Source organism: Triticum urartu, chromosome 1, assembly GCF_003073215.2.
Source record: "Triticum urartu cultivar G1812 chromosome 1, Tu2.1, whole genome shotgun sequence".
Taxonomy (NCBI): domain Eukaryota; kingdom Viridiplantae; phylum Streptophyta; class Magnoliopsida; order Poales; family Poaceae; genus Triticum; species Triticum urartu.
In genome coordinates this window covers 41,013,283-41,085,371 of record NC_053022.1, presented here as the reverse complement: position 1 = coordinate 41,085,371, position 72,089 = coordinate 41,013,283, and the positions used below count along the sequence as shown (strand labels likewise).

General features: G+C 45.1%; 3 protein-coding genes across 4 annotated transcripts; all 3 read left to right on the top strand.

The window, feature by feature from the left end:
* Positions 1–29,978: 29,978 nt before the first annotated feature.
* On the top strand, positions 29,979–31,997 carry LOC125545609 (adenine/guanine permease AZG1-like). Its single transcript, XM_048709625.1, has one exon. It carries the CDS (start codon positions 30,092–30,094, stop codon positions 31,823–31,825), a length of 1,734 nt encoding a protein of 577 aa, XP_048565582.1. The 5' UTR covers positions 29,979–30,091; the 3' UTR covers positions 31,826–31,997.
* A 3,839-nt stretch (positions 31,998–35,836) lies between these two features.
* Positions 35,837–39,904, top strand: LOC125545591 (protein FAR-RED IMPAIRED RESPONSE 1-like). Of its 2 annotated transcripts, XM_048709615.1 has the most exons (7): positions 35,837–35,939; positions 36,036–36,125; positions 37,116–37,405; positions 37,477–38,089; positions 38,179–38,639; positions 38,739–39,025; positions 39,181–39,904. In XM_048709615.1, the coding sequence occupies exons 2-6, from the start codon at positions 36,083–36,085 to the stop codon at positions 38,940–38,942; spliced, it is 1,611 nt and encodes a 536-aa protein (XP_048565572.1). In that variant the 5' UTR covers positions 35,837–35,939; positions 36,036–36,082; the 3' UTR covers positions 38,943–39,025; positions 39,181–39,904. The 2 variants fall into 2 exon arrangements, with proteins under 2 accessions (XP_048565572.1, XP_048565564.1); XM_048709607.1 differs by having other exon boundaries at positions 35,859–36,125.
* An 11,009-nt stretch (positions 39,905–50,913) lies between these two features.
* Positions 50,914–52,693, top strand: LOC125545582 (patatin-like protein 2). The gene is made up of 3 exons (XM_048709596.1): positions 50,914–51,174; positions 51,269–51,450; positions 51,537–52,693. Exons 1-3 carry the CDS (start codon positions 51,025–51,027, stop codon positions 52,432–52,434), a joined length of 1,230 nt encoding a protein of 409 aa, XP_048565553.1. The 5' UTR covers positions 50,914–51,024; the 3' UTR covers positions 52,435–52,693.
* Positions 52,694–72,089: the final 19,396 nt, after the last annotated feature.

The following is a 72,089-nucleotide window of genomic DNA, read 5'->3' as shown; positions in this document are numbered from 1 at the left end:
AAATTATCGGTAACAGATAGTTTTGTGATAAGGTAATTTGTAACGGGTAACAAGTAATAAAAGTAAATAAGGTTCAGCAAGATGGACCAATCCTTTTTGTAGAGAAGGACAAGCCTGGACAAACTCTTATATAAAGGAAATCGCTCCTGAGGACACATGGGAATTATCGTCAAGCTAGTTTTCATCACGCTCATATGATTCGTGTTCAGTACTTTGATAATTTGATATGTGGGTGGACCGGTTCTTGGGTACTGCCCTTCCTTGGAAAAGCATCCCACTTATGATTAACCCCTCTTGCAAGCATTCACAACTACAAAAAAATATTAAGGTAAACCTAACCATAGCATGAAACATATGGATCCAAATCAGCCCCTTACGAAGCAACGCATAAACTAGGGTTTAAGCTTCTGTCACTCTAGCAACCCATCATCTACTTATTACTTCCCAATGCCTTCCTCTAGGCCCGAACAATGGTGAAGTGTCATGTAGTCGATGTTCACATGACACCACTAGAGGAGAGACAACATACATCTCATCAAAATATCAAACGAATACCAAATTCACATGACTACTTATAGCAAGACTTCTCCCATGTCCTCAGGAACAAACATAACTAGTCACAAAGCATATTCATGTTCATAATCAGAGGGATATTAATATGCATAAAGGATCTAAACATATGATCTTCCACCAAATAAACCAACTAGCATCAACTACAAGGAGTAATCAACACTACTAGCAACCCACAGGTACCAATCTGAGGTTTTGGGACAAAGATTGGATACAAGAGATGAACTAGGGTTTGAGATGAGATGGTGCTGGTGAAGATGTTGATGGAGATTCACCCCCTCCCGATGAGAGGATCGATGGTGATGACGATGGTGATGATTTCCCCCTCCCAAAGGGATGTTTCCCCGGCAGAACAGCTCCGCCGGAGCCCTAGATTGGTTCTGCCTCGTGGCGGCGGAGTTTCATCCCGAGAGCTTGCTTATGATTTTTTTTCCAGGGCGAAAGACCTCATATAGCCAAAGATGGGCACCAGATGCCTACCAGGGGGCCCACGAGGCAGGGGGTATATATAAAAAATATTGGGCGAAGGCCACCCACCATCCATGAGGCAGGGGGCGCGCCCAGGGGGTAGGGCGTGCCCCCCACCCTCGTGGATGGTGGGTGGCCCCCCTCTGGTGCTTCCTTAACCCAATATTTTTTTATATATTCTAAAACTGACTTCCGTGAAGTTTCAGGACTTTTGGAGTTGTGTAGAATAGGTCTCTGATATTTGATCCTTTTCCAGCCCAGAATTCCAGCTGCCGGCATTCTCCCTCTTCGTGTAAACCTTGTAAAATAAGAGAGAATAGGCATAAGTGTTGTGACATAATGTGTAATAACAGCCCATAATGCAATAAATATCGATATAAAAGCATGATGCAAAATGAACGTATCATCCAATTCGGACTAGCCATTGGGGGCGCACGGCCACCCGTTGAGGCCCTTCTCTCCTTTCCCGTATGGCCCATCAAGGCCCACTACTTCCCCCGACGAATTCCCGTAACTCTCCGGTACTCCAAAAAATACCCGAATCACTCGGAACCTTTCTGATGTCCGAATATAGCCTTCCAATATATCAATCTTTATGTTTTGATCATTTCGAGACTCCTCGTCATGTCCGTGATCTCATCCGGGACTCCGAAAAACCTTCAATACATCAAATCACATAACTCACAATACAAATCATCATCAAATGTTAAGCGTGCGGACCCTACGGGTTCGAGAACTATGTAGACATGACCGAGACACATCTTCGGTCAATAACCAATAGCGGAACCTGGATGCTCATATTGGTTCCTACATATTCTACGAAGATCTTTATTTGTCAAACCGCATAACAACATACGTTGTTCCCTTTGTCATCGGTATGTTACTTGCCCGAGATTTGATCGCCGGTATCACCATACCTAGTTCAATATCATTACCGGCAAGTCTCTTTACTCGTTCCGTAATGCATCATCCCGCAACTAACTCATTAGTCACATTGTTTGCAAGGCTTATAGTGATGTGCATTACCGAGAGGGCCTAGAGATACCTCTTCGATAATCGGAGTGACAAATCCTAATCTTGATCTATGCCAACTCAACAAACACCTTTGGAGACACCTGTAGAGCATCTTTATAATCACCCAGTTACATTGTGACGTTTGATAGGACACTAAGTGTTCCTCCGGTATTCAGGAGTTGCATAATCTCATAGTCATAGGAACATGTATAAGTCATGAAGAAAGCAATAGCAATAAACTAAACGATCATAGTGCTAAGCTAACGGATGAGTCTTGTCCATCACATCATTCTCTAATGATGTGATCCCGTTCATCAAATGACAACACATGTCTATGGCTAGGAAACTTAACCATCTTTGATTAACGAGCTAGTCGAGTAGAGGCATACTAGGGACACTCTATATGTCTATGTAATCACACATGTACTAAGTTTTCGTTTAATACAATTCTAACATGAATAATAAACATTTATCATGATATAAGGAAATATAAATAAAAACTTTACTATTGCCTCTAGGGCATATTTTCTTTGGTCTCTCACTTGCACTAGAGTCAATAATCTAGTTCACATCGCCAAGTGATTTAACACCAATATTTCACATTACCATGTGATTAGTTCACATCGTCATGTGACTAATACCCAAAGGGTTTTGCTAGAGTCAATAATCTAGTTCGCATCGCTATGTGATTAACACCCAAAGAGTACTAAGGTGTGATCATATTTTGCTTGTGAGAGAAGTTTAGTCTACGGGTCTGCAACATTCAGATCCGTATGTATTTTGCAAATTTCTATGTCTACAATACTCTGCACGGGGCTACTCTAGCTAATTTCTCCCACTTTCAATATGTATCTAGATCGAGACTGAGAGCCATCTAGATCGGTGTCAAAATCTTGCATCGACGTAACTCTTTACGACGAACTCTTTTATCACCTCCATAACCGAGAAACTCCTAGATCACTATTATACTCCCTTGCCAAAATCATGCTAAGGTATACAATAGGTCTGGTACACAACATAGCATACTTTATAGAACCTATGATTGAGGCATAGGGAATGATTTTTCATTCTCTTTCTATTTTCTGTCGTGGTTGGGTTTTGAGTCTTTACTCAACTTCACACCTTGCAACACATGCAAGAACTCCTTCTTTGACTGTTCCATTTTGAACTACTTCAAAAACTTTTCAAGGTATGTACTCATTGAAAAATTTATCAAGCGTCTTGATCTATCTCTATAGATTTTGATGCCCAATATGTAAGCAGCTTCACCGAGGTCTTTCATTGAAAAATTCTTATTCAAGTATCATTTTATGCTATCTAGAAATTCACTATCATTTCCGACCAACAATATGACATCCACATATAATATTAGAAACGCTACAGGGCTACCACTCACTTTCTTATAAATACAGGCTTCTCCAAGAGTCTGTATAAAACTATATGCTTTGATCAACTCATCAAAGCGTATATTCCAACTCCGAGATGCTTGCACCAGTCCATAGATGGATCACTGGAGCTTGCACACTTTGTTGGCACCTTTAGGATTGACAAAACCTTGTGGTTGCATCATATACAACTCTTCTTTAATAAATCCATTAAGGAATGTAATTTTGATATCCATTTGCCAGATTTCATAAAATGCGGCAACTGCTAACATGATTCGGACATACTTTTAAGCATCGATACGAGTGAGAAAATCTCATCGTAGTCAACACCTTGAACTTGTCGAAAACCTTTTGCCACAATTTGAGCTTTGTAGATAGTAACACTACTATCAGCGTATGTCTTCCTCTTGAAGATCCATTTATTCTCAATGGTTCGCCGGTCAATGGGCAAGTCAATCAAAGTCCATACTTTGTTGTCATACATGGATCCCATCTCAGATTTCATGGTCTCAGGCCATTTTGCGGAATCTGGGCTCATCATCGCTTCCTCATAGTTCGTAGGTTCGTCATGGTCAAGGAACATGACCTCCAGAACAGGATTACCGTACCACTCTGGTGCGGAACGTACTCTGATTGACCTACGAAGTTTGGTAGTAACTTGATCCGAAGTTTCTTGATCATCATTATTAACTTCCTCACTAATTGGTGTAGGCATCACTGGAACTGATTTCTGTGATGAACTACTTTCCAATTCGGGATAAGGTACAATTACCTCATCAAGTTCTACTTTCCTTCCACTCACTTCTTTCGAGAGAAACTCCTTCTCTAAAAAGGATCCACTCTTAGCAACAAAGATCTTGCCTTCGGATCTGCGATAGAAGGTGTACCCAACAGTTTCTTTCGGGTATCCTATGAATACGCACTTCTCCGGTTTGGGTTTGAGCTTATCAGGCTGAAACTTTTTCACATAAGCATCGCAACCCCAAACTTTAAGAAATGGCAGCTTATGTTTCTTGCTAAACCATAGTTCATACTGTGTCAACTCAATGGATTTTTAGACGGTGCCCTATTTAACGTGAATGCAGATGTCTCTAATGCATAACCCCAAAACGATAGTGGTAAATCGGTAAGAGACATCATATATCGCACCATATCTAATAAAGTACGGTTACGACGTTCGGACACACCATTACGATGTGGTGTTCCAGGTGGCGTGAGTTGCGAAACTATTCGACATTGTTTCAACTGAATGCCAAACTATTTTGTCTCCGCGATCAGATCGTAGAAACTTTATTTTCTTGTTACGATGATTCTCCACTTCACTCTGAAATTCTTTGAACTTTTCAAATGTTTCAGACTTGTGTTTCATTAAGTAGATATACTCATATCTGCTCAAATCATCTGTGAAGGTCAGAAAATAACGATACCCGCCGCGAGCCTCAACACTCATTGGATCGCATACATCAGTATGTATTATTTCTAATAAGTCTGTTGCTCGCTCCATTGTTCCGGAGAACAGAGTCTTAGTCATCTTTCCCATGAGGCATGGTTCGCAAGCATCAAGTGATTCCAAAAGTCCATCAGCAAGGAGTTTCTGCATGCGCTTTACACCAATATGACCTAAACGGCAGTGCGACAAATATGTTGCACTATCATTATTAACTTTGCATCTTTTGGCTTCAATATTATGAATATGTGTATCACTATGATCGAGATTCAATAAACCATTCACCTTGGGTGTATGACCACAGTAGGTTTTATTCATGTAAACAAAATAACAATTATTCTTTGACTTAAATGAATAACCATATTGCAATAAACATGATCCAGTCATATTATGCTCAACGCAAACACCAAATAACATTTAGTTTAGGTTCAACACTAATCCCGAAGGTAAAGGGAGCGTGCAATGGTGATCTTATCAACCTTGGAATCACTTCCAACACACATCATCACCTTGATCGCAATTAGTCTTTGTTCATTTTGTAACTCCTGTTTCAAGTTACTAATTATAGCAACTGAACCAGTATCAAATACCCAGGGGTTACTATGAACACTAGTAAAGTACACATCAATAAAATGTATATCATATATACTTTTATTCACTTTGCCATCCTTCTTATCCGCCAAATATTTGGAGCAGTTCCGCTTCCAGTGACCATTTCCTTTGCAGTAGAAGCACTCAGTTTCAGGATTGGGTCTAGCTTTGGGATTCTTCATGAGAGTGAAAACTCGCTTGTCATTATTCTTGAAGTTCCCTTTCTTTCCCTTGCCCTTTTACTTGAAACTAGTGGTCTTGTCAACCATCAACATATGATGCTTTTCTTGATTTCTACATTCATTGATTTCAGCATCACGAAGAGTGTTTCGTCATCCCTTGCATATTATAGTTCATCACAAAGTTCTAGTAACTTGGTGACAGTGACTAGAGAACTCTGTCAATCGCTATCTTATCTGAAAGATTAACTCCCACTTGATTCAAGCGATTGCAGTACTTAGACATTCTGAGCACATGCTCACTGGTTGAGCTATTCTCCTCCATCTTGTAGGCAAAATACTTATCAAAGGTCTCATACCTCTTGACTCGAGCATGAGTCTGGAATACCAATTTCAGCTCTTGGAACATCTTATATGCTCTGTGGCATTCAAAATGTTTTTGAAGTTCTGGTTCTAAGCCGTAAGGCATGGCGCACTAAACTATCAAGTAGTCATCATACCGAGCTTGCCAAACGTTCATAACGTCTGCATCTGCTCCTGCAATAGGCCTGTCACCTAGCAATGCATCAAGGACATAATTCTTCTATACAGCAATGAGGATAATCCTCAGATCATGGAGCTAGTCCACATTATTGCTACTAATATCTTTCACCATATTTTCTCTAGGAACATATCATAAATAGAACGGGGAAGCTATATGCGAGCAATTGATCTACAACATAGATATGCAAAAAACTATCATGACTAAGTTCATGATAAATTTAATTCAATTAATCATATTACTTAAGAACTCCCACTTAGGACATCCCTCTAATCATCTAAGTGATCACGTGATCCATATCAACTAAACCATGTCCGATCATCACGTGAGATGGAGTAGATTTCAATGGTGAACATCACTATGTTGATCATATCTACTATATGATTCATGTTCGACCTTTCGGTCTCAGTGTTCCGAGGCCATATCTGCATATGCTATGCTCGTCAAGTTTAACCCGAGTATTCTGCATGTGCAAAACTGGCTTGCACCCGTTGTATGTGAATGTAGAGCTTATCACACCCAATCATCATGTGGTTTCTCAGCACAAAGAACTGTCGCAACGGTGCATACTCAGGGAGAACACTTATACCTTGAAATTTTAGTAAGGGATCATCTCATAATGCTACCGTCGTACACACTCATAAGAAAGTTTTATTATTAATCTTGCATACCAAGCATATCAGGATTTTAAGCAAATTACCATGTTATTAAGACTCTCAAAATAATCTAAGTGAAGAATGAGAGATCAATAGTTTCTATAAAACAAATCCACCACCGTGCTCTAAAAGATATAAGTGAAGCACTAGAGCAAAATTATATAACTCAAAAGATATAAGCGAAGCACATAGAGTATTCTAACAAATTCCAAATCATGTATGGCTCTCTCAAAAGGTGTGTGCAGCAAGGATTATTGTGGTAAACTAACAAGCAAAGACTCAAATCATACAAGACGCTCCAAGCAAAACACATATCATGTGGCGAATAAAAATATAGCTCCAAGTAAAGTTACCGATAGAAGTAGACGAAAGAGGGGATGCCTTCCGGGGCATCCCCAAGCTTTGGCTTTTAGGTGTCCTTAGATTATCTTGGGGGTGCCATGGGCATCCCCAATCTTAGGTTCTTGCCACTCCCTGTTCCATAATCCATCAAATCTTTACCCAAAACTTGAAAACTTCACAACACAAAACTTAAAGTAGAAAATCTCGTGAGCTCCGTTAGCGAAAGAAAACAAAAGACCACTTCAAGGTACTGTAATGAACTCATTATTTATTTATATGGGTGTTATACCTACCATATTCCAACTTCTCTATGGTTCATAAACTATTTTACTAGCCATAGATTCATCAAAATAAGCAAACAACACACGAAAAACAGAATCTGTCAAAAACAGAACAGTCTGTAGTAATCTGTAGCTAGCGCAAGATCTGGAACCCCAAAAATTCTAAAATAAATTTCTGGACGTGAGGAATTTATCTATTAATAATATTCAAAAATAATTAACTAAATATCACTTTCCAAATAAAAATTACAGCAGTTCTCGTGAGCGCTAAAGTTTCTGTTTTTTACAGCAAGTTCAACAAGACTTTTCCCAAATCTTCCCAACGGTTCTACTTGGCACAAACACTAATTAAACACAAAAAACAACCAAAACAGAGGCTAGATAATTTATTTATTAATAAACAGTAGAAAAAAAAGCAAGAAATAAAAATAAAATTGGGTTCCCACTCATCATAAAGTTTTCTAGGGATAGAAACTTCCAATTCAAGTTTTTCTTCATAAGATTGCATCAAGGCATCAACGATATGTTTAGTAAACGCTTTATTTTGACTATAAGCGTGAGGAGAATTTAGCACGGATTGCAACAAGGAAATACAATCAATCAAAGAGCAATTTTCATGGTTAAATTCCTTGAAATCCATAATAGTGGGTTTAACAACATCTAGGGTTTTAATTTCTTCAATCCCACTTTTATCAAATTTAGCATCAAGATCAAAAGATTCGGAATTCTTGGAAAGCCTTCTAGGTAAAGGTGGATCATATTCAGTCCCATCATTATCAAGATTCATATTGCAAAACAAATATTTAATAGGGGACACATCAATAACTTTTAGATCTTCGTCATTATTTTCATAGGAACTAGAATAACACGCTTTTATAAAGGCATCTTTCTTAGCATGCATCCTAGCGGTTCTTTCTTTGCACTCATCAATGGAAATTCTCATGGCTTTGAGAGACTCATTGATATCATGCTTAGGTGGAATAGATCTAAGTTTCAAAGAATCAACATCATGAGCAATTCTATCAACGTTCCTAGCCAAATCATCAATCTTAAGCAATTTTTCTTCAATCATAGCATTAAAATTCTTTTGCGAAGTAATAAATTTTTTAATATTAGATTCAAAATCAAAGGGCGTCTTATTATAATTTCCATAAGAATTGTTGTAGGAATTACCATAATTATTAGAGGGATTACTAGGATAAGGCCTAGGGTTGAAAATTCCTCTATACGCTTTATTACCAAAATTGTTCCTACCAACAAAATTCACATCCATAGATTCATTATTATTCTCAATCAAAGTAGACAAGGGCATATCATTAGGATCAGAAGAAACACTCTTATTAGCAAATAATTTCATAAGTTCATCCATCTTTCCACTCAAAACATTAATTTCTTCTATCGCATGCACCTTTTTATTAGTAGATCTTTCAGTATGCCATTGAGAATAATTAACCATAATATTATCTAGGAGTTTAGTAGCTTCTCCTAAAGTGATTTCAATAAAAGTGCCTTCCGCGGCTGAATCTAAAAGATTTCTAGAAGCAAAATTCAATCTGGCATAAAAATTTTGTATAATCATCCATAAATTTAAACCATGAGTAGGGCAATTACGTATCATTAATTTCATTCTCTCCCAAGCTTGTGCAACATGTTCATGATCAAGTTGCTTAAAGTTCATAATATCGTTTCTAAGGGAGATGATCTTAGCAGGAGGAAAATACTTAGAGATAAAAGCATCTTTGCACTTGTTCCATGAATCAATACTATTTTTAGGCAAAGACGAAAACCAAGCTTTAGCACGATCTCTAAGCAAAAAAGGAAATAGCTTCAATTTAACAATATCATTATCCACATCTTTCTTCTTTTGCATGTCACACAAATCAATGAAGCTATTTAGATGGGTAGCGGCATCTTCACTAGGAAGGCCGGAGAACGGATCTTTCATAACAAGATTCAGCAAAGCAGCATTAATTTCACAAGATTCAGCATCGGTAAGAGGAGCAATCGGAGTGCTAATAAAATCATTGTTGTTGGTATTGGTGGAGTCACACAATTTAGTATTATCTTGAGCCATCGTGACAAGCAAGCAAACTAACACACAAGCAAACAAAAAGCAAGCGGGCAAAAAGAGGCAAATAGAGGGAGGATAGAGAGAGAGGGCAAATAAAACAGCAAGGGTGAAGTGGGGGAGAGGAAAACTAGAGGCAAATGGTAAATAATGTAATGCGGGAGATAAGGGTATGTGATGGGTACTTGGTATGTTGACTTTTGCGTAGACCTCCCCGGCAACGGCGCCAGAAATCCTTCTTGCTACCTCGTTTAGCACTGCATTGGTTTTCCCCGAAGAGGAAGGGATGATGTAGCAAAGTAGCGTAAGTATTTCCCTCGGTTTTTGAGAACCAAGGTATCAATCTAGTAGGAGGCTACGCGCGAGTCCCTCGCACCTGCACAAAACAAATAAATCCTCGCAACCAACGCAAATAGGGGTTGTCAATCCCTATAGGGCCACTTACGAGAGTGAGATCTGATAGATATGATAAGATAATATTTTTGGTATTTTTATGATAAAGATGCAAAGTAAATAACTAAGTAGTAGGAGCTTGATATGATAAAGATAGACCCGGGGCCATAGGTTTCACTAGTGGCTTCTCTCGAGAGCATAAGTATTCTACGGTGGGTGAACAAATTACTGTTGAGCAATTGACAGAATTGAGCATAGTTATGAGAATATCTAGGTATGATCATGTATATAGGCATCACGTTCGAGACAAGTAGACTGACTCCTGCCTGCATCTACTACTATTACTCCACTCATCGACCGTTCGAGACAAGTATTAAGTTAAAAACAGGTAACGCCTTAAGCAAGATGACATGAGAGGGATAGAGTCATGCAATATGAAGAAAACCCCACCTTGTTATCCTCGATGGCAACAATACAATACGTGCCTTGCTGCCCTTACTGTCACCAGGAAAGGACACCGCAGGATTGAACCCAAAGCTAAGCACTTCTCCCATTGCAAGAAAGATCAATCTAGTAGGTCAAACCAAACTGATAATTCGAAGTGACTTGCAAAGATAACCAATCATACATAAAAGAATTCAGAGAAGATTCAAATATTATTCATAGATAGACTTGATCATAAACCCACAATTCATCGGTCTCAACAAACACACCGCAAAAAGAAGATTACATCGAATAGATCTCCACAAGAGAGGGGGAGAATATTGTATTGAGATCCAAAAAGAGAGAAGAAGCCATCTAGCTACTAACTATGGACCCGTAGGTCTGAGGTAAACTACTAACACTTCATCGGAGGGGCTATGGTGTTGATGTAGAAGCCCTCCGTGACCGATGACCCCTCCGGCGGAGCTCCGGAACAGGCCCCAAGATGGGATCTCGTGGATACAGAAAGTTACGGCGGTGGAATAAGGGTTTTGGCTCTGTATCTGATCGTTTGGGGGTACGTGGGTATATATAGGAGGAAGAAGTACGTCGGTGGAGCAACAGGGGGGCCACGAGAGTGGAGGGCGCGCCTGGGGGGTAGGCGCGCCCCCTACCTCGTGGCCTCTTGTTATGTGTCTTGACGTAGGGTCCAAGTCTCCTGAGTTGTATTCGATGAGAAAATCACGTCCCCGAAGGTTTCATTCCGTTTGGACTCTGTTTGATATTCCTCTTCTTCGAAACCCTAAAACAGGCAAAAAAACAGCAATTCTAGGTTGGGCCCGGTTAATAGGTTAGTCCCAAAAATAATATAAAAGTGGATAATAAAGCCCAATAATGTCCAAAACAGTAGATAATATAGCATGGAGCAATCAAAAATTATAGATACGTTGGAGACGTATCACGTACTAAGCAAAATAATATACATAAAAGATAAACATCACACGCAATCAAAATATGTGACATGATATGGCCATCATCAGCTTGTGCCTTTGATATCTATCTCCAAAGTACCGTCATGATCTCCATCATCACTGGCATGACACCATGATCTCCATCATCTTGATCTTTATCAATGTGTCATCAAATGGTCGTCTCGCCAACTATTGCTTTTGCAACTATTGCTATCGCATAGCGATAAAGTAAAGCAATTATATGGCGCTTGCATCTTATGCAATAAAGAGACAACCATAAGGCTCCTACCAGTTGCCGATAACGTTAACAAAACATGATCATCTCATACAACAATTTATATCTCATCATGTCTTGACCATATCACATCACAACATGCCCTGCAAAAACAAGTTAGACGTCCTCTACTTTGTTGTTGCAAGTTTTACATGGCTGCTACGGGCTTAGCAAGAATCGTTCTTACCTACGGCATAAAAACCACAACATGGTATAGTGATTGCTTTTTGATCTTTAGAAAGAAAACTATTCATTGAATCTGACTCAACTAAAGTTAAAAAAATAGACACCCGCCAGCCACCTGTGTGCAAAGCACGTCGGTAGAACCAGTCTCATGAACCCGGTCATGCAATGCCGGTTCGGGACGCTTCATCGAACAATACCGCCGAATCAAGAAACAACTAGTGAAGGCAAGCAGTATGTATATACCCACGCCCACAACTCCTTTGTGTTCTACTTGTGCATATAACATCTACGTATAGACCTGGCTCGAATGCCACTATTGGGGAACGCAGTATTTCAAAAACTTCCTACGATCACGCAAGATCTATCTAGGATATGCATAGCAACGAGAGGGGAGAGTGTGTCTACGTACCCTCGTAGACCGAAAGCAGAAGCGTTAAGCAACGCGGTTGATGTAGTCGAACGTCTTCGTGATCCAACCGATCAAGTATCGAATGCACGGCACCTCCGCGATCTGCACACGTTCAGCTCGGTGATGTCCCTCGTACTCTTGATCCAGATGAGAATGAGGGAGAGTTTTGTCAGCATGACGGCGTGGTTACGGTGATGATAAAGTTACCGACGCAGGGCTTCGCCTAAGCACTACGACGATATGACCGAGGTGGAAAACTGTGGAGGGGGGCACCGCACACGGCTAAGGCAAATCTTGGAGTGCCTTTGGAGTGCCCCCTGCCCACGTATATAAAGGAGGAGGAAGAGGAGGCCGGCCTAGGAGGGGCTCCCCTATAGGGGGAGTCCAACTAGGATTCCCAATCCTAGTTGGAGTCCCCTTCCTTTTCCAAGAGGGGAGAGAGGGAAGGAGTAGGAGAGGGAGAAGGAAAGAGAGGGGGGCGTCACCCCCTCCCTAGTCCAATTCGGACTTGCCATGGGGGGGTGCGCGGCCACCCCTTGAGGCCCTTCTCTCCTTTCCCATATGGCCCACTAAGACCCACTACTTCCCCTGGCGAATTGTCGTAACTCTCCGGTACTCCGAAAAATACCCGAATCACTCGGAACCTTTCCGATGTCTGAATATAGCCTTCCAATATATCGATCTTTACGTCTTGACCATTTCGAGACTCCTCGTCATGTCCATGATCTCATCCGGGACTCCGAACAACCTTAGGTACATCAAATCACATAACTCATCATTCAAATCATCATTAAACGTTAAGCATGCGGACCCTACGGGTTCGAGAACTATGTAGACATGACCGAGACACATCTCCGGTCAATAACCAATAGCGGAACCTAGATGCTCATATTGGCTCCTACATATTCTACGAATATCTTTATCGGTCAAACCGCATAACAACATCGTTGTTCCCTTTGTCATCGGTATTTTACTTGCCCGAGATTCGATCGTCGGTATCACCATACCTAGTTCAATCTCATTACCGGCAAGTCTCTTTAATTGTTCCGTAATGCATCATCTCACAACTAACTCATTAGTCACATTGTGTAACGACCTGACCCGAAATCGGTCAAGTCTCTGTGTAGCTGTACCATCCCAAGAATGCTGGCACACACAGTACATTGATGAAAAGATTCGAAGTTCAATCACACCTGAATTTATTACATGATTCTCATATCGAGTCTTTATTACATCATAATAAATTCGGCCGAAGGCCAACTCATGAGAAATAAACTAAATAAAGCTGCAGAAGCGTAGACGATAAGCAAGTCCATCCGACTCCATAGGGCAATCACCGAGCATAGATCGTAGCCTCACTCCTGGTCGGAAAACTCCTCTGCAACATGAGACGTTGCAGCTGTGTAGGTCAGCATTTTGAATATGCCGGCAAGTCATAGAGAGAACAACAAATAATAATGCTAACACTATATTCAATTTGGCTGTGGGGCTCTAAGTTTTATATTTTTGCGAAAAAATCAGTTTTTCCCTACAACAAAGGACTTGCTTGCAATTACTACAAAATTTTGGTTGTCAATGAGATGGTTCCGCCAACCAGTGTCTCATACCCAAAATTATTAATAACCCATCAATTAATTAATTATGTTCAGTGTTGAGATTTCCTAAATACTCCAATTTCCAGAGGCTCATTTGTCTGTAACCGGGGACACGGCTAATCGATTAGGTTGTTACTCTGCAAAGTCTTGTGCACTTTACCCGCAAGATTCGTTCCCTCCTTTATGTCCTCGCACTGCCTGGTGTTTGAAGATGGGACGAACGAAACAGGGTCTTCCGTAGAGTTTCTCTGGGCACTGCCGGTGCCCATCCATGTCCTACCATTCTTCTACATCTGCTGGCACCGTCCGACCAGAGTCACGCCTAAGGTCAACCCAGCCAGAGCCCATAATGGCTTGCGGCTGCACAGGTAAGATTCTAGTCAAGGGGTATCCATCTGTAACACCCTCGATGCGACTATATCTCCCACGTGTCGAGGCACGACTTAGAGGCATAATCGCATTGAAGGCATATGTCGCAAGTTAGGCAATCTTCACAACAACCCATGTAATATAGATAATAAAAGGGAAGACAACATAGTTGGCTTACACTCGCCACGTCAATCAAGTACATAAATAACATTACATCATTCAAACACTCATGGCCCGACTACGGCGCCAAAATAAAAGATAACCCAACAAGCGACACGGTCCCGATCACCCCCAACTGGGCACCACTACTGATCATCAGGAAAAGAAACATAGTATCGTTGAGAGTCCTCGTCGAACTCCCACTTGAGCTCAAGCGCGTCACCTGGAGCGGAATCATCAGGCCCTGCATCTGGTGTAATAGTAATCTGTGAGCCACAGGGACTCAGCAATCTCGCACCCTCGCGATCAAGACTATTTAAGCTTATAGGTAAGGCAAGGTAAATATATGTGGAGCTTCAGCAAGCGACTAGCATATATGGTGGCTATCCTGTTCGCAAAAGAGAGCGAGAAGAGAAGGCAAAGCGCGAACGCATAACTAAAGAGGGCAAACCTGCGGCAAGCATTACTCCAACACCGTGTCCACTTCCCGGACTCCGCCGAGAAGAGGCCATCACGGTAACTCACACGGTTGATTCATTTTAATTAACTTAAGGTTCAAGTTATCTACAACCGGACATTAACAAATTCCCATATGCCCATAACCGTGGGCACGGCTTTCGAAAGTTCAAATCCCTGCAGGGGAGTCCCAACTTAGCCCATGACAAGCTCTCACGGTCAACGAAGGAATAGACCTCCTCCCGAGATGTTCCGATCAGACTCGGTATCTCGGTTCTTCAAGACACTTCGACAGGTTAAAACAAGACCAGCAACACCGCCCGAATGTGCCGACAAATCCCGATAGGAGCTGCACATATCTCGTTCTCAGGGCACACTCAGATGAGCTCTCCATACAACTAAAACCAAACCTCGAGTTTCCCTGAGGGGGCGCTGCACAGGACTCTAGTTTGGACCAACACTCAGAGGAGCACTGGCCCAGGGGGGCTAAAATAAGATGACCCTCGAGCTCCGGAAACCCAAGGGAAAAAGAGGATAGGTGGCAAATGGTAAAACCAAGGTTGGGCATTGCTGGAAAAGCTTTAATCAAGGCGAACTATCAAGGGGTTCCCATTATAACCCAACCGCGTAAGGAACGCAAAATCCGAGAACATAACACCGATATGATGGAAACTAGGGCGGCAAGAGTGGAACAAAACACTAGGCGAGAGGCCGAGCCTTCCACCCTTTACCAAGTATATAGATGCATTAAGATAACATGGCAATATAATTATATCCCAACAAGTAAAATAATGGTCCAACAAGGAACGGTCTCCAATCTTCACCTGCAACTAGCAACGCTATAAGAGGGGCTGAGCAAAGCGGTAACATAGCCAATCAACGGTTTGCTAGGACATTGTGGGTTAAAGGTTTGACATGGCAATTTGGGAGGCTTGAAAGCAAGTGGTAGGCATCGTAGCATAGGCATAGCAAAAGAGCGAGCAATCTAGCATAGCAAAGATAGTAGTGATTTCGAGGGTATGATCATCTTGCCTGCAAAGTTGTCAGAGTTGACTGGATCCTCGAAAGCAAACTCAACGGGCTCCTCGTTAGCGAACTCGTCTCCCGGCTCTACCCAAACAAGACAAACAAGCAAACGGAACACAATCAACCACGTGCAAAGCTCAAACAATATGATGCAAAGATGGTATGCTATGCGGGATGCGATGCGGGATGCATATGCAAGATTTGACAAGGGATGCATGAACCTGGCCTCAACTTTAGAATCCAAGTGTGCCACTGGAAAGGTGAGATGAAAGCGCTTGAAAACGATATAAAGAACGCCAGAATCGGAGTTACGGTTTGGAAATGGCAAGCAATTCAAATATGACACCGGTCTGCGATTTACAGCAAGTAGCCAACTAAACGCAACAAGATGAACAAGCTATAGCACCCAAACATGACAACAAAATACATGGCAGGGATGCATTCAAGATGCTTAACAAAAGTCTAGCACTGAGCTACGGCCAATTCATACATTAACAGGTTCAAACAAGCATGGCAAAAATGCATATGGTAAACAGATCTCAGACTTAGTGAAATTAACACTTGTCTGGAATTTCAGATCAGATAGCACTCTTCGGAGCAGCAAAACTACATGCTACAGGACCTGTACATGGAAAAGTAAAGCATGGCATGGAGCTACTAAAAGAGCTTAACAAAAGTCCCTTAGTGACCTTGAGCCAAAAGGGATCAGAAAATACAATTGCAAGCATGTGAACATGGCAAAACATAATCAGTTCTCAGACGTGAAAACTAGAGCATGCTGAAAACAGATATCAAGTAGGCATGTTTACGAGCTCGATGCACTCACTACGGAGCAAGTCATGATAATCTAAGTATATACCCATCAAGAATACACAAAATGCAAGCTAGACATGGCAAGAACAATAACATATCATACACGGATCAACTACAACATCATCGGCAAAATCGCTAACAAGTAGACAATCTGCCCAGATTCACGAAGTAGCAAAAGTAGAGCTCGATTGACTCAAGCTAAGGTGATCCATAATTGTAAACAAAGACATGGATGGATAGAGCACTACAAGATTAACAAAACATCCTTACTGATCATCCTCAAAAGAGGCACGGATCACTAGGAAACAACATGAACATATGGCAACATGAGATAAACAGATCAAGGACTTAGTGGAAATGCTAAGTCCCTGAAATCAGCATTACCAAGTGCCTCACTTTGCAAGCTCGTGCTAGTCACCACACACATCACAAAAATACATGGGTTGCACCTCTGGAAAGATGGAAAATCCTTAACAAAACATATGTAGAGCTCATGGGCATATCATGCACACAATAATCATGGCAAAAATGACAAATATCTAAATAGAGCAGCAGATCTGACAATTATCTCAAGTAGCCCTCTTCTAACAGCATTTCGGGCATCAAGATGAACTCAAATGAAAATGATGCAATGGAATGAAATGATGTACTCTCTGAGATGAACATTTTGATATGCTATATGCCCAAAACGGAGCTACGGATGCAAAGTTACGACATGCGAAAAGATGCTAAAAATATCTGAGATTAGGTCAAAAAGTCAACCGATCCGAATCCCAAATCTGGATCGAGCGCAATCTTCGAGGTTCACCTCCGGGGTACTGTTCGCCGGAGAGGAGACCCGAGGTCGCCGGACTTGGCGAGGGCGTCGAGGGGCAGCGAGGAGAAGGCCGGACGGCGAGGCGGCGGCGTCGGCGTCAGGGAAGACGTCCGCGGGGCGGCGCGCGGCGAGCCGGAGACAACGGCGGCGGTCGCTGGTGTTGGGGAGGTGCGGCGGAGGGCGGCGGACGGCTCGGTGGCGGCGCGCGCGATGGAGAGGAGCGGCGCGGGGTGCGGCTGGATGGGCCTCGGGAGGGCCCGGCCTGGGCTCTCCGGGCCGGCGATGTGGGCGCGGGGCGTGGGCGAGTCGCGTCGCGACACGTGGCGGCGGCGGGGGCAGGTCGGACGTGTCCGGCCTGGCGGACTTCGTCCGGCAGCGCAAGGAGGGGGAAGCTAGGTTAGGGATCCGGATTTCGGGGGAGAGGGACCTTTATATAGAGGTAGAGGGAGCTAGGAGGCTCCAAATTGAGCATGGTTTGCGGCCACGCAATCGTGATCGAACGCTCTAGATGATGGGGAGGCTTTAGGTGGGGTTTGGGCCAAAATGGAGGGGTGTTGGCTGCAACACACACGAGTCCTTTTCGGTCCCTCGGTTAACCGTTGGAGTATCAAACGAAGTCTAAATGGTACGAAACTTGACAGGCGGTCTACCGGTAGTAAACCAAGGCCGCTTGGCAAGTCTCGGTCCAATATGGAAATGTTTAATCCCCACACATGAAAGAAAGGTAGAAATGACCACCGGAGGAGAACGAAGCGCCGGAATGCAAAACGGACAACGGGAAAATGCTCGAATGCAAGAGATGAACACGTATGCAAATGCAATGCACATGATGACATGATATGAGATGCATGACAACGATACAACACACGGAGACAAAGACCCGAACCCGAGAAAATCAAATAACTTAAGGCCGGAAACGGCAAGAGTTGGAGTACATATTGGGAAAGTCATATCCGGGGTGTTACACCATCCGTCTCTTCGTGGCTGGGTGAAGCTTTCCGCAAGATGTCATGGCGCTTCTCCATGCATCCCGGCCATCCGCTGTTTGCTCTAGAGTGCCCGCCAACCGTCCTCCAGCCAGTAGTGAATTTGAAGTCCATCTTGAGCTTGAAGTCATGGGGTTGTCATCATCTTGACTCTCACATCTCCCTTATGAATCTCTCAACCAACCCCGTCTACGAGCATAGCAAAATAAACTACATCGTCCCGGGCAATGGTAACAAGGAAATTGGGTTCATCCTACCTCATGATACTACTCAAGAACATAACTTAAAATTCTCCTACTGCATGCATGGTGGGGAGGAATAATTCTAATGCAACAAAATCATAGGTATTGTAAAACATGATCAAATGACTTGCCTGGCTGACGGTCTTCGAAAGCAAGCGACTCGTAATAGCAGGCTTCGCACTCCGGGAATTCTATCAAGTCAAACAATAGCACAAATAAGTATTCCACTAAATAACATAACAGCAAGCTAAAGGAAATCACACCAGTACTCAAACCAAAACCAAAGAAAACTTGAGGAAAACAAAATCAAGGTTTTCATCACTTCAAGCAACAACAAAGAAATAGTTGTGTCCTACTAAAAAATTTCTTAACAGAACCAAAACAAGGGTTTTGCTATCTAACAAAAAGGAAAACAGCATATAAACTAGGTGCAAAAAGAATCACATCAATAGCTATTATAAACTCCTATTATGCCTAAAACAAAACTAATAAGAAAAATAAAATAAAACTTTTTATTTTGCTGTAAATAAATGTCCACCCTATGTAACTACAGAAACTAATCTAAAATAGATTATAACAGGGGTAAATTAAAATTCTATACTAACTAGAACAGCAGGAAGCAGTAGCAGGATAAATAAAACTAGAAAAGCTTGATTTTGACTAAAACTAATTTTAATACAATCTTCAAATACCCCCAACAAGTTCCTACTGCTAGGCTAGGTCACTAGTAGAAAAAGGGTCAAACGTGAAGCACATTAGTGCCGGTTTGTATTTGAGCCGGCACTAATGTATACATTAGTGCCGGTTCCAACGGCTAGCCGGGCCGCTTTCATTAGTACCGGTTCGTGGCGAACCTTTAGCACCGGTTCGTGCCACGAACCGGTACTAATGAGAGTGGTGGCAGGATGTTGTCAGACTGGGGCCCCTCCAGCCCCTTTAGTACCGGTTCTTGGCACGAACCGGTACTAAAGGTCGTCCTACATAAACCCTTCGTCTACCCGAGCTCGCTCTGTTCTTCCCCTTTCCCCTCTCCTCTCTGTTCTTCCCCTCTTCCTCTCGAGCTCATCACACATTTTGCCCAAAATTTGTCAAGATTTGAAGGCCCCCGTCCATTCAAATGATCACAAAGGTTAGCAACTTTGTCCTTTCATCTCTCATTGCTAGATTAGCTCTTGCAATGCTTTATATAGTGATTAATTTGTGAGTTTAGTAATTTGGGAGGATATATATATATGTGCTAGTATTTGATTTATATGCAATTTGAGGTCAAAAATAACACTTAGTTTGCATATGTAGGTGTGGTTTACTTAGTGCCTTCTAAATGTCCGTCGTAACCACCGTCGATCGCCCGCACCGTCCCGTCGCCGGCACCACCTTGTGGTGAGCCTCTTGTTCATGAAAATTTATATAAAAATTGATGTTTGTGTGATTTGGATATACAGTTACTCGTATAATTATCTTACCCGTACGTTGTTTGTTATACATATAGTGCCATGGTTTTGATATCCGTCCCCGTCGGCCCTCGTCCTTGTTATGATTCGGATGTGGTATATATATTCTCTTTTAAAACTAGTTGCATTTCGTGTTTATGACAAATTATGCCCATCAAGTTGACATAGAAATTTTTTCTAGGAGGTATGTGAACCGGAAATTCCAACCGACCCTATTGTCGAGAGGTTAAATTTAGTTGAAAGAGAAAACGAGTACTTGAAAGAAAAATTGAAAAGAATTGAGGGGGAGAAGATGGAATTGGAGTTGCATGTTGCCGATGTCGTCGATGATCACAAGATCAAGATGGAGAAAATGCGCTTGAAGATTAGAAAGATTAGAAAATATGCCATCGATAGTGAGGCTTGGTATCATTATGTTGTTGGATCCATTGTTACCTTAGTTGCGATCTTGATCGTATTTGTTGTTGCATTTAAATGCTTTAGCTAGAGAGTTATTTGTTTGTTGCATTTAAGTGTTGTATGAACTTTATGTATGAACTTGTATTAATTTGGTCTATTCGGTGTTGTGTAATGAAGATGAGCCGGCAATGGATGTACGATGACCGATGCTCTCCCCAGTTCGTTGAGGGCGTGCATACTTTTCTGCTTGCGGCTGAGGCAAACAAGCGGGCAGATGGTTTTATGCCTTGTCTATGTGCTCGCTGTAAGAATGGTCACAATTACTCTACGTCAAGAACCATTCACGTCCACCTGTTTAAGTCCGGTTTCATGCCCCACTATAATGTTTGGACCAAGCACGGAGAAAGAGGGGTTATGATGGAAGATAATGAAGAAGAAGAGGACGACGACAGCTATCCTGGCCATGGGTTCCCTGAATACGATGATACAACAATGGGGGAAGAAGCTGAGCCGGTAATGCGGGAAGAAGCTGAGCCGGCAATGCGGGAAGAAGCTGAAGAAGAGGCATCAGATGAGCCCGTTGATGATCTAGGTCGGGCCATTGCCGATGCAAAGAGAAACTGCGCAAGTGATTTGGAGAAGAAGAAGTTGCAGCGCATGTTAGAGGATCACAAAAAATTGTTGTACCCGAATTGCGTAGGTGACAAGAAAAAGCTTGGCACCACACTGGAATTGCTGCAATGGAAGGCAGAGAATGGTGTATCTGACAAGAGATTTGGAAAGTTGCTCGTAATGATAAAGGATATGCTTCCAAAGGACAACGAATTGCCCGAGAGTACGTACGAAGCAAAGAAGGTTGTCTGCCCTCTAGGGTTAGAGGTGCAGAAGATACATGCATGCCCTAATGATTGCATCCTCTACCGCGATGAGTACGAGGATTTGAACGCTTGCCCGGTATGTGGTGCATTGCGCTATAAGATCAGCCGTGATGACCCTGGTGATGTCGAGGGCGAGCGCCCCAGGAAGAAGATTCCTGCCAAGGTGATGTGGTATGCTCCTATAATACCACGGTTGAAATGTTTGTTCCAAAACAAAGAGCATGCCAAGGCGATGCGATGGCACAGAGAAGACCGTAAGAAAGACGGAAAGTTTGAGAGTACCCGCTGACGGGTCGTAGTGAGACATTGATGATATATATATATGATTGGTTCTACTAGAAATTCTATTTATATATATATGCATAACGTGCACAATGTGTAGTATCGTAAAATACCAGCAAACGAAAAAGAATTAAAATGGAAAACACAAAATTAAATGAAAAAGAAATCATAAAACCAAAAAAAACCCAAACATTTTAGTACCGGTTGGTGTTACCAACCGGTACTAAAGGGCTCCCGGCCCCCGGAGCTGGCTCGTGCCACGTGGTTGCCCTTTAGCACCGGTTCGTGCTGAACCGGTACTAAAGGGGGGGGGCCTTTAGTGACCACACTTTAGTGCCGGTTATGGAACCGGCACTAAAGGGCCTTACGAACCGGTGCTATTGCCCGGTTCTGCACTAGCCGGTCCAAACTAAGCATTAGCAAAAAGATCACCTAAAAATATTGATTCAAGCTCAAATTATAGCAGAAATACTAATCTGACTAAATCTAATATAAAACAATTTTTTAAAAACTAAAACATAGCCGAAACTATTTTCTACAGAAATTATAGGAAATTTGCAAACGAAAGCAAAAAAGAATCAACTAAAATAATAAATAAACTAAAAGATATAGATTTTCCAAGATTGGAACTATTCTGTTTTAAAACAGAAACGAAAATAGAACTAAAAGAAACTAACGCACTAACGGGCTGAAATAGCGAGCGTTCTAAAACTAAACATCGCCTAAGCGTTTAATAAACCAATGCGTCCACGAGCTAATAGAAATAAACCAATCGGGCAGTCCAACTAAACCGCAACTTAAAAAATAAGCCGGTCTAAACCGAAACTAAAACCGATCTACTAAAGAAAAACCGTACCCCTTCACTAGTTCTAATATAACGCGTTTGATGGAAGATCGAACGGTGGAGGGGGGTCCGGTGGCTTACAGCGGCGACGATGGACGAAGACGACGGCGGCGACTCGGGCGATGGCGGTGCGGCGGCTCGGTCGTCGGGGAGGAAGGCGGTGGCATCGGGGCGATGCGGCGGAGCTTGGGGAAGTCGGGGCAGGGTCGCTGGAGCTCGGAGACGGCGGGGTCGCTGGAGCTCGGAGACGACGGAGGCGATGGAGACATGCTTGGGTGAGCTCCTGCTCCGGCGGGCGGCGGTCGAGCTCGAGGGCGACAGCTTCGGGGTTCCTGGGCGATGAGATGGTGTCAGCAAGGTGCGCGGGGAACAGGCGGTTTGGGTGGTGTAGCTTGGAAGCAAGGGGGTGCTCACCGGCGGCAGAAGCGGCGGCGAACCAAGGCGGCGGTGGCGAGATGCGTTTGGCGAGGGCGCGAGCTATGGGTGGATTTGGGCTTAGGGTTTTAGGGGGATCGAGAGAGGAGATGTGTAGGTATTTATAGGACACGTTCTCGTGGAGGAGGGGCAGCTCGGGTTAGGGTTTTGGGAGCACGGACGTCGAGGGCTGGCGAGATTCTGGCGCTGGTCGTTGCGGGAGGAAGGAGATAAGGTGGGGTCGGGGTGTCGGCGTGAGAGAGAGAGGGAGTTGCGGTCGGGCAACTGGAGCGGAGGCGGCTCGGGCGTGCGGCGCGCTGGGCTGGCGGCCTCGGCGCTGGTGGGCTACGGCCTCGGCGACTGGGCCTGCTGGCCTAGCGCCTAGCGCGCCGGGGTTTTCCCCTTTTTTGAATTAAGGTAGAGAAAGAAAACTAATTATAGAGAAACCTATAGTATTTTTTATATAGGACATATATATATATATATCAATAAAGTCATAAAAATAGATCCTACAACATGAACATTTTTCCAGAGGCAAAATAGAAACAACAAAAAAGCATTTTCTGCAAATTCCAAATAAATTCAAATTTGAATTCAAACTTTTTGGCAATATTTTCTTCTAACATTTTTTTGGAGTGTCATGTTTACTCCTCTCATACTTTTGCTCAAGTATTTGTTAGGTATTTTTGAAATAAATTTCAATTGCCAATTCAAATTCAAATTCAAATAAAACTCAACTGCCTCTGAAATTTCAAATGCCACTCAATTTCAAACAACATGCATAGATGCTTAGCTAATAATTGTAAAACATTCGAAATTGAAAATTTGGAATGTTACACATTTGCTTGCAAGACTTATAGTGATGTGCATTACCGAGAGGGCCCAGAGATACCTCTCCAACAATCAGAGTGACAAATCCTAATCTTGATCTATGCCAACTCAACAAACACCATCGGAGACACCTGTAGAGCATCTTTATAATCACCCAGTTAAGTCATGAAGAAAGCAATAGCAATAAACTAAACGATCATAGTGCTAAGCTAACGGATAGGTCTTGTCCATCACATCATTCTCTAATGATGTGATCACGTTCATCCAATGACAACACATGTATATGGCTAGGAAACTTAACCATCTTTGATTGAAAAGCTAGTCAAGTAGAAGCATACTAGGAAGACTCTGTTTGTCTATGTAATCACATATGTACTAAGTTTCCGGTTAATACAATTCTACCATGAATGATAAACATTTATCATGATATAAGGAAATATAAATAACAACTTTATTATTGCCTCTAGGGCATATTTGCTTCAGGCTAGCGTTGGATGGTGTCCTTCTGCATTCATGTCCGCGGATGGGTGCGAGAAGAAATTTGCGGGTTGCCATTGGAGATGCCCTAATCTAACTATACGATTTAGCTCCTTCCAATCATCAATGTACACAGGTAGTCTTTCCAATATCAATAGTGCTAGAAGGATTGGGCGCGTTTTGTTGCGCCATTGGTGTTGTGGAATTTCTTGAAAAATTAATCACTTTGTTTCAAAATATAAGATATATTATTTTTATGAAAAGTCAAACCTTTCAAATTTCATCAAATTTATAAAATATATCAAAATTCATAATATCAAATTGGTATTTTTAGATTCGTTGTGAAATGAATCTCCATACTTATTTTGTTTAATAATTGTGGATGCGGATATTTTTGCTTTGAACTTGGTCAAACTTAAAGATATTTGACTTTCCAAAAAACTAATACCCCTTATATCTTGGAACTGATAGAATATTTAGTTTGGCGGGTGGGGGAGATGATAGAGTGTATTTTATTTTTATTTATAGTGCGGTGATTTGGCGGGTCTATCATGGTGTGATTTTGTGCTATCTGCCAACCAACCTATATTTATGTGTGAAATTTCTTGTGTCAGTGGTTGCACATACTATATTTGTGCTACAATATCACATGGTGATGCTTCTTTTTTCTAGGTGGTGGAAGGGTGCGCATGATTGATATATTTTTATAGGCCGGTTGCTGCTGATTGATTTGAAAAATCGTTGGTCCGATCAGAATCATAAACTAAATCCAAAATTGAATACCTCAATTGAATGAAAGAGCTGCAGAACATAGTAGATTAAAAAAATGAATGAGGATCTTGAGAAATTGTTAACCCGATCAAAATCGGATGACCCGATTCTAAATTGACATCAATTAATTGTGAGGCATTAAAATTTGAAAGTATAGTGTATAGCATAAAAGAATTGAATAAAAGAGTTTTTAAAAATTGTTGATCTGGTCAAAATCTGGTAATCCAATTCTAATTGAAAATCTCAATTAAACATGGACTCTTTAAAGCTAGAAAGCTTGAGTGTTATAGAGGATATTGTGTTTCCAACTTACCAAAGCATACAATACTTAAATAGTTCCAGCAAGGAATAATTCAATTATAAACATGTAAAGTAATTCCATGGAGAAATACATGTATAGTTTTTTTCAGAAAAACTTTCAATCTATTCATCTTTAATCATGGCAGTACGACGAACACAAAAAATAGAAATTACATCCAGATCCGTAAACCACCTAGCAACGACTACAAGCACTGAAGCGAGCCGAAGGCGCTTCGCCGTCATCGCCCCTCCATCGCCGGAGTCGGGCGCAACTTGTTATAGTAGACAGTCGGGAAGTCGTCGTGCTAAGGCCCCATAAGACCAGCGCATCAGAACAGCAACCGTCGCCGATGAAGAATAACGTAGGTTGGAAGGATTCAACCCGAAGATACACGAACGTAGACGAACAACGGCGAGATCCGAGCAAATCCACCAAAGATAGATCCGCCGGAGACATACCTCCACACGCTCACCAACGATGCTAGACGCTCTACCGAAATGAAGGCTAGGCGGGGAGACCTTTATTCCATCTTTAGAGAGACGCCGATGTCTCGCCTTCCTCGTCGTCGTAAAAAAAGAAGCTCTCTTTGATGGACCTCATCACGGCGCGGACGGCGTTCCGGTTGAGGAGGAGATGGGGGGAGGGCGGAGACAAGCCGGAGGCAGGGACGACGGCGACGTACGATTCCTTTTGTTGGTTGGCGTGAAAATCGCGGAAGGATGAGCACGGCGGCGACGTACGATTCGTGGCCGGCGGCGTCCTCAAAATGCCGTGTTTACCGATGAAAAGAAGAGTCGCCGGCATGCAGATCGAGGGCGTGATGGTTGGGGATGAGGAGCACGGGGAAACTCGGTCCATGCCTGAAGCCGGCCGGCGAGCCGAGAAGATCCGGCCTGGCCTGGAACTTGGACAATGACACATTCACCAGTCCACCACACACAGATTTTACTTTTTGATTTGAGGGATATTTGATTTGAGGCAATCGAGGAAGCCGTATTGGAGGTACTGCCATCCACCAGTCCACCACACACAGATGGTTCAAGTGGAATGTGCTTCGCAGGGCAAAGGACTACATTGGTTTCCATTACACCAAAACGAGTAGCTTTCGAGTGGGGCTCCACAAAATTCTGAACGACACGCTGATGGCTGATGAGTTTGAGAGAGCATGGGAGATGCTGCTAGAGGAGCATGGATTGGAGAATCATCCATTTCTGAAGGACATCTATGAGGTGCGGCACAAGTGGGTTAAGGCATACTTCAACGACACATTCTGTGCTACACTGACCAGCACACAAAAGAGCGAGAGCGCGAAACACTTTCTGAAACAACATGGCGTTCCACGGGATTGCTCAATGGAGCTTTTCGCCGAACAGTAGGAGAAACTGCGGTCTGATCAGCCAGCACACAAAAGAGCGAGAGCACGAAACACTTTCTGAAACAACATGGCGTTCCACGGGATTGCTCAATGAAGCTTTTCGCCGAACAGTAGGAGAAACTGCGGTCTGATCAGCCAGCACACAAAAGAGCGAGAGCGCGAAACACTTTCTGAAACAACATGGCGTTCCACGGGATTGCTCAATGGAGCTTTTCGCCGAACAGTAGGAGAAACTGCGGTCTGATCAGCAACCGGACTATGGGTTTCAGGAGCAGAGGACTACTATGGTAAGCTTAACTTGAGGAAATTAATAAATTTCCTTTATTCCATCTTCAAAACGAGGGCTAGGCGGGAAGACCTTTATTTCATTTTCAGAGAGTCGCCGCTGTCTCGCCTTCCTAAGCAGAACACAAACTCTAACAAGACAAGAAAAAACGGCTAAAAATGGAGCCCTTCCGCCGGCCCTTGCCACGATCCACCACGCTTCCCTTGCCCAGAGCCATCGGAGACGAGGAGAACCTGCGGCGGCCTATATGTGTGTAACTAGAGCTGCCGAGGCGTCTATAAGATTTCAGTTTCTCACGTGCAACATTTCTTCTCTTGTCCTGGCCTTTTGCCGCACATACTCCGGGTCAACCCCGGGCATTTCTCGATACAGAAAGTCAATAGACAAGCACGGCAAGCCACCTTCCGTTGGACATACATGCACTCCCATCCAACGAGTCGAGCGATGCTGCCAAGCGTGAACACGTCGCATTCAACCGGTCAATTTAAGTAGCTCATGCGGTGTGTATGATATGATACATCTAGAGGCAGGCGTGCACGCTAGCCTGTGCTTGTGCATCCCCGGCCGGCCGGCCGGCATGTCACCGCCTCGCTCTCACCGGCACGACTTGCGGACACCGGCGAGACAACGCGTCCGTGCATGCTTGAAGAATGAGGTGCTCTGCTCGTTACTGAACTGATTCTTGCAAATAAAATGTGTGGGCTGGTGTGAGAACGACTCGCCCAACTCGCCCAACATGCTAAGGGATTTGAGAGTTCCTTAACATAGCGTGGGCACGCATTTTCCGACACAATCCCTTTCGGTAGGCATCATGCCACAGCCACTCCCTGCGAGTAAATGGATGGAACTTCATTCCAGAATATATGGTTGCGGTTGCGTGCTTGCAAGATTATGATAAAAATTCAGCATGAGCATGGGGTTAGGGTACTGCATTTTCAACGGACCAGCTTTTATCAACTATAGGAGTAATAGTACGTAACTTTTTAAGTATACTCTAGTCTCAAAGACACCATAGAATAATACTGAAATCATGACTCGCGAATGGCGGCCATTGTTTCCTTGCATTTTCCCGTCTTGCATTGTGTCGCAAGCATGGTCGATAATTTTCATGTGCAACAAAACAGTAATGTTTCGCCGGTGAAAAACAAATTTGGGGTAACGTTTGTTGTTCAAATTTGTTTTTTTTTCACAGTCCAAAATGTTTAACTTTTTTGTTGAAAAATTTGCAGGTAACATTTGGATGCAACTATAAATACATAAAAAAAATTGTCACGATTTTTTTACATTTGAAAAATTATTTTTCGCACGCAGGAGCACGTGCTCCCGGGAGACAAATTAGATTTCGAACAAATATGTGCCCACAAAACACCCGGCCATCAACATCGTCTTCCACAACACTACTTGAAAAAGTATTTATTCTTTGAAAATGAATATATCCACTCAAATTTACGACTCATTACTTGGGCAGTTGGGCTGCTTCTCTGAGCAGTTTGATTGCAGGGGATTCTTGTGAGAGAAATCAAATACCAAAACTGCAACATTTTTTTTAGTTTCCCTAAACCGCTACATTGATCTCCTGTTCACCTCACAAAACACACACACACACACAAAAAAAAAAAGGTGTCCCATTACTAAGCCAAAAGGTTGATCATGTCCTAATCCAATGCAAAGGTGTGTTCCCACCTGAAGAATACAAGAAGGATATTTTAAGGCAAAGCATATCATTGGGTGACTAGTTTAATTCAAGAATGATAATTCAAATCATCCAAACCAAAAACATAAAGAGTTGATCTTTTTCACCAATCATTTCTCTTCAAACCCTAGGAGAGCCAATCTCTAGGCACACATCGTCACCACCTCTCCTCCACCCGCTCCCTCCCCCTTCTCTAGCTCTGTAAGTGTGGGGGGGGGGGGTGAGGAGGCTCGAAACTATTGGATTATTGGATAGAGTTATAGCTTTCACCCAATTAAGAGCTCGAATGTATGTCTTAGTTGTTCGTCGCTTCGGACACATGGAGCAAGATGATGCAATACCACCTACAACAACAGGTAAAAAATGAAGCAAGGTCCGACAAATGAAGAAGGCGAGACCAACACACATTTAAAAGTCATGGTCGTCATCTTCCAAAGCAACATTTCAAAAATATATTTATTCTTTTAAAAGAGGATATATGCACTCATCGATGAATCGATACTTTGGCAGCTTCTCCGAGGCACTTGAATTAGACGGATTACTGAGAGAGAAAGGAACCTTGTCCTAACCCGCAACATTAATCACATGCCCATTACAAAAAAATCTCCCAAATTCTCCCAAATGCGCGTTCCCAGTTGAAGAATACATGACAGATGATTTGAGGGAATGCCTAGGTCCCGTCCACTGTGAATCAACAAATTCTCAGCCAAATTTATAAATTTGTTAATACAAACTGGAAACAATACTTACCTGCTATAAACAACTGTCCATTTATAGTAAAAAAAAGGATTGTAAAAACGGTACCGTTTGTTTTCATCATAGCTCAGAAAGATGAAAAACTTGCATAGATATCAATGTCTAGATTCATGGATATAGACAGTCCTTATGTTGCTGAGATTTATCTACTCCCCGTCTCCCCCGTTTCTAAATATTAGTCTTTTTAAAGATTTCAATTGAACTATCACATACGGATGTATATAAACGTGCGTATTTTAGAGTGTAGATTCACTCATTTTACTCCGTATGTAAGGTTTTAACTAGTGGCTACATACGGAGTAAAATGAGTGTATATACACTTTAAAATATGTCTATATACATCCGTATGTGGTAGTTTATTTGAAATCTCTAAAAAAACAAATATTTAAGAACAAAGGGAGTATTTAGGCTTAAATCTGGTCGTAGTAGTAATTTAAAAGGGCATGGTGACTAGTTTACCACATCCTTCACACCGAAGGACGAAAAACGTGGGCAAAAGATTCCCCAAATACCGAACGAGATTTGGAATCTCCTCCTTTCCCCGTGTGGACTCATCTACGTCTCAGCGTTTGACCCTCGACGGCGGCACCCCAACCCCCTCCCTCCCCGCCTGAATCCCCTTCCATTAAAAAGATCCACCAGACGAACGAACTCCCGCAGCCACACGCCGCCATGACCAGCCCCATCATCCCGCGGACCGACGACGGCGGCCATGCCGCGACGGCGACGAGGGTGGGCCGCCTCAACGCCGCGGTGGAGCGGTCCTGGGTGGGCCGGCGCTTCCGCCTGTCCGCGCGCGGGACCACGTTCACCACCGAGCTCCGCGCCGGCACCACCACCTTCCTCACCATGGCATACATCCTCGCCGTCAACGCCTCCATCCTCTCCGACTCGGGTGCCACCTGCTCCGTCGACGACTGCGCCTCCCCGTCCCCCGCCTGCAAGTTCCCGCCCGTCGACCCCGGCTACGCCGCCTGCCTCTCCCGCGCGCGCCGCGACCTCATCGTCGCCACCGCGGCCTCCTCCGTCATCGGCTCCTTCATCATGGGCGCCTTCGCCAACCTCCCCATCGCGCTCGCCCCCGGCATGGGCACCAACGCCTACTTCGCATACACCGTCGTCGGCTTCCACGGCTCCGGCACGCTCTCCTACCGCAAGGCCCTCGCCGCCGTCTTCATCGAGGGCCTCGTCTTCCTCCTCATCTCTGTAGTTGGGCTGCGCTCCAAGCTCGCCCAGCTCATCCCCAAGCCCGTGCGGATCGCGTCGTCCGCGGGGATCGGGCTCTTCTTGGCCTTCATCGGCCTGCAGAGCAACCAGGGGTTCGGGCTCGTCGGGTTCAGCACGTCCACGCTGGTCACCCTCGGCGCGTGCCCGGCCTCGCAGCGCGCGTCCGTGGCGCCGGTGATCACGTTCCCCAACGGCACGGTGGCGCTGATGCCCGGCGGCACGGTCTCCGGCGGCATACTCTGTCTCTCCGGCCGGATGACCTCCCCGACCTTCTGGCTCGCGATCGTCGGCCTCCTCATCATCGCCTTCTGCCTCATCAAGAACGTCAAGGGCGCCATGATCTACGGCATCCTCTTCGTCACCTTCATCTCATGGCCGCGCAACACGGCCGTCACCGCGTTCCCGGACACGCCCGCCGGCGACGAGAGCTTCAGCTACTTCAAGAAGGTGTTCGACGTCCACCGCATCCAGTCCACCGCCGGCGCGCTCGACTTCAGCGGCATCGGGCACGGCTACTTCTGGGAGGCGCTCATCACCTTCCTCTACGTCGACATCCTCGACACCACCGGCGGGCTCTACTCCATGGCGCGCTTCGCCGGCTTCGTGGACGACGCGACGGGGGAGTTCGAGGGGCAGTACTTCGCCTTCATGTCCGACGCCACCGCCATCGTCTTCGGCTCGCTGCTGGGGACGTCCCCCGTCACGGTCTTCATCGAGTCGTCCACGGGGATCCGCGAGGGGGGGCGGACGGGGCTCACGGCGCTCACCGCGTCCTTGTACTTCACGGCGGCGCTGTTCATCACGCCGCTGCTGGCGTCGATCCCGTCGTGGGCGGTGGGGCCGCCGCTGGTGCTGGTGGGCGTGATGATGATGCGCGCGGTGGCGGAGGTGGACTGGGAGGACATGCGGCAGGCCGTGCCGGCGTTCATGACGCTGGCGCTCATGCCGCTCACCTATTCCATCGCCTACGGCCTCATCGGCGGCATCGCCTCCTACATGCTGCTCCACTCCTGGGATTGGGCGTGCCATGCCGCCGCCAGGTTTGGTTGTCGTCCTCGCCGGAAAGTGGGTGGCGGTGAGGCCACGCGAGCCGATACACCAGTAGTAAGTAGCAACAGTGGCAGTGCCAGTGGCAATGGGGAACATGGGAAAGACGTGTCTCACGTGGAATTGTCCTAGTAGCAGTTTTCATTTTCTGCTTGTAGTTTATGTTTTGTTTGTGAATTGTTTTCTTGGAAACAAGGACTAGACTCGGTGCTAAATTAAAAATAATGGCGCCAAACCTGAAACTGCTAAATTAAAGGGCCAGCTTACAAAGACAGCAAACAAAACAAGCAAAGCAGTATGTTTATGATTCTCCTACGTAGTATTCTTTTACGAATTTGTTGGTCGCTCGTATTAAGTTTCAGAAGTTGAAACTTAACAAAAGTTTAAAAAACTCGTCAAAACGCATTCAAAATGTCTTATTTGAAAGCCTTCGTTATGTGCTCAACCTATGTTAATGAACCGTCAAATACCTTGACCTGTGTCCTACTGGTAATATCTCGTTGGGTATTTGTGGATTTTTCTTTTTGCCCTTCGGATTTGTCTATTTTTATACAAACACCCTCAGGGAAATAAAAAAAGTTGCATTGAAGTCCATGGGAGTCGACCATCTTCATGTTGCAAAATGGATCGATGGCGCGCCACGCGTACCAAAAAACCATGCGGGCCATTACTCATCGAGCATAATGATCGACCAGAAAAATACACCCTTGAGTCATCAATGTCACACAGGCGAACTGCCGAGATGGGATGACTCTGCGAAACCTTATTCGTTGGATCGGCACCGCCACCATCTACAAACAAGTTATTGGAGAAGACTTCATTGAGTGCCACCGTCACCACTGCTGGAAGTTCTGAAGCGACGGACAACGAAAACCTACCTAAGAGCGCCAAATTAGGTGAAACCTACAACTTCATCCGGCAAATCAGTGTCTCCCGCCGCACCCACACCAGCAAGCCCGCAGAGGAGAAGGGTGGGGTGGGGAGGGGGAACCTACCGACGGAGGAGAGGTGGCGGTGTACGGCATTGTACACTCGGAGATCGCCTCTCCTAGGGCTTCGAGAGGAACGATTATGGAAAAGGGCCAACTCTTTCTGCTCTCTGTTTGAACGATGTGGTAAACTAGTCACCGATGAGATACTATACTTTAATTTGTCTTTATTGCACTGTTCAGTGGGAAACACACCATTGCATTGGATTAGGACAGATTGGACCTTTCGGCTTAGAGAAAATGATTGCCTTTTTTGTGGTTGGTGAGGTGAACAGGAGATCAATGTTGATTCCTCTCACAAGAATTCCTTGTAATCAAGTGCTTCCGATAAGCTGACCGTGTAGTGATTCATCAACTTGAGTGGATATTATCCTTTTTTTTTGAAGAATTTGGAAGATGATGGTGATGACTTTTGAAGGCCTGATTGTCTCGCCCTCTCCATCCACTGGACCTTGTATCCTATTTTTTTCTGAAAAAAACCCATATATTAATTAACTAAAGTATTCTCGCAAAAAAAGTTAAATCTTTTATTAGGTATACCCTTAATAGCCAAAGTTACATACGTATTATATAGACAGAAGTATGAGCATGGAGGGAAAATGCAAGGAAACAACGGATGCCATTCGCGAGTCATGATTTGAGCATCATTATATGGTGTCTTTGAGACTTGAGTGTGCTTAAAAAGTCACTCCAGTTGATAAAACATGTGCCTTTCTGGTTGCCCCGTTGAAAATAGAGTGTTCTGAAACTATTCAAAGGAAACACCATGCGCATGCTGGATTTCTATGACAATCTTAAAATCACACAACCATATACGTATTTCCGGAGAATGTGCGCCCACGCTATGTTAAGGAACTGTCAACTCCCTACACATGTGTGGTACATCCGTAGTGTGCGGATGTTTATGCGGGTTGGGCGGGTCGTTCTCGCACTTGAAAGAATAATCCTCTAATACACTGAGTAAGAATCAGTTGAGCAACGAGAAGAGAGCATGGGCGCGTCGCCCCAATGTCCGCAAGTCGTGCCGATGAGAGCGAGACAACGAGATGCTGGCCGGCCGGGGATGCACAAGCACAAGCTAGTGTGTTAAATTAAAAAATCTTATCAAAACCTTAGTTAAATTAAAACTTTTCTTGCCCTACTCATATAAAAAACAAATCAGATCTCATCAAAACCTCAACTAAATCAAAACATTTCCTTACAAATCCCTACTCATGATACATAAAATTATTTATATAGAAATCAAATCAAATCAAACCAAATATTTATATAAAAATCTAGAATACGATGGGGTAAGATATATGTCGAACATGATTGGTGTCATTAAACCACTAGTATATGTATGCTCTCATTGCAACACACATGCTATTAGTCAGCATTTTACCAAGGAGAGTTTACTCAAATAAGAACGTGAAGTTCGGGGTGCTCCTATATGGCGCCTTCTGTGCCCTGGAACTAACTGGCGCTCACGCGCGACCAAGTGGGCCGCGGCCCAACAACACGCTTCGCAAATCCTGCCCAGTTCCAGCTGCACGTCCGCTCGGTTCGGTCCGTCCCTCAGCCGCAGGTTATTTTTCTCCCTTTTTGCGTTGTTGGCCTGGTAGAAAAGAGACAGGCCGGTTTTTTAATTCTGATGAAAAAGTTTGTGAAAAAGGTTTACGAAAATTATAAAAAAAAAGTTCATCCATTTGGAGAAAAAAGTTATCATCGATTTCGAAAAAAAAGTTCAAAAATTGAGAGCCGTTCCTTGATTTTTTTTAAAAGCTCATCATTTTTTTAAAGTGTTCATCAATTTTTGCCAGAATTTCATCGTTTTTTAATTTAATAAAAATAGTTCATTCACAAACTTGAAAAAAGTTCACAAGAAAATGGAAAAGGTTCATCAATTATTTTTGAAAAATCAGCGATTCAAAAAGAGTTCATAAATTTTGAAAAAGTCCATGGATTAAGAAACAGAAAAAAGAAGAAAAACGAGTTAGTAATCACAAGAGGTGTGGTGTCTCCGCTAGTGGAAACTGCAAAATCGTTCATGCCTGCTTGGCTAGAAGGGCTTGATTGAACTCTTCCGAATCTCAAAAACCAAGACCACCCTCACGTTTGGCTACACACATTTGTCTCAATCCAATGCACCTTACTTTCATCATTCGTCGCACCCCACCAGAATTTCGAAGAGATCGAAGTCAAATTCTGACACATCTTTTTTGTGAGATGAAAACAACTCATGATGTAAGTTGGTGTGGCTTGAAGAACTGATTTGATGAGCACCTCTCTTGCAGTCTTTGACATCCCTTGTCCCTTCGAGCCACTAACTCTTCCCTTTGAACACTCGGTAACATACTTGAAAGTACCATGTTTTGATATCCCAACCAATGTTGGAACACTCAAATATCTTTCACCGAGGGCTTCTGATTGAATGCCCAAAATATTATTAAGCTCTAACTTGAACTCTTCTTGTGTTCCTTTTTCAAAGAAAATAGATGATTTTTGAAGATTAGTACACTGACCAGAAGCCTCTTCATATTTCACCAGAATCTCCTTAAGAGCCACTATGTTGGCACTAGCCTCCTTCAAGAAAACTATACCGCTATCGGCGAAGAGGAGGTGTGTAACATATGGGCCAGTGCTCCCAAAAAACACCTCTTTAATATGGTGTTCCTTTTGTGCTCTTCTAAGCAAAGCAAAGAACCCCTCCACACATAATGGGAATAAGTTGGGGCATAAGGGGTTGCCCCGCCGGAGACCTCTAGATAGTGCAAACCGTCTTGACAAGCCTCCATGTTACATAAACTTAATTCAAGGATGACACTTTTGAGCAGTCAAAACTTTTAATAATAAAACTAAGTAGTGCGATACAACTAATACGACCAAAGAAAAATAAATCAAAATGCACTCAGCTAAAATTAAGCCTCCAAACCACAATGTGCTTTCACTCTTGTCGATGAGATGTTGAAGATTAGACCCAAGTTGGATATGTTCTGGTAACTTTTTTTCTACCACATTTTACACTAGTGTGTAACATCATTTCTACAATAGCACGTTTGGGTCAAAGTGAAATATTTTTGAGGATTAAGTGAAACAATAAGTTTTAAAGTTCTAAAATTCTAAGGCAAGGCGAAATGATAAGTGACTGCCAATAAATAGTGACAGTCTACGTCGTAAAAAAAGTGTAATTCACTCGAAGAAGAATATTCATCCCAACCGCCGCGGGCGACAGAGACGGCCGCGGAGTTCGCGCCGCCGGGGAAGGAGCAGCGGAGGTCAGCCGGCGTCTACCCATCCTCCTGCCACTTTCCTGTCCGGCCGGCGAAGTAACTAAACGCGGGCGGTTCGTTCCGTTCGCTTCGTTGGTACAGGATCAGGATGAAGGAGGAGGAGAAGGAGAAGGCGCCGCCGCACCCGCATGCCCATGGCGCCGCCGCCGCCGACGCCGCCCCTCCTCCTAGGTACTCGCGCCCGTCGCGCTAGGTGTTGTCTGCTGTCCAGTTTTTTGCTGGGTTTCTCCGTCGAGGGGCCCGGGGGTTGGCTGGATCTGGATGATTGCGACCTAATTCCATGGAACAGGGCTTGCGGATTAATTAATCATCAATTAAGAATAATCCCTGGATCTAGGACTCCTTGATTAGTTAATCCACAAGGATTTGGGGGTTAGGGTTTTAACCTTTTAGGTTGTTAGTTAGCTGCCGGTGGTGATGTGCGCCCAAACAAATTCAGTCAGGCTCTCTGCTTACCTGTTCCAAGTTTGTTGCAAATCATTATGAACAGTTGTGTTTACTGTGGCAACTAAATGCATCTATCGTATCAGCACAGATACTACAATCCCAATCCAGAGCATGTACTCAGCACCATCTACTCCTGTTGATTGATATTCACAGCCCAATCGTAGATATATTAGGTTTGTTTCTTCATGTGCCGGCTGGTGCAAATTAAGAACCCAAACTGTAGGATTGTTGAACTCAAAGTACATATCTCACTTTTGTCATTTACACTCATTTGATGTCTGCGACTTTGTGAACCTTCTATGTTTAGATAGGAACGCTGCTATACGAACGACACAATTGCGTCTGATTTACGGCCGACAAGCTGCGGCAACCATCGGATTCAGTTGGGCAACACTTGTACCCCCGCTTGATTAGAGTGTCTGCGCATATCGGCCAGGGAATGTCGTTTGCACAGCAGTTTCGTTTAGATAGGCAAAAACATTTATAGCCTGGTTGTTTTTCTAATAGTACAGTTCTACATTTGCTAGTTGCAGCCCCGAGATTGTTCTATTCAGATACGAGAAACACATGGATGCTTCAATACTTTTTGAATGCTATATTCAGATATGTTCTGTTGTTTGTATGCTGGTGCAAATTAAGGAAACTGTACTCTCATTCAGCAACTTACCACAAATCTCTGTGTATGCAACTAGTTGCTGATAACAAATTATGTAGGGCGCGACTCGGAGATGAACATGGATCTGCTTCTGTGTATCGTGTTGGTGCGCTGGAGAAGGCGATTGCAGGGTTTGCGTAGAGGGAAACTGAGTCCGTGGTCAATCCAACTGTCGGGAGTTTCTTTGTTTCTCTTGACGAGGCTTATGAATTCTACAACATTTATTCTTGGGAATCTGGTTTCGGAGTTAGGTATGGAGCTAGCAGTATGGATTCTCATGGAACTAAATGCATACAACAACTTGTTTGCGCGTGTGAGCTATGATATTCATCCTCCCCTTGTAGTTAAGGTAGTATTTCTGATTTTTGTGTTGTTGGTCTCAACCCAGTACCAATGCTCAGAAAATGTTATGTTCTACAGGGTAAACCGTCCAAGGACAGCGATTCATTTCGTCGGTGTGAATGCAAAGCGTCAATTCTTTTGCTGAGATCCAGAGACGGCGGATGGCGTGTGTGTGAGCATCAAGTTGGGCATAACCATCCACTTTCTAAGATGTGTGCGCAGAGGTCATCTTGGCAGTCTCATAGTAGTATTGACAAGAACACAAGGGGCTTGATTCGTCAACTAAGGGAAAACAATGTGCCACACATTGATGATAATGATGCAAATAATCCGCTGTCTGATGATATCCGGAAGACAGAGGAAACCTTTGCTAGGATCAAAGCAAAGGATCCAACATTTGGTTACACTGGTTTGCAGCTTGATAGTAACTGGAGAGTAAGGCCACTACTCTGGACCAGTGGCCAGAGCCTTCAGTACCAATACTTCGGGGATGTGATTATCTTCGACACCACCTACAGATCGGACAAGTATGGGACGCCGTTCGGCCTTTTTGTTGGAGTCAACAACAACTTTGAGACCATATTGCTTGGTGGGGTGCTGATGATAAACGAGAAAACGGAGAGCTACAAATGGGTGCTCAGTCAGTTCTTCCAATTAATGGGTAGGGAACACCCCAAAACTATACTGACCGGTAAGATTGCTTCCGTACACACTTTTCCCTACCCAATAGTATTTTTCTGCAGCACTGCCAATCTAAGTTGTTTGTGTAAAATCCTGTAGATCGCTGCGAGGCAATTGAGGAAGCTGTATTGGAGGTACTGCCATCCACCACGCACAGATGGTTCAAGTGGAATGTCCTTCGCAGGGCAAAGGACTACCTTGGTTTTCATTACACCAAAACGAGTAGCTTCCGAGTGGGGCTCCACAAAATTCTGAACGACATGCTGACGGCTGATGAGTTTGAGAGAGCATGGGCGATGCTGCTAGAGAAGCATGGATTAGCGAATCATCCATTTCTGAAGGAGATCTATGAGGTGCGGCACAAGTGGGTTAAGGCATACTTCAGCGACATATTCTGTGCTACACTGACCAGCACACAGAAGAGCGAGAGCGCGAAACACTTTCTGAAACAACATCATGTTCCAAGGGATTGCTCAATGGAGCTTTTCGCCTTACAGTATGAGAAACTGCGGTCCGATCAACAACCGGACTATGGGTTTCAGGAGAAGAGGACTACTATGGTAAGCTTAACTTCTTAACTTGAGGAAATTAATATCCTTCCTTTGGGCACTCAAGATAGATAAGCTGAGACTAGGGATGAATTATTGTTTTTCGTGCAGGATGAGATTGTTCTGAGAACAAATCTACCAATCGAGAAGCATGCCGGCGAGGTGTACACAAAACCGGTGTACGAACAATTTGTGCAAGCCTTACGCGAATCTGAGCCTTACGTGGTGGAGGCAGTCATCCCCAACCTGAGGTACATAGCACGGCGTCCCAGCAGTGAAACTAGGATGAAATGTCTAGGGTGGAATATGAGGTGAATGTTAGAGAAGACGGCGAAGCATTCATGTGCGTGTGCAAGCAATTCGAGCACACGGGGATGCTCTGCTGCCATGTTGTCAAGGTAACAAACAGTTCTCTGTCAGTAGTACTATCTTCCATCCATTGCTACTGCAGTATTCTCTTGCTCCTACTACCTTTCATTTGCATGCTTAGTATTAGCTGCCATATGTAGTACATACACCTTTCAACACCTTCAGGCTTCGAATCTTTTTTCAGGTGATGATCCACCTGGGCGTGCTTGAAATACCAAGGTTACACGTCATGCCGCGCTGGACAGCCAGACCGCTCCAGTGCCAGATGCACTGCCGCGGTGAACCTCGGACGGACACGTGCCAGCAATGCAGGCACTCCGTGCTGCATGACAAGTTCTTAGACCTAGCGTGCCTCGCCTGTGAGGATGATCGGTGCTACGAGGTCGTTGTGAGGGGCATCGGCAAACTGAACAGAGAATTGGTGGCAGCAGAGGCCGCGCCCCGCCGCCGCAGCACCAAGCCGGCGCCGCGGAAGCCGAGGAGGAAGCGTTGATTACTTGCCCCCGGATGCCTGAAAGCCTGTCCGATGCTTCGCGAGGCATGGAAGGAAACCAAGATATGTCAACTGACTTGTTCTTTCTGGTTTCTTCTTTTTGCGAGTGTGGATAACCTCTGAACCTGACCACGTATGAACTAGGCTAGATCAGTAGTAGTATTTTGCATGTTCGGCAACGGCCTGGCACCATGGTTGGTTGATTGCTAGGGATGGCGGCCCGTGTATACATGTCGAGGCGACCATGTGTGCCAGTAAAACCAATTGGGTGTGCAATGTCAGCAGAATAGGATGACATACATGGTCCATAAACGGTCTTGTGTCGTATCAGAACTCCCCCGAGGATGTTTCTACCTGGGTTGGGCATCTATCACGCCCGAATCCTATTCAGGCCTTAAGGCGCCGAATACTTCTTTATCGGTTTCTAGTTTTTTTTATTGAGAACCGTTATCGCTTTCTAGTGCACACCCTCTTTCAACGCTATGTGAGTTTAAGTGGGCAGGCCAATCCTATTTTTTCTTATTTGCATCAGAGAGGTTCCCCGGTTTGGGTTGATTTCTTTTGGACCGAGTTCTCCATGTTTATTTTCGTTTTTTCTATTCCATTTATTATCATTTTTCTTATTCCATTTTCATGAAGTTTTCTAAAATTCATGAACTTATAAAAAATTCGTTCTTCAAATTTGTGAACTTATTTCAAGTTCGAAAACTTTGTTCATATCCACGAACATTTTCTCAAACACATGAACTTTTTGTAAATTTGTCAAATTTTCCTTTTAAGAAACTGAACTTTTTTGTATTCTGAGGTTTTTAAAAATCCGTAAACATTTTTGTTTTTCCTTTACGGGGTAGGAGGTCCTCTAGCTCACTCCGACAGAAAAAGAAAAGAGACAAAAGACATGCTCGCGAGCTGTTACAAACTTTAAAAGGTTTCTTTTTTCCTTTTACGTATTTTTGGGGTTTTTTTATAATTTTCTGTTTTTTGAAATATTTCAGAAACATACAAAATTTGTTCAAGAAACTATAAAAATGTTAAAAAATTGAACAAGTTAAAAAATATCGTGATTTAAAAAATTGTTTACTTAAAATGTTTAAAAAATTTCCACGTTTTTCAAAATATTGTTCGGGATATAGAAAATTGTTCACATTTTCTAAAACTATTTGGTTTTTCCAAAATATATTGTGGGTTTCAAAAATAGTTTAAGGTCTAAAAAATTGTTCTGGACTTCGTAAAGTGTTAGTGTTTTTCAAAAAGCGTCCCTTTAAAAAAATGTTCGAGTTTTAATATAATTTTCAAAATTTCAAAAAATGTTCACGTCTTCTAAAATTGTTCGATTTTTCTGAAAATGTTTGCGGGATAAAGATCTATTCACGTTTTCAAATATTGTTCTCCTTTCCAAAAAATGTTTGTATTATCATAAAAAATTGGAACTAAAAATTTTCCTATTTAAAAAAATTGTCAAACAATATTTTCTTTATGAGGCATTTGATTTTATTTTTAAAAAAGTCGAACGAGAAGCTACATTGCCCGTGCCACCCACAGTACCATATAGCCTTGCTACCATATCGAACCGCTGCAGTACTCGAACTACTACAGTACATATCTCGTTACATGACCAAGAGTTCCAATACGACATTGCCGCTGGCGGAGCGAAGCTCATGCGCTCGCTTTCATGGGCCGACCCAAAACAGCACGTGCACATATGGGGGGGTGGGGGGGGGGGGGGGGGGGGGGGGGGCTAGGCTTCCGTGACTTTGAAATTTTCAACTTGGCGCTCCTGGCAAGGCAAGTGTGGAGGGTTCTAGAAAACCCTAGTTCACTCAGTGCAAGAATTCTTAAAAGCTTTCCGGAGGGTGAGCTTTTGACAGCCAACCTTGGTGGGCATCCTTCTCAGATATGGAGGGGTTTGATAGAGGGTCGTGACATCCTGAAGATCGGACTCATCCGGAGAATAGGCAATGAAAACACAAGTCATATTTGGGATATGAATTGGCTACCCAAGAAGGAAAATATGAGACCCATTATCGCTTCAAAGGTTGATCCACCTCAGATGGTGGCGGAGCTAATTGATCATGATAATGCATGCTGGAACACAACATTGCTCAATCAGATTTTCTTACCATATGATATAACAGCTATTCTGAATGTGCCGATCTGTACAAGGAACATGGAAGATTTCTGGTCATGGGGTTTTCAAAGGAACGGAATTTTCTCCGTTCGCTCTGCTTACAGAATGATCGTGGGCATAAAGAGGAGGCGTGAGAACTGGCTGGAAGGATGAGGGGGATCCTCTAATACGGCAGCAAACGAGCAGGCCTGGGATACATTATGGAGAGTGCAGGTTCCGGCGAAGCAGAAAAATTTTCTCTGGAGACTGGTTAAAAACTCGCTACCTACTGAAGATGTTCGAAAGAACAGAAAAATGTCACACCATGATCAATGCTACGCATGTGGAGCTCAGGATTCTTGGAGACATAGCCTTCTCGAGTGCAACATGGCACTGTGTGTTTGGTCTCTTGTAGACCATGATCTGATGGACCACTTGATTGCTATATTAGAGCCGTCAGCACGAGCCTGGCTGTTTTCCATGATGGAAACTTTGGACCATGGAAAATTGACAAGGTTGACAGTCACCATGTGGGTGATTTGGTATGCTCGCAGACAACTTATCCACGAGGGGATACACCAAAGCCCATATGAGAACACAGGTTTGTGCTTAATTTCATATCTGACCTAGACCAGTTAGTGTTGGTGCCAGCGACACAACGCAAGACAGGTCCGCAACATGCTCGGCAAACTTTCACTTGGGTTCCACCACCAGAGGGATGTGTAAAAATTAATGTGGACGCCGGTGTATCGGCGGGAATGAACATGGGTACGGCAGCGGCCTTTTGCCGCGACCGAGACGGAGCTTACCTGGGTTCCTTCATGCTGGCAATTGAGGGGTTAACGGATCCTACGATGCTTGAGGCAATCACATGCAGAGAGAGTATGTCCTTGGCACTGGATCTGGGAATAAATCATCTCCAGATCACTTCTGACTGTAAGTAGATGGTAAATCATATTCATCAAAGAGCTGGAGAAGATCATGGTATCATCATCAAAGAGATACTACAAACTTCTACATCATTCACTTCTTGTAATTTTTCGTTTGAACCTCGAGAGTCGAATTACGAGGCTCATAGGATTGCTAGGTTTGGTATTTCGCCCATTGTTGGGAGGCATTTGTGGTTGGGCACTCCGCATGACCCAATTGTAATTCCTATGAACATTTTAGCTAATTAATACAGGCCTGGCAAGCTTTTCTAAAAAAAAACCTACCATTGACTAGGCCGTTGATACATTGATGGTTGACCGTTGGCTTTTTTGTAGAAAAAGTTCACACGCCTCGAAAGAAATTCAAGAATTTGAAAAAGCTTGCTGATTTGCAAAAAAAAGTCTCACACATTGGAAAAGCATCCACAAATTCAAAAACATTCATGGATTGGAAAAAAGTTTATGGATAAAAATTTCCATTAAATAGAAAAGTTCATGAATTTTGAAAAAACAATCGTTGAATTTGGAAAAATCCTAGAATTTTGAAATAGTTAACAAACTGATTTTTTCATTGATTTCTAAAAATGTCAAACCAATTCAATAAAACGAAAAAAAGGAAATAAAGAAATGGACAAAGCTAAAGAAAAACCTGCGAAAGCAAACATACAATAGAGCAGGAAAATACAAAACCATCCATAAGCTACTATAAGCTTACCAAAACGAGAAAAAATCCAGTTACTGTGGAGTTTACATGGGCTGTCCCGTTAGTTCAAGGGGGCGCGTGTGCCGTGTACGCATAAGCCTTTAAACGCCGCCATAATCACTAAATTGGGGTTGGCCTAGAAATCCTATAGAGCATTCTTTGTTTTTGCGAACATTTTACAAATTAACAAACATTTTTGTATCATGAACTTTTTACAAATTTATGCACTTTATTGTTTGTGATTTTTTTTCAAATTCATATTTTTTTCAAAATTTGAAGGGTCAATGGTCAACATGTCAAAAGGTCAGAGGAAAGTGTCAAATAGTCAATGAATGACCCGTGCTTACTTGGCAGTTGGCAGGCACAACTGATCATGCGCGTGAGCGCTAGCAAGCCAACTTGGACGGCCTCGGTGTAACAAGCTCGATCTACTTAGGCCGCGTTCGGCTCCTCTCCACTCCCTCCACTTCGCTCCGGAGCAGACGAGCCTCTAGCTCATTTTTACGAGAGCGGACTAAACTGAGCTCCACAATTCCATGGAGTTGAAGCGGATGGGATGGATACCGAACACGACCCTAGTCTTCCGAACGGATCTGGAGGAGGAAAGGAAAGGAAGGAAGGGAGTTGGTAGAGGAGGAGGAAGGGGATAACCATGAGAAGGACAACTTCTCTTTGTCAATTTCGTTCTCATACAATCGATGCCCCAACTGGTGGCTCGACCACCTACTTAACATACCCGAGCACGCAGGCTCCGACTCGGCCCAACACACGCAACTCACATGCACACACACAACCCACCATTAGTTGACGGTTGTGTTACCACTCGCTTCACTGGCAGTTGGGTCCGTTCCTTCCTGCAACTTGTCCTCTGGTGGGTCCTCCCCTGCAGGCGTGACATTCTCCCCTCCTTGAGATGCGGCTTGTCCCCAAGCCGAAATCGTCAGGAACCGGTGGCGGAGCTCCTAGGCCCTTCCTAGGCTGCCAACGATAGGGGCAGCTCGCTCCATTGCATAAGGAGGCGCGACTGCATTTTTCCTTGAACACGGATCAACTTGGTATCCACGATAGCTTCAGGATGATGCTCTGCCTGCATAATAGAATTAGCTGGGGGAAGGGTGTGACTCACCGGTGTGTTAGAATCCACTACTTACTTCAACTGCGAGACATGCACTATAGGATGAATCTTAGTGTCATCAGTCAATCAAAGCTTGTATGTGACCTTTCCGACTTGGCGAGCACTGGATAAGGACCATAATAATGGAATGCCAATTTCTGATATGGGTGCTAAGCAACCGATGTCTGGATAAACGGCTGAAGCTTGAGGAAAACCATGTCACCAACCTCGAAAGAGCGGTCAGTGCGATGCTTGTCTGCCTGCTTCTTCATGCGATCTTGGGCATGCTTCAGTTGTTGTTGCAAATGATGTAACATCACCTCACTCTCTTGCAACCATGCCGCAAGGTTGGACACTGAACTTTCATCAACTTGGGCAACAACAAATTCACGTGGCAGATGCCTATAAATCACTTCGAACGGTGTGCGCCCCAAGAAAGAGTGAAATGTTCTATTGTACCAGTACTCCGCCAAGAACAACCACTTACTCCAATTGCCTGGGCAGGAATAAATGACACATCGTAAGTAGCCCTCCAAGCATTGGTTGACTCGCTCAGTTTGCTCGTCAGTTTGGGTGTGATACGAAGAGCTCAGACGCAACTGAGTCAGAGAGAGCTTGAATAGTTCTAGCCAAATTGCACTGGTAAATATGCGGTCTCGGTCTGAGATAATTGCCAATGGCAGCCCATGGAGATGAAAGATATTTTTCATGAAGGCTGTGGCAACCGTCAAGGCCGTGAAGGGGTGCTTCAATGGTACAAAGTGTGCATATTTGGAAAACTTGCCCACCACTACTAGGATCACGTCGTGGCCTCCATACTAGGAAGTCCTTCAATAAAATCAAGAGAGACCACTGCCCATGGACGTTTAGGAATAGGTAACGGTTGCAACAACCCATCAGGAGAAACCCGTTCTGTTTTTGCTCATTGACAAGTGTCACATGCCCTCACATACTGTTTGATCATGCCCTTCATACCCTTCCAGAAGAAAATATTCTTGACGCGGTGATAGGTGGTATAGAAACTAGAGTGCCCTCCTATTGCACTATTGTGAAGGGCCTTGATGAGTGACTGTTGGATGGTCGCATCGGAACCAATCCAGATGTGCCCCTTGTAACGGATCACCGCGTTCTTCAAAGTGTAATCCGTGTCACTAGATGGATCCATGGTAATTTGGGTCATTTTTGTTATGCACTTCGATGTCCTGCTGATAACTAACAGCCGCTACCTCGATCCATGCTGGTCTACACACTGAAATTGCTAATATCTCAATGTCTGCTCCATGTTCACGGCACGACAGTGCATCTACTGCTTTGTTTGTGATGCCCGCCTTGTATTGGTTCTGAAATTGTAGGCCACCAATTTTGTGAGGGCGCGTTGCTATATTGGTGTGTTGAGCCGTTGGTCTGTCAAGTGGACTAATTTTTTTTGATCAGTACGCACCAGAAATTTTGCATGCTGAGATAGGAACGTCAGTGATCCACTGCCAGGATGAGGGCCAAGCACTCTTTCTCATATGCTGACTGCCCCAGATTGCGTGGTGCCAAGGCCTTGCTCAAGTATGCCAAGGGGTGGGAATCTTGCATCAATACAATGCCCAAACCGATGGCACTCGCATATGTTTCCACCATGGTGAGTCGCTTGTTAAAATCGGGTAAGGCCAACGCAGGCCCTTGAACCAGGGCCCACTTTAGTTTTGTAAATGCCACATCAGCTGTTGGCATTCAAATGAAGAGAGTACCCTTTTTCAGCATACCCATGAGAGGACGAGAGATAATATCAAAGTTCCGGACAAACATGTGTTGGTTGGCGTGGCAAATGGCTGGGCTGGGCCTTGAAACTACTAGTAGAAACTAATGTTTCTGGGGCTGGAGGGGGGTTCGAGCCAGTTACCCCCCCCCCCCCCCCCCCCCCCCCCCCCCCCCCCCCCCCCCCCCAAGTAGATCCGCCGTTTGGTTCGATCCATGTGCCAGATTAAATAAATCATTTCTGTTCTAAAAAAGATTAAATAAATCGTTTCTCCATACCTGCAGGAGGGCCTCCAATCCTCAACATCGGTCGATCCTCCGCTGAACCTTGCCCTACATTGCAGCACACATTTCTGTTCACTGCACCCACATTGTGAATGTCTGCTCTGTATCTTTTTTTGAGGGCACGAATGACATAATAACAACTCAACAAGGAGATTCTTATATATATACAGAAAAAGATGAAAGCGCTAGAAGTCGATTTATATCAAATTACCAACAGTGGCACTTTGAGGTGAGTTTGTGCACGTTTTAACTGACGATGAGCACTGTTCCTATGCTTGTTGTTAATTAATTTTTTCACGAATACATATAGTTGCGTATCATTCCATTGACAAGGGAAAGAGAATACAATGGTACAGCCCTAGGCCATGTACACTCCGAAAGGCATGGTCGAGACCTGCGATGAGCAAAAGAAGAAGGGTTGCTCAGCCCTATTTACAACGTGTCAAGTCATAGGCAAGATTGTATAGTCCCTTGGCGCCTGCCTTGGCCCAGGCATCCTCCTTATCTTCTCCATGATTAGGGCATGGGAAGGCCGCACATTGTCAAAGATACGTGTACGGTCAGCTACAACACAGCTAGTAGTAGATACGCTGACATGTCTATGAATCTCTTCATCTGACTTGTGCAAAAATACAATGAGATCACGCTTCCCACGAGCTGCCTAACACCATATCAAAAGCAGCTAGCGAATCATTTGCTACAAAACAAGCAGGCAAGGGCAATTGTTTGGATCAAGTTCAAAGTGTATATTCAACCCTATCTCCTCGTCAAGAAAACACGGACTTGGATGCTGCACGCTGCACGGGGTACAGCTCTACCCCCACAGGCCACAGTATTCTGTGTACAAAGGAAGGGACAAAATGCTTGCCCTTCTAAACATATGAAGCCCCGAACAATACTTGATGCACAATGCGTAGAAAAGGAGCCCACAAGTCATGAAAGACAAAACAACCAAACAAAAGGAATAAACCAAACAAATGCAGCTTGAAACTCGAGCCCGTCATCCACCATTTCGGCTAGCACCAGCGAAGCAACACCGATATTGGGGGAGGCACATTTGAATTACTCCCTCCTTCCATCTATATAGGTCCTAATACGTTTTTCGAGGCTAATTTTGACCAAGTGTTAGAACAATAATATATGACATGTGATTTACATAATGCATACGGTCAAATTCGTACGTGAAAGAAGCTTTCAATGATATAATTTTTACTTTATACATCTCATGTACTCCTTCCGTTTCAAAATATAGTGCGTCCTAGGTTCCCACGCTTCAATTTAACCACAAAATTTAACCAACGAGACCGAATGCGGCGGGAGCAAAAATTATATAATCGGAAAGTTCTTTTGAATACGAATTCATTGGTATAAATTTTACTCCCGCCGCAGTCGATCTTGTTGGTTAAATTTTAAGGCCAAATTGAAGCGCGGGAACCTAGGACGCACTATATTTTGGAACGGAGGGAGTATTATCAATATTATCAATAGTCAAAGGCGGTCTTGAAAAACGCATTAGGCCCTATATAGATGAAAGAAGGGAGTAGGAACGAGTCCATGTTGCTCCGATTGGTCGAACCTGGACACAATGCCATGCGTTTCTGACGCCGAAGGCTAAAAAAGAGCAATTGCCCTCCCTCCCTAGATCGAAAGACGCCACATTGTCGACATGCACCCTAGAACTCCGAGCGAGCCATAGGAAAACATGTTGCTAGGGGAGGGGACGACAGCCACCCCTCACATGAGTCGAACTCCCACCGTCGCGCACGACATAACAGCTCAGAAGACAGACATTGCATGATGATATCACAAACCAAGAAAAAACATGACGAAGATGGAACAACCACATTATCACAAAAAGACAAGACATAACTGCTCAGAAGACGACATTGTAGGATGATAACGCAAATCAAGAAAAAACACGACAAAGATAGAACGACCACATTACCACAAAAGGACAAGACATGCCGAAACAACAGGCTCTCGCCAACCCTAACACGCCACTACTACCGTGGAGGGGGAGGAGACAACCCGTTAGCCTGCAGGGCACATGTGGAGAAGAGCAAGGATAGCCAGATCCCGCCAAATCGACAACAGGGTGAAGTCATAGCTAGAAGTCAACAGAGCCAACACAAGCAGCTACCAATCAAAGGGATTCTCGACTACCATCCTCGTAGTCCGCATGTGATGCCTCTAGGGAGGAATACGACACAAAAGGGTTGTTTTCGCCCAAATGGGACTAAGGGTTTTCATCTAGTAGATGGTGATCATGAGGACATTCGTACTAGACAAAGTTCCATTTTCAGGAACTTCTATTTCTAGGAACTTTTGCTAATGCTAATGAGAATATGATAGTACCTAAATCAAATAAGTTTGTATTATTAAGTAATGAAGGACCTTGTACGGACGAAGAGGGACAAGCATTAGCGCCAATAAATCATGTTGCTAATGATGTGTCGTTTAAATGCATCTCCAACAGCTGCTCTAAAATATGGCACAAAGGAAAATAGTTTTAAGGCACCAAAAATGCATTTTAGGGCATCAAATTTCTTTCTTATTCAACGGTTGCTCTAAAATAGGGCATCGCCACCACCGCTCCAACATATATGCTAAAATAGGGCACCCAACCACATCTTTCTTCTCCATAACTGCATACATATTAAAACAAAACATGAACTATTGATAGAGTTTAATCGTCTGCATCAATGATAAAAGTATTATCCAAAATGACATGAAGCATTTTTCTTAGTGCATCTATGATACATACAAGTACTCCCTCCGTTTCAAATTACTCGTCTCGGGAATGGATGTATCTAGAACTAAAATATATCTAGATACATCCATTTCTGCGACGAGTAATTCAGAACGGAGAAAGTATTATTTAGAGTTTCAAACGACCACTATAGCGTCGAGCTCATTGATTCGTTGGCTAGAATCAATACGCATCCTCCATCTATATGGTTGTACAATCAATTTTTTGTTGAGACAAGGTTGTACAATTAATTGATCAATCAAGCACAGCACGCATGTTATGGGCCAGCTAGACAACACCAAATTCTCATTCGTCATTGATGTCCAATTGACCAGCACATGTTATATGATTGAGGCGCACTCCAGCTCAAGAAAACAAAATAAGGTGTGCACGGATATTTGTCGTCATGAACAGTTGCTTCTTTGGCCAGCACTGCCTCCGTGTCCCAAATGAGCGCATGCATTGCACTCGACATGGACAGCCATGAGTGGACGTGCATACTGTAAAATATGCATCTGCAAAACTAACGTTGGTACTCAGTGCCTGCGCAGATCATGGGTAACTTTTAAAGAAAATCTGAAACGACCAAGCATCGTCGCTGCGCCAATAATTGAACCGTGCTGTGATTGATGTGTCGCTGAAGCTCCACCTACCGCTGTCGTCGACCGGTGGTACACTGGTCCGGCGAGTAGGGACTCCAGCAGTCCAGCCCATCAAACGTGACACGCGCGCATCATAAATTTACGAAAATGTTAACGCCCACACATGTGGGCGTTTGCATCTCGTCCACACGCATGAATCCGTGTTCGTTTGTGAGCGCACGAATTTTGACATGTTTCTAATACCACGTAGGACTGGTCTGGTGTGTGGGCGTTCAACCGGTCGCCCACACGGCCGTTTCACCACACAGGAGGGGCTGATGTGTGGGCGTTCAGCAGTTCGCCCACACGCCACTTTGCACGTGCACACAAGGGCTAGTGTGTGGGCATTTGCCATCTCGCCCACACGCCCGTCTCCTCTCCCATACCCAAGTTGTTAGTTGCCATGTATTTTGCAGTGCACATGGCAACTGCCCCTAGTGTGCTTGATAAGCAGGTGACAACTCTTTTTTTACCCGAGTTTGCCATGTGTTTTGCAGGGTACACGGCAACTGCCTAGTGTGCACGTAAGCAGATGGCAACTCTCTTTTACCGAGTTGCCATATGTTTTTGCATGGTACATGGCAACTGCCCTAACGTGCACGTAAGCAGATGGCAACTCTTCCTTTTTACATGGCAACTGCCCTAGCATGCTTGTGAGCACATGGCAACTCTCTCAACTGCCTAGTGTTAGTATGTGGCAACTCCTAAAGTTATGAAATCATGGCAACTACATTAGATCAGACCATACATGGCAACTGCAGTTGAGCAACCATGGCAACTGCAGTTGTCTGACATGGCAACCGTAGTTCAGCGACATGGCAACTGCAGTTAAACGAACATGGACGAGGGTCTGGACCATGGCAACTGTGGGCGCGCGATAACCGTCACGCGTGGCGTGCAGGACTAGGAGGTACGAGGCCTGACATACGGGCGTGTGGGCGTTATCAACTTCGCTAGTTGTTTTGCCCACACGTAGATGTGTGGATTGTTTCTCTTATACACCATACAAAATGTATGGGCAGACTTCCTAACGCCCACAGTGTGGCACTTATCGGGTCCTAAATTTATAAGTGTGAAGTACGGAGCGAAAAAGATTCCATCTTAGCCACTGACGACAGATTTTCGGACTTTTAAATAGCCGGTAGAGGCTCCAGATCGGGAAGCACAAGAACACACAAGAGCCACGAGCACGCCCGGGAAATCTTGACTGCTGCTAAAGCTAGAGCAGTGCAGGGCACGCGGTGTGCGGAGAAAGCTAAACATGTGCAGCCACGCGGAGCCGACGACGACGTGCGTGACGTGCCCGCCGCCGTCGCAGGGGCGGCTCATCACGGTGCTGAGCATCGACGGCGGCGGCATCCGCGGCCTCATCCCCTCCACCATCCTCGCCTGCCTCGAGTCCAAGCTCCAGGCACGTCCGTCCGTCCCTCTGCACCTCCATTTTCCTCTCATTCTATATTGTTCGGTTGATTGATTGGGATGTGTGCTGTGTTCGACTTCGACAGGAGCTGGACGGGCCGGACGCGCGCATCGCGGACTACTTCGACGTGATCGCCGGGACGAGCACGGGCGCGCTGGTCACGTCCATGCTGGCGGCGCCCGGCGAGAACAAGCGGCCGCTCTTCGAGGCCAAGGAAATCAACAAGTTCTACCTCGACAACGGGCCCAAGATTTTCCCGCAGAGGAGGTACGTATACCTTCTCTTCTACTTCCGGCCGGCGGACTCTGTCGTCGGCGACGATGTTGATGTCGTTGCTGTTGCTTCACGCCCAGCTGGGGATTGCTGACCCCGATAGGGAACATGTTTGGCGCGGTCATGGGTCCCAAGTACGACGGCAAGTTCCTGCACGACAAGATCAAGAGCCTCACCAACGACGTCACCGTTGCCGACACCGTCACCAACATCATCGTCCCGACCTTCGACATCAAGTACCTTCAGCCGATCATCTTCAACACCTACGAGGCCAAGGTGGACCCGCTCAAGAACGCGCACCTCTCCGACATCTGCATCAGCACGTCCGCCGCGCCCACCTACTTCCCCGCGCACTACTTCACCACCCGCGACCCCACGGGCAAGCAGCCGGACCGCGAGTACCACCTCATCGACGGCGGCGTGGCCGCCAACAACCCCACCATGGCCGCCATGTCCATGATCACCAAGGAGGTGCTGCGCCGCAACCCCGACTTCACGCATGGCAAGCCCGCTGAGTACAACAACTACCTCATCATCTCCATCGGCACCGGGTCGGCCAAGATGGCCGAGAAGTACACCGCCCCCGACTGCGCCAAGTGGGGCGTCCTCCGCTGGCTCTACGACGGTGGCTTCACCCCGCTCATCGACATCTTCTCCCATGCAAGCGCCGACATGGTCGACATCCACGCAGCCGTGCTGTTCCAGGCCCTCCGCATCGAGAAGAACTACCTACGCATCCAGGACGACTCGCTCACGGGGCACACGTCCTCGGTGGATATCGCCACCAAAGAGAACATGGAGGCACTTATCGGGATCGGTAAGAATCTGCTCAAGAAGAATGTGTCCCGGGTGAACATTGACACGGGGATGTATGAGTCCGTCGAAGGTGAGGGCACCAACGAAGAGGCCCTCGCGCGCTTCGCCAGGAAGCTCTCCAAGGAGCGCAAGCTGCGCCAAACCAACCTCAACTCCCAATAGAGAAGAGGTCGATTCGGAAGAGAAGAGAGACGAAGAAGCACTACCTGCTATGCTCAGGGATGCAGACTGATGCGCGGCCGAAGATACACTAATCTTCGTTATTTTAATTGTCACCGTGCATGTTTTTATTATGCTTTCACGGACAAACGTGTCCATTTGCATCCTAGCTATGCTAGGTCAACCAGTCGAGAGTTGTAATATAATGTAACGCGGGTGAGTAATTATCGTTTTTAAATAAAATCTGAGTTGTGCTTCGCTACCACCGTCTAGATATATTTAAAATTATCGAGACAAATCATTGGTGCAGATTAGAACTTACCCTTCACTCAGAAAGAGCAATAATGTCAAATCACGTGTTAAAAAAAATTAGCGTCAGGGGCAGATTAGTTTTTTCTTTTCTTTTTAGACCAAGTCAGAGGATAGCCAGGGCCCATATCCAACTAGTGCCCTTGAGACCCGCTCACGCCCCACCAGACCCGAGGCCACGATTCCATTAATAAAGGGTGAAATGAGGCCGCGATCTCTCATCGTCTCCCTTCCCAGCGATTCCTCCGCGTCGCCGCGAGAGCTCCCCGTAGCCATAACATCCTCCTGCAACCTCCTCCGCGCCCTGCTCCTCGGACGCAGCCGGCTGGTACCTTCCTCGAACGCCGCCGGTCGGCTCTGCCTCCAACGCCGCTGCAGCCGACGCGACTTGTTGTCAGCTCGGCTACTCCGCTGTCCATGGACTCAGATACGTGCGCCTCTATCTCATTTTAGCATTTCTGCATCTCATACAAGATTTGAAAAGATACACACTCTGTAAAGGAAAACAGAGATGGCGTCTAATTAATGATCTTGATGTTAGCAATTGAAACATTGCGGAAATACAATTCAGTATGCAAATGCCCTAATTTCTCACTTAAGATTTTTTTAATAGACAGAGAGACAAATATTATGATGAGAATAGACTCATACAGAAGTGTTCTTGTTTAGATGTTGTAAACAAGACTACGTGTGTGACCAGTAAGAAACAGAACGGTGGCTTCCACACATATATGGGCTCTTAATCATATGGTTCATGATTTTAGGTAGGCTAGGCTAGTAAGAATGCTACTATTGTGGTATTACGGCAAGATATCTCCCGTTTGATCTTTTGGTATTAGCTTATGGTCATAGGTCCTCCAAGGATTGGCTCTTCAGTATCCGCTGTAACATATACTAAGTGTCATTCCACACTTTCTGTTGTCTACTTTGTAGTGATACTGGGATCACTTTTGAATTGGACCTGAAACAATGAATAAAGCTAGTTTGTGCTGACAGGAAAACAAACTTCAGTTGGAACTAACTATGATCGCCGACCTTTGACTCCACTGGAACAACTCACCTTGTACCGACCAGTTCCCTTTGTATATTTACTTGAGGAGGTTATATAGGTTACACCTCTGAATACCGAGACCGTACCAATATATTTCCTGGTCTTTTCCATTACTTGAGAACTAGATGGGTCACCCGCGCATTTGCGCGGCTAAATTTTATTATTGCCGTTTTTATTTTAAGGCATATTGTATTTTTTGAAAGTAAATATTTTTAGCATGTTTCAACGGGCGTCAATATTATTTAAAAAAATAAAACTTTGAAGAGTTCAATGGCTTAGTAGCCGTTAGAAAACCTAAGATGCTTTTTAGTTATGAGAAATTGTTCGAGTAGTTCAATTTGTTGAATTCACATTAACTTTTGAATGTAATTTTTTTCATCTTGTGGAGACTGCCTTGAGATGAGATAGTCTCTCATGTCTTCATTTATAGTCATGATGTTTCGTAGATAGTAATCACTCTATAGCTATATTACTACGTAGAAATGTGGTTACATAGTTCTTATGTCTTGCTTCCTACCAGTCATAGTGTGAGTCAAGAAGTTGGTATATATATATCCTATAAATACTACATTCAGTTTATCTTCTATCATGTATTTCTATGTTTTTTGGTGTGTGATTTTTTTTCTCTTGGCACTCATAGTGTTCGATAAGTATTGTATTTTTTACGTGGTGTGCACATTTTAATACTTCTATCTTTTTTGTGACTTGATAAAAATATCACATTGTGAATGAAGGTTATAGATAAGCATATAAAATATACTAATACACGGGGTTATTCTAACGTTTGCGTGCCTATACTTATTATATATATTATGTTTCTTCGTGTTGTCAAATAACTCAAATTATACTATATATAAAATATAAGTCTTGAGAAAGATGGTTTTATTTGTAGAAACATTTTTGCAAGATGTATTTGGTTGCTAGTCAAAACCTTGTTAAGTGATTATCAACGGTCAATGGCATGAAGATCAATGGCCTCATGCAGAATCATAGACCCCCTTTTCACCGAATTTACATGTTTGTTTCCTCCAATCCTCACAGTTTTGTACATCTAATCATGTATTTATGGTTCGTATACTCCATGTTCTCTTTCTCCAGTTCACTCGTCATTTATCACAATGAAGCTTGAGGCATGAACATATTACTTGCCTTGGTCACTTGCTCATCTAAGAAAATATAGTTGTAGGACTTTATCTGAAGTGTCACCTCCCACTCGATCTTGTCATAACTTTTATTTTTCTTATCGTCTTACTGATTCTTTTACCCTAAAAAAACTTACTGATTCTTTTACCTCAATTTTCTTATTTCTTAATTAACACCATTCATTACTGTCACAACATATTTTTCCTTCATTAAGTTGCATGGTATGCTACGTTAGCGTACCTTTTATTGTCCTTCTTTTTCACTTATATATCTTTCTAATATTTTTCTTCCAAACTAACTTCCGCTATATATCTGTAGTGAATCTGAGACATTTGTTGTCTATTGCCTAAAACTATTTGCTCTTAGTAATAAAAATGATTACTTTAATCAGTAAAGGTCATGAGGTGCATATGCTTCTCGCTAACATGAAAAGACATGTTAGATCGTTCTAACAGTTATGATCACAAAGGTAAATTATGGTTTCTCACAAATGAAAAGACGACCACACTTACTATCTAGATACATATGAAATCATGTTATACAAATGGAATGTAGTGTCCTTGTGCAAACCTCTATATCCTTCTAGTGATCCTTTGAAGATCTCCAAGTACTCATGACCAGATCAAATAAAAGAAAAAGGTTATTAAGAACATACACTCATTAGCAAAGCTTATGTAAAGTAAGAATGCCAGGAAAGTTCATTTCATTTACAGCGAAAGTATGTGATTAACTATTTTTCTATTTTTATTAAACAATGTCCAATACAAATGTAGTTTGAAGAAGCGTCGCAACATGCATGCAAATGGCCTCATTTTCATTTTGAAGGAATATCATAAACCAACAGATACCCATGGTTCTAGATCATTCTTCTGAAGAAATTTATGATTAAAAAAGCATATTATAAATGCAACAGTTCCACACACTTTAACAAAACCATTATGAAACATTCAGTGGTTTGACATACATAAAAAACATTTTGTTATTGATATTAAAGGAGAGGAAAATCATTAATGTTCCACTTTTCTAGTGTGCCACCTACCTTGAAGGGCATGCTACATGAACCTGAAGGGATATTCATACCTCTCAAGGTCTCTGGTCCATAATATTTGCAGGCATCCTAAATGTACATGAAGAATAATTAGCTGACAGAAATACGGTACATATCCGCTAAATAGCATTCTACTAAGGATATCAATCATGCAGGAGGCAAGCGAAGTACATCTTTTTCACATCAAGGTAGCAATATGAGTTAAACGGTAGTATGTTTTGACTTGCCAATATTGTAAAACTTAGTCACATGCCCTCAGTCCATAATGAATGAATCCAATAGTTGCAAGTATCTGAAAACTTCCTTTTGCATTCTATCGCTTCTCTTGAAGATACATATCTTAATAACCATCTAAATAAAAAGTTCTACCTATTCTTCCAGACATATAGTATCCTGATATATATTAAGTCCTCTTGTTGTTATGGATAGATAATAAACACCACTAGATTCCATAACCCTACTGTGGAAGTTTGACATTCTTAGTATTAAATGTATGCATACGTATTTATGGTCCTATATCAAATTGGTAAATATAATCATCTCCAATACATATACTACTCCAGTTGGACAGATAAATCATGAAAGCCTGAACACACATTATAATATGTTAAATGTAACAGAGTATGTTACTTCTAATTTACCAAGCAAATTCCCTCAAAATTTGGGGTCCTGTTTTTTCTTCAGCAGATCGAATAGGATATTATTGCAACCACAAACATTCCCCTTGCAGCTAGTAAAAAAAGGAACATAACATACTCCCGCGGAGCACTATAAAATAAATAGGCTGTGACAACAGGAATCACTGATTAATTTTAGGAAGAACTTACTTGACGAGCTGCCTGAGGCGAGAGATGTCAGGGTCGTAGGTGGAGGGGCGCCGCTTCACCTGGAGGCAGCCGAGTCTGGTGCTGCAGAGTCTGATGGATTAGCTCTACTAACCAGTACCATTGATGAACTTTAATTGTCTTGAAAAAACTTTTCAGGAAAGCATAGGAGCAGACCTCAGATTTGGATTTACCACCGTTGCCTCAAAGGCATGTTGATTAATTATGTGTCAACAACAAAAAGACAGGTGTTACTTATGGCTTCTGAAAGTGCAGCTTGGGTTCATGAAATAAAGAGATTGATCCATTCCAGTATGATGCGCATGAAGCTGGACAAGGCATTGAGGAATCAGATGCTTATGAAGAGGTGAGCACAAATTCTGGAGAAGGTGCTCATCAATCTGATGAAATACAGAGTTCCAAAAATATTTGTGAGGAGTCTGAAAAATTGATGGTAAAAATCACATGATACGACCTTTGGTAATACCTATTTCGTTAAAAATAAATCAGAACCTGTAGACCTCGAACACATAAAAACATGTCTAGGTGAAGATTCCAACTTACAATGATGATAAGGAAAATAATAGAAACAAAAATAAGTTGGAGACATCCTAGTCAGGACCACTAAAATAGATGATATACATTAGTGTATGTCAGAGAACATCGGTTCAGCATGGAATCTCTTAACTACTTCAATAACCCCGTTTGTTTTTGTGCAGGATGAAATGGACAAACTCCAGAGGAAACTAAAGAAGCTGTAAGACCAGGGGCATAAGTACATAACCATGAAGAAAGCATCCTGTTGCGAAGGAAAAATAATGTTTTCCAGAGTATCAGCAGGAGGGTAATATATAAATATAATGAACTCGATCAAGTCATGCTTAAGTTTTAACTGTTTGAGAATGCACACATTATAACCTAAACATAACTACATGAAAAAGCAAACACTCATTCTGTAATCTGTATAGAGTAAGTTGCAAGTATTTCCATCTGAACTGTAGTACATATGATCTTGACAGGATCCTTCTGTAATTCTTTAAGAGAACTGCCTGCTTTTATACACCCCTCCACCTTACTTATCTCAAACAAATCAACAAATTAAGTAGATAAGTAGATGGGCAAAGAAGTATCAAACTTGCATATCTTATTACCTGGAGAAGAATCTTCTGAGTTGCATTACATATAGTAGCCGGCCGGAGGAAATGTGGATCATGTTTGGAATTCCCCAGGTCATTGCTTGTAGGCAGAGCGGCTCCTGTGGCTGGCGCTGAGGTGCTGCAACCTAGAGCGGAAGAAGCGGCCGCCCATCACGTCCGACGCCCCACTGGAGACCGATGGACATCATGCTGGCGACTGCAAGTTAATCCCGGAAATGGAGGCATGGAAACTGAAGAACCGTGCCAATAAATAGTAGTAGTATCATTACTTTCTCTTCTGAATCTATAATACACTGGAGTTCAGTTTGTGAGGTGCTATAGTGGTAGCATTTTATCTCGTGAATGTACTGTGCATCCATCTCATTGTAATTACAATTTTTTATCATGTCAAGCGAGTGGCAAAATATATCAGGACTCAATGTCCGCGTTATGTATAATATGTAAATAATAATTATTATAGCGGTACGCAGCAGAAATGGAAACTCCGTCAAGCGCCTTAAGAACCGGCCAGCCCACTAGGTCTTCTGAATGCATATCTTTTCGATGCTTCTGAATTGTTCGATCGATTTCATATCTTTTATGCCGAGAGCAATGCTTCTGCTTCTATACTTGATGCAATATCAATCAGTACGATTCGACCTACAAGCAAGAAAGAAAGAGAAGAAAGAAGAAGTAGGATTTGGAGCGATTGTTAAGATTCAGCACCATCTTGTAGGCTTTCAAGCTCCAACAATATATGCGTGTTGAAAGCAGAGTGGCTCCTCTGTCACTGGTCACTCACCCAGCTTTGATCTGTAGACGTACATATGTGCACAATAACGGGTTTTGCTTCTGTCTGCAATGCATTGTGTGTTATCAACAGCTTCTCTGACCAGCAGATGACAACCATCTTCAGCTGAAATTCCATCACATATCATGCCGTGGATTGAAAATTCGTCATGTATAACCTTCCGATGAGAACACCCGCCCACTTGGTAGCCCTCACCGGATCCGCCGAATCCGCCTGATCCATCGACCACAACAGGATCTGCAATGAATGGCACTTCTCCCTCCTCCCGAACAGTTCCTTCTCCTCTTCCAGCGTATAAGTGAACCCAGCACCGCCTGCACCTCTACCCGCATCTCCTCCTTGGTGTTGAACCACGACCCGACCTCGAGCAGGCGTGTGCGTTTGCGCATGTTCTGCTCAGCAAACTACCTCAACCTCACCTCCGTTATCTCCATCGCCGCCGCCGAGGCCCGAGGGTTTCCTCTGCTATCGATGCACTAAGCACTAGATGCGGTATGAAGGAGAACCTTGAATGCAAACTACTCTGACCATCTCCCCTCAAAGGCTTTAGGGGCTGTTTGGTTCTAGGCCTAACCATGCCACATACTGCCATACAATGTTGCCTCACTTGCCTAAGGTTAGTTCTTCAAAATAAGAGCCACAAGTTGGCAAGCCTAAGGGAATCTTGCCACACTTTTGAAGTGTATGTGATGTGGGACCCTAGTGTGGCTTGTCTAAAGTGTGGCTTGAACCAAACACCCATCCAAGTTGGTCAAACTTGCCTAACCTTAGGTGTGGCAACATTAGACAACCTTAGTCTCAAACCAAACAGCCCCTTAATACCCTCTCCCCCCGCCCGCCCGCCATGCGCGGCGCTCGAGGTGCGTTGTGCTATAGGGGCAGTCGCACCTCTACCCTAAGCACATGACAGGGGAAGTGAACCGTGTCGCATGAAAACAACTCCTCACCATGGCACCATGCACGACGATCCACCACGTGCCCGTCCTCGTCGATGAGTAGCACACGACCCCGTTGTACTACCACCCCTCCCCGGTAAACGAGTACTCCGGCCGTCTTAAAGTCCGGCAAATACTAGGCCGACCACCATGAGACCCCATGTGAGTCTGCCTTTCGAGTCGCTCATTTTCTGATCAACATCAACCCAGACGTATAGGGAGGTTTTGAGCGGTCATGTCTCATGTTGTAGATGCTCTTACCCTGCTGTTTTTGAGCGGTCATGAAGTACCTGTGATCCGTCTCGTGTCTATCTGCTACTCTACCCTTCTTTGTTGCCACTGTCCTGCATTGGCAAAAGTTAGGTTAGTTAGCAACAGCATCGGTCTCCAGCTGCAGCCGAAAATTAATAACGGCATTCGATTCACCTACAAACAAGCTCAACTTCAACTTTATCGTGGGGACATGGGCGTGTTGATATCTTCCCTGAGTTCATTTCTGCGAGAACTGTTTCTGCATCATGCTTCTCGGTGGTGGTATAACTGAATTAATCAGTAACTGCATCTGTAATGAACTAATAATGCATGAATAAGCACCACCTTGCTTACTGCAGTTCTGATTGCATGAAGAACACGTGATGATAGTAAAATAAGGAAGAAATCTGGAAGCCTTTGGAGCAGGAAAAGGAAGCAATAGAGGAGTTCAGGGCAAACCTAGCTACTCTTCTGCTATCCATGCAAACTGTAGTGAGCTGTGCACTTCAAGTTGAACGCTATAGTATATTAAAGTTGATGAAATTAAGCTGCAGAAAAATGACCATGAACAAATTCATGAAAATTAAAACATCTATCCTTCCTATATTTTCATCACGAGATGAATGAAATAAAAGGGATTACAAGTTATGGGATCGAATTGCACATCCTACTACAGCACTACTCCTCATCACCAAGTAAAGGAACTAGATCGCCGTGATATGGACTTAATTACTAGCTAGTACAGCTGAGCGCATGCGAACGTGCCAGCAGAAAGAAGGGCGGCATGGGGAGCATGCTCGGATCCGGCGAGGCGTGAAAGTTGGGCCCGGCGAACATGGCCTCTCGTGGCTAGCGCCGGCGTCTTCATAGTCCGAGGCAGCTTCTCCGTCTGCTCCGGGCGAGGCTTCTTGTGCAAGTCCCAGCGCTCCGCCGAGGACGCGCGGCTAGGGCTAGGCACGCGCTTGTTGTTGCCGTCGTCATGGCGGCCGGGATCTGTGGGCAGGGACGCGCTGCACGAGGTCGAGAGTTTCTTCTTGCTGTCCCAGCGTTCGACGGAGTCGGCGCGTCCGGGTCTCCCGGCGCTGTATGACGACGACGACGACGACGACATGGTGATGGTGGTGCGGGGCTTCTTGTATTTCTTGTCCGAGTCCCACCTGTCGACGGAGTCGGCACGGCCGGTGCCCTCGCTGCCCTCCGTCGACGACGAGGAGGAGCAGATGGAGCTGCATGGCTTCTTGCACTTCTTGTTCCAGTCCCACCTCTCGACGGAGTCGGCACGACCGGTGCTCCCGCTGCCCTCCGACGACGAGGACGAGGACGAGGAGATGGAGCTGCATGGCTTCTTGCCCTTCTTGTTCCAGTCCCACCTGTCGACGAAGTCGGCGCGGCCTGCCATGGCGGACACCAGCATGGTGAGGACGAGACCGTGCGGCGTCGGCAACAGCGGCAGCATCTCGCTCGTGGGCGGCGTCGGGAGCAGCGGCGGGAGAAGAGCTTCTGCTGCCATTGGTCTTCGTGGATCAGCCGCCACGCCCACGCGCGAGAGGAAGATTTCGATCGATAGATTGTTTGATGGAGAGATGATGCGAAGAAAGCCAGAAAGCAATGCTCTTGCTGGTAACGTGGGAAGAAATCGAGACATATTTATAGTTGTTGCCTCCCTATGCATGTGTGTTCGCCCCCCACCCGGATCGAGTCTGTAAGCAACTGTGTCGAACTCGGATTGGATGAGTAGTGGACACGTAAATGAGGCCACGTACGCGGCAGACCGGAACACAACTGTTTTTTTTGGTCGTAATCCGCTTGCGATTAGATGCATATTTCATTTCTTTCAATTCAATACATCTGTTATACTTTTGTATTCAAACTGAAAAATGAATACACACAGCAGTGCTCGAAGAATAAATGAGTACACAGATGATACATAGACCGCCCATTGTATAAAACTTAAAACTTTTTATCCTTCCTTCACACTCTCGCGGGCCCGGGTTAGAAAAACCGCATGAATTTTATTTTAAAGCGGTTAGAGTGGATGTAAATTTTTCTTTAAATTGTACGATAGTCCTTAGAAAATTTGTCAAAAAAAATCTAATCCTCAAGAAAAAAACCATGCTTGACGAAGGTTTCCAAACTCACCCCTTGATGCGGGCTCTGGCCGAGGTACCGAGCTCTGACGATCACCCTGAGGTGGGGTGCTATGGCTAAAAGGATGTTCTCGGTGCCGGCCAGTCGGAGCCTTAACTGACTGATGTTGTCTTGGAACTCTAGTGGGTTATGGAGTACCATTATGAGATTCACGATGATGTTCGGGTCTCGTGGTGTTTCGTGGAGCATGCCAACCAGTATCGTGGCGGCTTGGATGCCGTGGGCTGGCGTTTGGAATAGGGCGGCATCCGCGGGCTCGTTATAGCCCATGCCAGCCTCATGACCTAAGGCCACCAAGGCAGCAGTGATGTTTATGCTTGTGGCTAGCGTCGAGTTTTGCATCGTGTTTCATTGCTCATCATTCCTTGCCACCGCATCTCATACGCAGTGGCCTTTGTCGTTCCCTGCTTGAGTTGTAGGCTGGCAGCTAATATGACCCGCTGGAAGGCCTCCATTGTCTACATGGTGGGGTCGATCCTCGAAGAATAAATGAGTACATACATGATACGTATACTGCCCTTTGTATAAAACCTGAAACTATTATCCGTTTTTCACGTGACTCCCTCTCGCTCGCCGGGGTTAGAAAACCACATGATTTTTTTAAAGAGGTTGGAATGGATGTAACTTTTCCTTTAAAATATAGTGCAAAGCAATCCTTAGAAAAATTTCCTAAAGATTTCAGCCCATAGAAATCAAATAAAAATGTTTCGCATGAAAAATTTCAAAGAAGCAAATCATCAAAGAAATCCAGTGAATTAGCTTGACGAAGGTTTCCGAACTCACTCCTTGGTGCGGGCTCTGGCTGAGGTAAGTGTGATGCGGCTAAATGGACACTGTCAGTACCGGCCAGGCGCTGCCTTGACTGACTGATGTCGTCTTGGAGCTCCATTGTCTTATGGAGTACCCTTATGAGATTCGTGATGACGTTTTGGACTCTAGTGTTTCTGGAGCATGTCGGCCAGTGCCATGGCGGCTTGGAGGTCCCGGGTTCGCATTTCGAGTAGGTCGGCATCCACGGGCTCCTTACGGCCCATGCCATGTTAACGTATATAAAATAGTATCAGTCATATCTCATGTATTTATGATTGAGATATTATGTAGCAATTGTAATCTGTTGTGTATGGTAGTCTACGATCTGATTAGTATCAGATTGGTTGTATCCTTGTTGTACAAGGTGTATCAGATTAAATAGAGGTGCAGCCCATGGGGCAATTCACGGTAAACATATTGTTGTCTAACGTGATAACAAAGCCTTGATCCCATCTCCCACGACATGGCTGGCACCACCTCCGGCGCACTCGTCACCATCACCGCCGACCGGCTCGTCTCCTGCCACACCGCCACCATGCCGTCGCTCGCCGGCCTCATCACCGTCCGGCTCACCCGCGCCGACTTCCTGCTATGGAAGGCGCAGGTTGTCCCAAACCTCACCGGTGCCGGCCTGTTCCGCTACCTCGACGGCTTTGTCCCTGCGCCGCCAAAGACGATCACCGAGGGCACCGGAGATGTTGCGCGCTCCGTGCTCAACCCTGAGTACGAGGCATGTAGGAGGACCGACCAGGCCGTGCTCGACGCGCTCCTGTCCTCCATGACGGAGGAAGTGGTCGCCCAGATGACGCGAGGGACCTTCGCGGCGGCCGTTTGGACTGCCCTGGACGCTATGTTCGCTGCCCAGAATCAGGCTAGTGTGCACCAACTTTGTACGCAGCTGTCACGAACGAAGAAGAAGGACATGTCGGCGGCAGAATTCTTCCACAAGATGACAGGCTATGCCGACGCACTGTCACCGTCGGCGAGGTACTGTCTGACGACGAGATCATCGGGCACATAATCGGTGGGCTAGGTCAGGAATATGACCCCCTCATGACTGCGCTCCCCATCTTCACAGGAGAAGTAAGCCTATCCGGTTTTTATGCCTACCTTCTCAGCTTTGAGGCGCATCAGGAGCAGCATGCCGCGAACAACGGCGACTTCTCTTCATCAGCCAACAACGTCGTGCGCCACGGCAACGGCAACCGGAATAGCAATGGTGTCCATGGTGGCCATGGAAACAGGAGTGGTGGCAATGGTGGCCACTATGGTTCCAATGGCAACCGTGGCAACAACGGTGGCCGTCACAACGGCGGCGGCGGCAGAAATCGTCGTCCTCCAAGGTGCCAAATATGCCGCCAGGAGGGGCACTACGTCACCTATTGTCGCGATCATTGCAACCATGACTACCAGTCCAATGACCGCAGCGACAACATGGCTACATACGGCCACCGTGACAACAATTAGTACCTCGACACCGGTACCACTGACCACCTCACCAGCGACCTCGACCGCTTGACAGTGCACGAGCGCTATGGTGAAAAGGATCAAGTTCAAGTTGCAAATGGTGCAGATTTGGAAGTTTCTCATATTGGTCATACTAAACTTGCTGGCTCTAGTGATCCCATCCACCTTAAAAATGTTCTGCATGTCCCTGAAATTCACAAACATCTTCTTTTTGTTTATCGTCTTGTTACGGATAACCAAGTGTTTGTGGAATTTCACTATTTTTTCTTTTGTGTGAAGGACAAAATCACGAGGAGGGTCTTTCTTCTCGGTAGAAGCCGCAATGGCCTCTACCCCATCGCATATGGTCGGTCGGTCGTCGTCATCATCACATCGAGCTCTCTCCGGAGTCCGTTCTTCATCAAGTCAGTGGCATCATCGCTTGGGTCACCCATCAAATAATGTAGTTGAATCTGTCGTTCGGTCAAATAAACTCCCTTGTTCGTCGAGTCATGATACTTCCGTTTGTGACGCATGTCAACGTGCCAAAAATCATCAATTACCTTACAATTATTCATCTCGTATTTGTTCAAAACCACTTGAGCTTATTCGAATGTGTGGGGTCCTGCCCTCGCCTCCTCTGGAGGTTTTAAGTTTTATGTTAGCTTTGTTAATGGCTTTAGCCGTTTTACGTGGATTTATCTTCTTAAACATAAATCTGATGTCGGACAAGTTTTCTACAATTTCTAGGCCCATGTGAAACGACTCCTCAACACAAAAATTCATGCGGTTCAATCTGATTGGGGGGGGGGGGGTGAATACCACCGCTTGCATAAATTTTTTCAGCGTGTCAGTATTTCTCATCGCATATCCTGTCCACGTACATCCCAACAAAATTGTATAGCTGAACGGAAGCACCGACACTTGGTTGAAACCGGGCTTGCTCTCCTGGCTCGCTCCAATCTTCCTTTGCGTTATGGGGATGAAGCTTTTCTTACCGCATGTTATTTGATCAACTGCATGCCCAGCTAGTTGACAAACTATGTGGCCCATTGACGCTCAACGGATTCTTTCGATCCTACTTTCGCAACATAACATGTCAGATTTCATTGCTTCGAGTTATACGAAAAATGGTATGTTCTCTGTACGGTCTGCTTATTCTGTGGAGTGGAATGATCAGTATGGGAGTAAACTAAAACACTCTAACGGGACGGGGCGAACCACACCTAACCCTATTTGGTGTCAGGTATGGAAGTTATCCTGTCCAGCAAAAGTCCAAAATTTTATATGGCGTGCGTTACATGGCACTCTCCCATGCCGGGCAACACTTGCTAATAGATACATGAAGGTCTCGCCCCTTTGTCCTACTTGCTCTCAGGGTGTAGAAGACACGAAGCACATGCTTTTCCTATGTACAAAAGCAAAGGATGTTTGGGAAAGGCTAGGGATATATGAGATTATTGATAGAGATTGTGAGGTTGATCGTGCTGGAGAGGTGATACTGGAATACCTTTTAGTTCTTCCAGATCAAGATTTGCGTATTATGGGGGTACCAAAATGCACGAGAAATGATAGGTATTTCAGCTTGGTATCTGTGGTGGGAGAGACAGGAATTAGTGCACAAGGAAACAATTCAGAATGCAACTCAAATATCAATGGGGATCATAGCCCTCGCATACAAATTTGTAAATGCATCACCTTCAAAGGCGTCCATGAAAAGGGGGGTTGGCATTGTCCCCCTAGGGGTTCCGTGGAACTCAATGTTGACGCCTATTTTGAGCAGGACATGTTGAAGGGTACGATGGGGGCTGTTTTGCGAGACGACAAAGGTCGGTTTATTGCAGGAGGAAATGGAAAGATTGACCATTGCGCGGATATTCTGATGGCAGAAGCTTTAGCCCTCAAATTTGGACTAACACTAGCGCAAAGGGTGGGGTGCAATCACCTAATCATCAACTCAGGTAATCTGGAGTTGATTGAGACCATGGAGGCTGGAGGACAGTCAACTGGTGCGGCGGCGGCAATTTTCGATGTCTGCTTCCACTACGCATGTGATTTCATCATGACTAGATTTGAACATTGTAATATAGAGGCAAATAGAGTAGCACATGAACTTGCTAGATTAGCTAGATTTTCTTCTACTTCGGATTGGTTTGAGGAGTCTATCAATGAAATTGTACTCATCCTCACAAACGTTGTATTGGTTATTTCTAATAAATAAAGTTTCGTTTTATTTTCCAAAAAAAAACTGCATGCCTAACCAGACCCTTCAAAATATGCCACCACTCACACGTCTTCTTCACATCACGCCTGATTACTCTTTTCTTCGTATATTTGGATGTGTGTGTTGGCCTAGTCTTCGCAAAAACAACTCCTGAATACCTGAGTTCTGCTTCAAGATGTACATTTTTTTGGATATAATCCGTTCCATAAAGGTTATAAGTGTCTTGACAAGTCCACTGGTCGCATCTATATCTCCTGAAATGTCGTCTTTGATGAAAAAAAATTTCCCTTTACGACTGGTGCGTGTTCCGACTTGTCTCGCTTAAACGTTTCCTTCTAATGAGCCAGTAGTTCAGAATGTTAATGTGAGAAACTACAACTTGTCGTTTTTGTTTCCTGATTTGTGTCCTGCAGATACAGAGGAACGACATGTATCTACGATCGCTGTAGAGGGACATAGAGACGTGCATGCTACAATGCCATGCACCCAACCATCATGTGCCACACGTCCAGCAGCAGGCCCCGGCCTCTACCGTGTCTACGCCATGTACTGACCAGATAGATGAGCCAGCCTCACCATCAGCGCGTACATCGCCTGCACTTGACGCCTCTGCGCGCGTCGGCGTCTTCAGCGCGGGCGCTCCTCCATCACCACCAGCCTCGTCACCGGCCTCTCCGACGAGTGCTTAGCCGGTTTCTCCGGCGGCCGCTCCTCCATCACCCGGTTGAGCGGGCACGCACGCGTCTTCAGAACAACATACAACGCCCGAAAATCCTAATGGCATTGTCCGGTACAACGCGTATCGTCGTGGTTTCAGTGCTTTCGTGGCTGCTCCAGCTACGTACCGACAGACGCTCGTTCTTCTTGCATGGAAAGCCGCTATGCAAGAGGAGTTTTTGGCCCTTCAGCTCACCGTGATGTGGTCGCTTGTTCCACGGCTTCACAAATATTTGCCATTTTGGGTAGATATCATCCGTAAGATAGTAGCCATAGGCTTATGTATGATTATTTTCTACAAATTGCATTGGTGGCAATTCATCATTTGCAATCTTATTCATGAATGGTGACCAATTAACAACATTGATGTCATTCAAAGATCCAGGCATTTCAAAAAAAGCATATCAAATCCAAGTCTCTTGATCGGCCACCGCTTCAAGGGTTATAATAGAACCCTCTTTCTGGCCGTGGAACTGCACATGCCATGCCTTATGACAGTTCTCCAACTCCAATGCATGCAATCTATTGAGCCAAGCATACTTGGTAATCCGTGAGCTTTGTTCATCTTCAAAAGCCTTGCGGCGTCTTCAGCATTAGGATATCTCAAATACTCCGGACCAAACATTTACACAATTCGGACTACGAAGCGCTTCACACACGTGATGACTTGACTCTCACCCATGGCCATGTGGTCATCAACTAGATCAGCCGGAATACCATATGCCAACATACGCAAAGCGGTTGTCACCTTTCGAAAGATGCCATGCCCGAGTTCTTCGGTGGCATTCCTCCTTTGCTGAAAAAACTGATCATGGCTCGCCAGTTTCTCTGCAATGCGCCTGGACAACTCGGTACTCATCTTAAACCGACGCCGGAAGTACGACTCGGGGTATGTGGGATTATCCACAAAATAGTGACTCATCAATCGGTTGTCGGCATCGATCTTATCCCTCCAAATTTTCTGCTGACCCATAACCGACCCACCGTGTTTCGGCTTTTATTGATGTGCATAGTTAGGACCATTGCAAGGTCCTCCTCCTCTTCAATATCAAATTCTTATTGGGAAGAATCATATGACGAACTCATCTACAATATTGAAGTTAAACTAGTCCATAAAAACTACAAACAACATGCATCAAATTCATGTAAAAAATGTGAAGTTGAAGCAATACATACCTTGCAAGCGTTTTGTCGAACACCTTGTGGGCGTCGAGCGGTAGTGGGCGGCCGGGCGCTGTTCGTTGAAGGAATGGCGAGCGCGAGGGGCGGCGGCGACTAGAGGGAGGCGGAGGAAGCAGCGGCGGCGTGGGGATAGGCCTGGAGAGCGCCGTCGGGTCACGGAGCAAATGGGGCGGTGCGGGCGGCGGCGCCAGTGCCTGGATTGGCGGTAGGTGGAAGTCGCGGCGCGGGCGTTCAAGTGTGTAGCGCGTGGGAGCGGTTGCACGAAATAAGCGGCGCATGATGCCGTTTCGCCCTGCGCGCTGAACCACTTATGCCGCGCGCGCGTTTTTTGCGTCTTTGATGGAGCGCCCAAAGCACAAAAAACTATATTTTTCCAGCGCGGCGTTTATATCGCGCGGCTGTTGGAGATGCTCTAACTGAATTAATGGGTATACCTGCATGTGTAATGAACTAATAATGCATGAATAAGCACTGCCTTGCTTACTAATTCTGATTGCATGAACACATGATAGTAAGATACTAACGTGGTTCTACTGCAGAAGTTTGTAACGCAGTAAAGTTTATGGACAAAATATAATGGATCTAATGTTTCGAGCCTTTGGAGTAGGAAAAGGAAGCAGTAGAGGAGACTATTAGCCTTCAAGCGAAACCTACTCTTCTGCTATCCATGCAAACTGTACTGAGCTAGCTGTGCACTTCAAGTTGAACGCTACATCACATTAAAAGTTGATGAAATTAAGCTGCAGAAAAATGACCATGAGCAAATTCATGAAAATTAAAACATCCTTCCTATATATTTCACCACGAGATGAATGAAACAAAAGGGATTACAAGAAGTTATGGGATTGAATTCCACATCCTACTACAGCACTACTCATCATCACAAAGGAAAGGAACTAAGAGCATCTCCAACAGACGCCCCAAACGACGCGCGTGCGGTAAACCCAGTTTTTAGCGCGCGCGGGGCGGTTTGCCGCGCTCCAGCGGTCGCTGGAAACAAGCGCGCGCCGGAACCGTTTGCGCGCGCGCAAGATTTGGCGCGCCGCTTCGCGCGCGCCTATAAAGCTGCACGCCACTTCGCCACGCGCTTCTCCACACTTTCTCTTCCCTTCTTCCTCTCCCTCTCTGCCACGCGCCGCTCCAGCGCCCCGCCATCGACGCGCCGCCATGCCGCCGCGCCGCCGGCGAACGTCCGGCTACCGCGGCGTCCGCCTGCGCCCCAACGGCTGCTACACCGTGGAGATACGCTCCGGCGAACTCCGGCTCGGCCTCGACACGTACGGGACGGTGCGCGTGGCCGCCCGCGTGTACGACGCGTCGTGGCGCCTAGGCCGGCCGCGCGGCCAGATGAACTTTCAAGATGTGTACACGCTCCAGCAAGCGCTCAACCTCGCCCCTCTGCCTCATCTGAACACGGCGGAAGACCGTGTGGAGCACACCGAGCGGCAACGCCGCCTCCTCGTCGCGCAGGAGGACGAGCGGGTCATGGCGGAGTGGCGCCAGCGCCACCCGGAGGAGGTCGCCTACGAGCAGGCCTACTGGGCAAGGCGTCGCGAGGAGGACACGCGAAGGCGCCGCGAGACGCGGTTGGAAAGGCGTCAGCAGAAGGCGTTGGCGAATGCGCAGTCGGACATCGTTGCAGCAGGTGGCAGTCGTTCTTCGCGCCGAACGATGATCGGTGACTGGACAGCTGGCTAAACACCTCGGACGACACCGCCGAGGATGATAATGGTGATGATGATAGCAACTTAGAGTAGTTCCGAACTATCTATCTAGTTGCACCGATATAAAATACCTTTGTATCGTTTTTTATTTATGCAATTTATCTAGTTTTTATTTTATCTATGCGTTCGAAAATTAAAAAAAATATTGTGTGCGCGCTGCATTTTTTGCGCGCTGCTGGAGCGGGGCGCGCGCTGCATTTTAGCGCGGCTGCTGGAGCGGGCGCAGCGCGCCGCGTCAAACCAGACGATGAGCGTGCGCTAAAGCTGTTTTTTGCAGGCGCTGCATTGGGCGCCTGTTGGAGATGCTGTAGATCGCTGTAATGGACTTAATGACTTATACAGAGCGCACGCGAACGTGCCAGCAGAAAGAAGGGCGGCATGGGGAGCATGCTCGGATCCGGCGAGGCGTGAAAGTTGGGCCCGGCGAACATGGCCTTCTGCGGCGTCGTGGCTAGCGCCGGCGTCTTCCTAGTCCGAGGCAGCTTCTCCGTCTGATCCGGGCGAGGCTTCTTGTGCAAGTCCCAGCGCTCCGCCGAGGACGCGCGGCTAGGGCTAGGCAGGCGCTTGTTGTTGCCGTCGTCATGGCGGCTGGGATCTGTGGGCAGGGACGCGCTGCATGAGGTCGTGAGTTTCTTTTTGCTGTCCCAGCGTTCGACGGAGTCGGCGCGTCCGGGGTTGCCGGCGCTGTATGACGATGACGATGACGATGACAAGGTGGTGTGAGGCTTCTTCTTGTATTTCTTGTCCAAGTCCCACCTGTCGACGGAGTCGGCACGACCGGTGCTCCCGGTGCCCTCTGATGACGATGCCGACGACGAGGAGCAGATGGAGCTGCATGGCCTTTTGCACTTCTTGTTCCAGTCCCACTTCTCGACGGAGTCGGCACGACCGGTGCTCCCGCTGCCCTCCGACGACGAGGAGGAGGAGGAGCAGATGGAGCTGCATGGCTTCTTGCCCTTCTTGTTCCAGTCCCACCTGTGGACGAAGTCGGCGCGGCCTGCCATGGCGGACACCAGCATGGTGAGGACGAGACCCTGCGGCGTCGGCAACAGCGGCAGCATCTCGCTCCTGGGCGGCGTCGGGAGGATCGGCAGCATCTTGCTCCTGGGTGGCGTCGGGAGCAGTGGCGGGAGAAGAGCTTGTGCTGCCATTGGTTTTCGTGGAGGATCAGCCGCCACGCGCGAGAGAGATCGAGATTGTTTGATGGAGACGATATGACGAACGCCAGAAACGAAAGCAATGCTCCTGCTGGTGGGCGTGGAAAGAAATCAAGAAATACACTATGTATATATCTATCGATGATGAGTCCACGAGTTACCTCGGTATGTGCGTTCGTTCCCGACTCGGATCGAGTCTGTGAGCTACCGTCGGAATCCGACGAGTAGGGGACAGGGAAATGAGGCCACGCGCCAGACCGGAACCAAACTGTTTTTTTCTTTTGGCGTATCCCCTTGTGATTAGTGATGTATATTTGATTTCTTTCAATTTCATACAGATGTTGTACTCAGAAGAGAAGGACTTCGGTACAACCCCCCCCCAATAAACGTATAAGGGGTAGTATTGTCCATACTAAATTACCCGCCGTCCGTCGTAGGGCCGGCCGCCCGTGTACGTCGCGCCCCGTACTCCCGCGTCGTACGCGTGCGGTTCGGTAGTGCGATCGGGAAAGGAAAAAAAAGTACGCCCCACCCCGACACCCCATCTCCGTGTACGAAACCCTAGCGGCATCAACGCCGCCGTGGTCCACCGCCGTCACGACGTCGGGCGGCGTCCGTAGTCACCCACGCGCCGTGAAACCGACACCCCATCCCCGCCTAGGAAACCCTAGCGGCATCAACGCCGCCGTGGTCCACCGCCGTCACGACGTCAACCCCGACGTGCCCGTCTAGTCGCGAGCA

Bases quoted from the DNA above. Each gene is read 5' to 3' on its own strand.
- LOC125545609 (XM_048709625.1), top strand. From the start codon at position 30,092: ATGACCAGCCCCATCATCCCGCGGACCGACGACGGCGGCCATGCCGCG.
- LOC125545591 (XM_048709615.1), top strand. From the start codon at position 36,083: ATGCCCATGGCGCCGCCGCCGCCGACGCCGCCCCTCCTCCTAG. The intron at 36,126-37,115 runs GTACTCGCGCCC...CAAATTATGTAG, and splicing joins GACGCCGCCCCTCCTCCTAG to GGCGCGACTCGGAGATGAAC. The intron at 38,090-38,178 runs GTAAGATTGCTT...AAAATCCTGTAG, and splicing joins CCCCAAAACTATACTGACCG to ATCGCTGCGAGGCAATTGAG.
- LOC125545582 (XM_048709596.1), top strand. From the start codon at position 51,025: ATGTGCAGCCACGCGGAGCCGACGACGACGTGCGTGACGTGCCCGCCG. The intron at 51,175-51,268 runs GCACGTCCGTCC...CGACTTCGACAG, and splicing joins GCCTCGAGTCCAAGCTCCAG to GAGCTGGACGGGCCGGACGC. The intron at 51,451-51,536 runs GTACGTATACCT...CTTCACGCCCAG, and splicing joins AAGATTTTCCCGCAGAGGAG to CTGGGGATTGCTGACCCCGA.